The sequence below is a fragment of the Mesoplodon densirostris genome, chromosome X (assembly GCF_025265405.1).
Source record: "Mesoplodon densirostris isolate mMesDen1 chromosome X, mMesDen1 primary haplotype, whole genome shotgun sequence".
NCBI classification, from domain to species: Eukaryota; Metazoa; Chordata; class Mammalia; order Artiodactyla; family Ziphiidae; genus Mesoplodon; species Mesoplodon densirostris.
Window position 1 is genome coordinate 35,432,711 of NC_082681.1, and position 72,089 is coordinate 35,504,799.

The window sequence follows — 72,089 nt, forward strand, 5'->3', positions numbered from 1 at the left end:
TTTGAGATGAGCATAAAGTATCTGAATTTTCTTGCTTAATATATTTCTGTTTTATAAGGTGGTTTTCTGTAGTGGTTTGACCTTTTCAGTATCGTTGGCAAGATGGGAGTGCCTACCTTTCAGAGTCCTGAGAAATTAGTTTGTGGAAAGGCTGCCACCTTCAGGTAATGGTACAGAGCAGGAAGGAAGGCTTAGAATAACAGCACAGTAGGGGAAGTTTCTATCAGCAGCAAACTTCTATATGAATTAAGCTTTTATTTTAAATAAGTTTTGTGACCCTAGATTCCCCATCCTCTAGGCTGTGATTAAAACTTTTTTATTGCTAAGGAAAGATTAATCTCCCAGTTAATAAGCATTTGTGCATGTGCTCTACACACCCACACCCACACAAGTTTGAATAATGAACCACTGAATTTTCTACTCTCTGTTCACCAACCACATAATGTGAGAGGAAGGATTTAGAAAATGATTTCAAATACTGCCCTCCACCTCCTTTAATATTTACCACCAAAAGAATTCTATTTTAAATTTCTTATTTGAGACAAGTAATCAGCAGAGAGATTTCTAGAGATTTCTTCAATTAATTCGATTAATGAGAAAAAGTTCATATTGCATAGAACGGATAACAGAGAAAATACTAGAAAGATGCTTGGGAAAATAATGGTGGGAACACTGCCTCTCCTCTCTAAATAAGCATTTCTCTTACTGGCTGATGAAGAAGCAATATTATCACAGTTTTTTTTTAGTTTAAATTTATTCGATTACTAATAATATGGATCTTATTTTCATAGGTTTAGCTTTTGTATTCCTTCTTTTGTGAATTTCATGTTCTTGTCCTTCAAACATTTTTCTATTGGGATATTTGCAATTGTCTTGTTTATTTGTTAGAACTCTACACAGTAAGTGTATCTACCCTTACTCTGTCATATGTTGCAAATATTATCCAGGTTTCACTAGCCTTTGAGTTTTGATTGTAAATATTCATGGGATTTTTTAGATATAGAAAAAATGTTTCTAACTGTAGTCAATTCTCTTAGTCTTATCCTATAAGGTTTTTTAAACGTTTACTTCCATGGTTAGGAATGACTTGGCAACCAATTTTCTAATTTGAAATGCCACCTTTATGGTATATAAAGTTCATACATATAGATGAAGATGTAGACTATGTATATAAAGTTCATACATATAGATGAAGATGTAGACTATGTAGATAAACAGTTTTTGTTTATTCTTGTATCAGTTGCACATTGATTTATTTTAGCTTTACAACACATAAATATTTTCAATCTGGTAGTGCAAGTTCCCTTCATTATTATTTTCAAAATTATCTTAGCTATACCAATAAATTAGCAGAGACAATATTTATAATCTATTTGTCAAATTCTCCTCCTATCAAATAATGTGGCACATCTCTTTATTTATTAAGGATTTTGTCTTTTATTTACCAAAATAAAGTTTTACAGTTTGCAGAGATCCTACACATTTTCCAATGTTATTCTGAGGTATTTTATCACTTTTGCTGTTAGCACAAAATTTTTCTAAATATAATATTTCATTTTCTGTTGATATTTAATGTTTAAACAGAATATGTACTTTCTGGTACAATTTTGTATAGTTTAGAACAAGATAGTTAAATGAATTATCTAAATTCACAAAACTGTTATGCATTTTCATTTACCTTCATCTGTTAATTTCTGAGAAAAACTCCATCCCCTGATGGTTGATTTGTCTGCTGTTTCTCCTTGCACATTCACCTGTGTGTCCTTTATAAAATCTGAAGCATATTTTCTATCTAGAATGCATGTTTTGTGAACATGAAATACTACTTTTGGCACAATTTACAATTTGACTTTTTTTAGAATTAACATCACGACACCTGCTTTTTTGTATTATCACTTTGTACTTTTCTCATCCCTTTATTTTCAAACTTTTTGTCTCATCATGCTTTAAGTATTCCTGATTTATTACATAAAGAGAAGGAGATGGATTCTCTGTGTCAGTAGAGGGAAATACATTAATAAAAAAAGACTTGATTTTTAGACTAACTGGGTAGATTGTGATACCTTTTATTGAGCTAGGGGACACTTAGGGAAGAATAGGTTTTGGAGGATTGGAAATAAGACAATTTTTGACATATTAAGTTGGAGACAAAAAATATTGAGTAGACAATTGGATATATAAGTCTGGAGTTCAAACTTAGAGATTAGGTCTGGAGATATAATTTTGGGAGTAGCCAGCTTAGAAATTGTATTTAACTCCATGGCATTTGATATGATCACCTCAGGTAAGGGTACAGAATGAAAGGAATAGAGGCCTATGAATTAAGCTCTAGGACATGCTAACATTTGTATGATGAAAATAAGAGAATCCAGCAAAGGAGACCAAGAACAGGCAGCAGGAAAGTAAGAGGAAAACCAGGAGAGTGTGTTTTCATAGAAGCCATGGGGGGAAAGTTGCTTTTTTTTATTTAAATAATATCCTGAATTTATTTATCACACATGCATTAATAACTTTACTCTCCCAAATCACTGTGGCCTTCCAGAGTTTACCAACGACTGGGGAAAACATGACTAAGAAATAAACTATCTTTTTAACCAGATTGCAAGCCTGTCCTGTTGTTTACTAATGGATAGAAAAATATTATTTAATGAGATTAAAAAATAATATTAGCACTTATATTATTATTTTTTTTTATTAGTCTCTGCTTTACAACAAAGTGAATCAGTCATACATATACATCTGTTCCCACATCCCCTCCCTCCTGCGTCTCCCTCCCTCCCACCCTCCCCATTCCACCCCTCCAGGCGGCCACAAAGCACCGAGCCGATCCCCCCACGCCACGCGGCCACCCCCCACCAACCATTCACCCCACGCCTGGCAGTGTATACACGTCCATGCCTCTCCCCCGCCCCGTCACAGCCCCCCCCTCCCCATATCCCCAAGCCCACCCTCAGTAGGTCTGTGTCTCTATTCCTGTTTTAACCCTAAGTTCTTCATGACATTTTTTTTCTTAAATTCCATATATATGTGTTAGCATACAGTATTTGTCTTTCTCTTTCTGACTTACTTCACTCTGTATGACAGACTCTAGGTCTATCCACCTCATTACAAATAGCTCAGTTTCGTTTCTTTTCATGGCTGAGTAATATTCCATTGTATATATGTACCACATCTTCTTTATCCATTCATCCGATGATGGACACTTGGGTTGTTTCCATCTCCGGGCTATTGTGAATAGAGCTGCAATGAACATTTTGGTACATGTCTCTTTTTGAATTATGGTTTTCTCAGGGTATATGCCTAGTAGTGGGATTGCTGGGTCATATGGTAGTTCTATTTTTAGTTTTTTAAGGAACCTCCATACTGTTCTCCATAGTGGCTGTACCAATTCACATTCCCACCAGCAGTGCAAGAGTGTTCCCTTTTCTCCACACCCTCTCCAGCATTTATTGTTTCTAGATTTCTTGATGATGGCCATTCTGACTGGTGTGAGATGATATCTCATTGTAGTTTTGATTTGCATTTCTCTAATGATTAATGATGTTGAGCATTCTTTCATGTGTTTGTTGGCAGTCTGTATATCTTCTTTGGGGAAATGCCTATTGAAGTCTTCTGCCCATTTTTGGATTGGGTTGTTTGTTTTTTTGCTATTGAGCTGCATGAGCTGCTTATAAATTTTGGAGATTAATCTTGAGAAGGAAGGACTGGACAACTTTGTAAAAAGCCACTGAGACAGCAGTGTCCAAATGAAGTTTGTGTAGTAATGAAAATATTCTAGATCTGTGCTGTAAGACATAGTTGCCACTAGCCACAAGAGCCTACTGAGCACTTGAAAGGTGGCTATGTGACTAAGGAACTGAATTGCTTTTAACTTAATTTTAATAACCAAATGTGGCTAGTGGCTGCCATATTGGACAGTGCTGTTTGAGTTGCTGGGAAAGATGAAGACAGAAATATGTGCATTTGATACATCAGTTTCACTGGAATGGTGGAAAGCTGGATGAGAGTGGGCTGAAGTGTGAATAAGAGAGAAGAAGCAAATTCAATAATATCATATTAAGAAAAAAACAAGATGAACAATTTTGTGTGGAGAAAGATCTCTATTTTAAAGTAGTATATAGGAAGCATAGAAAAACTGAAAAGGATATACCTTAAAAATAACAACGGTTTATCTCTGAGTAGTAGGATAATGCTTGATTTTATATTCTTCTTCACACAATTTTTATATTTTCTAAATTTGTACAATAGTTATATATTCCTTGTATAATTCTAAAAATTAGACAAGTGGCATTTTAAATGTGAGTCACAGACATTGAACAATTTGAAATAATTATTTCATGTTTGATGAAATTGAGGTATATGAATATGATTATCTCAATAATATTAAATGTATTAGACCAATACATTATACATTTAGAAAATAGAACTAGAATTTGATAAATTAAAAGAAATAGTAAGATCTTTGACTAGCCATTAAATCATTCACTGAACATAATATAAATCTTTCTGAAGTTAAAAGGCTGTTAATGGGCATTTTAGTACATAGACTCAGTGTAAAATTTTTTCTTTTCTTTTTTAAAAAATTTTCATTGGAGTAGAGTTGATTTACAATACTCTGTTAGTTTCAGGTGTACAACAAAATGAATCAGTTATACATATACAAATATCCACTCTTCTTTAGATTCTTTTCCCATATAGGCCATTACAGAGTAATGAGTAGAGTTCCCTGTGCTATACAGTAGGGCCTTATTAGTGATCTATTTTATATATAGTAGTGTGTATATGTCAATCCCAATCTCCCAAGTTATTCCTCCCCCCACTTACTCCCTGGTAACCCATAAGTTTGTTTTCTACATCTGTGACTCCATTTCCGTTTTGTAAATAATTTCATTTGTACCATTTTTTAAGATTCCACATATAAGCGATATCTTATATTTGTCTTTCTCTGTCTGATTTACTTCATTCAAGATGACAATCTCTAGGTCCATCCATGTTGCTGCAAATGGCATTATTTCAATCTTTTTTATGGCTGAGTAATATTTCACTGTGTATATGTAGCTCATCTTCTTTATCCATTCATCTGTTGATGGACATTTAGGTTGCTTCCATGTCCTGGCTATTGTAAATAATGCTGAAATGAACAGACTCAGTGTAATTATACTGCAGTTTCTTCAACAATTTTTACTCTAGATCTAACTTTTGTTTTTTCACAAATATGATGGTTTAGGGACTGATCCCATGTCATATTTAAATATAATTAAAACTTTCAATTTCTGAGGCTTCTTTAACAGTCTTAAGTATTGAATAAGATTAGTATTACCATAAATTATGGAAGATCTCACTGCAGCTGATTAGTAACTATCACCAGATACCAAAAACGTCTAAATATCATAACATTGGTATTCTATGCACATACATCACTGTTGATTAAACTCTAATCTTTCCTACTAGATTTTTTTTCAGCTTCATATTTATCTCCATTTCCCTAAGCACTGGTATACCTTTGTATGAAGTGTAATATTGCCTTATTGTGTATTATATGACAAGAAAACATTAAGATTTGATTAATTTTGTGGTCTTTTATTTTACTAATCTGCCACATGAATTTGTTCTGAGATTGTGGGCAGAAGGAAGAAGGTGTTTGGCTTCTGAATATTTAAGATGATTTTGGTTACAAAGCCATTGAATTTATTCTCTGCTTATAATGATTTTAAGCACAAATGAGAGAATGGTGTCAATTTGGGTCCAATAAAGGAACATTTTAGACCACTTCAATGTGCTTTGTGTAGCATCAAAAACATAAGTTAACTTTATCTCTCCTCATTCTCCAAATTTAAACTCCAGAATTCTCACTACTACTCTGGCAGAAACCATAGAACAAAGGCCCAGCTTGATCCCAAAATGCACAAGAAAGAGGATTGCTCTCCACGTCTTCTCAAGATAATTCTCCTAACAGATCATAAGATGTGGCATAGAAGAAAGAATATTCGACTATGGATAAGAAAACCCAGATTATCTTCCTGGGCTTCTGCTTGCGTCCAGTGTAGGTAACACCGGGTACATTATTAGACCTCTCTGCAATTTGGTTCCCTTAGAGAAATATATAGAACTATAAAATGGAGGTCATAATGGTTCTTACTTCATGGTGATGATTAAATTTCGAGACAATTTTATAATGCACCTAACAGAGTTTCTTGCCTAAAATAAATAAATGTTAAATATTTATCTCCCTCCTTCAGGAATGACCCATGGGGTTCATCAAATCCAGGGGTTCCACTCCTACTCTGCCTTTTCTTTTTTTTTTTTTTTTTTTGGTTACACCGCACAGCGTGCAGAATCTTAACTCCCAGACCAGGGATGGAACCCTCGCCCCCTGCAGTGGAAGTGCGAAGTCTTAACCACTGGACCACCAGGGAAGTCCCTCCGCCTTTTCCTAGTCATGTGATTAAAAGCAAGCTATTTAACTTCTCTAGTTTCAAGCATTCTGTAAAAAGACAATACTATTACCTACCTATGAGATTTTCATGAGGATTGTAGCATAGTATGGCTTAACACATATGAAGTTTCTTGTAAGACAGTAAGTATAAAATATTATTATTAAAGGTCTATCTAGAGCTTCCTTGAGGCTCAATTCTATTTCAATATGCACTGTTTGAGAGTTCAGTAACTCCTCTCTGTTTCTTAACAGAGTCTAAGACTAGAAATATCTGAAGAGCAAAGACATAATTTATAGGATGTGCTTTTCAACTACTTGAATATCTAACTCTCATTGCTGGTAATCTATGTGTAAGAAATTTGTACATATCAGGGATGTGATAGACAGGAGTAAGCACTAGTAAGAGTAAATGTACCTATTGGTTAAGACTATTAGTTATTCATCATTACTGTTTCAACAAATATTTATTCAGCACCTACTATATGCCAATGGGTTTAAAGCCCTGGGAAATCAACATTGTAAGAAACAGGATAAAAAGTTGGTCAACAATGGGAATTGTATATGAGTTCCTTTTTCCTTGGAATTTTATGCTGGGAAGTGTGAATGATAAATGAACCTTATAAGAGGTGAAGTTTTAAGGATAATAAGAAAAGCAAGGGTTGCAGAACCAGTAAAACCTGAGTTTGAAATCTGCCTCCATTCGCTACCTAGGCGACTTTGGGCAAGTTAGTTAATCCTTCTAAGTTAGTTAGGTGCCTTTTTTAAGCATCAATTTCCTTATATATCAATTAGAAGTGATAATAAACTACTCTGGAAGGTTATTGTGAGCATGTAATGAGACAACATATGTAAAGTTAGTAGTACAAGGACATGATACGCATCTATCTTATCCTTTCCTTATGAGGATAGAAGAGGCATCCACACTTTTGTCCTTTTGGCACCAGGCATGCTTTCCTATCATCTTTAACTATTCTGAATTGGCAACATCTTTTATTTTGCTAAACTCATTGTAATTGTGTTTTTAGGACTCTAAATTCAGTTCAGTTCAAGAGGTATTTATTGATCATCTACTGTCTCCCAGAAAATATGCTAAATTCCGGAAATACAAACATGAATAACTAATTTCTTCCCTCAGGTTTCTCACAGTCTAGTGGGAGACACAGGCAAAAAAACTCAATTCCATGCAATATGGTAACTGCCATGAGACGTATAAACACAGAGTGCTCTGATAGGACACAGGAGGGGCATCTAAGCAAAACTGGAGAAAAGAAGGTTCAGCAATGACTTCCTGAAGCAGGTGACACAAATAATAACCAATAATTTTCTACAAAATATGGAGATTCATGAAGCCAGAATTCCTTTAATCTTAAAGAAATGGCTGGTCACTTAAGTGTCTGGGATAGCACCCCAACATTTTTTTGTAATGATGCCATTTGTGTAGTAACTCCTCCAACATACTTAATCAAGAGAAGGTCTTATTAAACTCGTTATGGAGAACAGGCATCTCCATTGTAGCCTCAGACAGTGATTTATGTTTATAGTTTTAGAGAGACACCATGATATAGTTTGGTAGTTCTTATTCTTCGCTGTATGGTAGAATACCCTGGTGGGGTGTGCTTAAAAAATACAGATTTCTTAAAACTACAATGAGGTACTGCCTCACACCAGTCAGAATGGCCATGATTAAAAAGTCTACAAATAAATGCTGGAGAGGGTGTGGAGAAAAGGGAACCCTCTTACACTGTTGGTGGGAATGTAAGTTGGTGCAGCCACTATGGAGAACAGTATGGAGGCTCCTCAGAAAACTAAAAATAGAATTACTATATGATTCAGCAATCCCACTCCTTAACATATATCCAAAAAAGATGAAAGCTCTAATTCGAAAAGATACATGCACCTCAGTGTTAATAGCAGCACTATTCACAATAGCCAAGAAATGGAAACAACCTAAATGTCCATTGACAGATGAATGGATAAAGAAGATGTGGTACATATATACAATGGAATACTACTCAACGATTAGAAAGAAGGAAATAATGCCATTCGCAGCAACATGGATGCAACTAGAGATTATCATACTAAGTAAAGTAAGTCAGAAAGAAAAAGGCAAATACCATATGATATAACTTATATGTGGAATCTAATTTTAAAAATGATACAAATGAACTTATTTACAAAACAGAAACAGACTGACAGACATAGAGAACAGACTTCTTGTTACCAGCAGGGTGGAGGATTGAGGGGGATGGATATTGAGGGGGATGGATATATTATATATATATATAATGGAGTCACTTCGCTGTACAGCAGAAATTAACACAGCATTGTAAATCAACTATACTTCACCTAAAAAAATACAAATTTCTTGTTCTCACTCCAGACAACTTGAATCAGTGTCTTTGGGAATGAGGCCCAGACATCTGTATTTTTAAGAGCTCCTCAAGTAATTCAAATGCACAGTGAGTGTTAAAAATAAGTGATATAGTAGAGTAAACAGTTTTCACAGGACATGTGTTCTCTTCATGGCTCAATAATGAACTTACCCTGTGATTTGAGTGAGTCACGTCATCTTTCTTGTCCTTAATTTCCTTGTCTGCGAGATGAGATGACCTCCAAGGTCTAACATCCTCATAACATGGCTCTCTTACTTTATTTCTGGACAATATTTCTTCTGTTCATCTACCAAAGTACAAACTTTGGTATTTTGATTGCTGTACTATTTACTTTATTCAAGCACATGGTGATTCACAAATTGATTTATACTGTGGAAGAAAATTAACATTCTCAAGGAAAAGATTTGGTCAGAGGAAAATTTTCAAAGACTTATGTAATGAAATCAAATATAATAACACTTGAGAGAACATTTTTTCATGTACATAGAGAATCTAGACTGTGATGTATTAGAAGAGGGTTACTCTCCACAGGGCAGCACGATGATAGATGGAAGAAGAGTTAGACATTAGAACAGCCAGACTTACTACCTATTTAGAACATAGCCTAAAGGAAAACTGAACTTCTCAGGTACTACACATGTTTTATGTTTATGTTTCTGGAAAGGTGAACTGACTGACCCTGAGAGGACTTGCTGGTTAGAATCAATTTCAGGTTTTCTTCTCACAAAAATACACCTAAAATACAAGCATATAGAATGCATTGCATATAGGTCAATGTACTTATAATTTTGTAAAATAAATTAGAATTATTGTAAGACTAGACACTCCATGGCCTATAAGGTGCTGCCAGTGTTAGGAATATCATCACCTGTGTTAAAAGTTTTGAAAAAAACCAAATGCCCTGAAAGAGCTGGATTATCTCTAATGTATTCTCCAGTAAAGAACACGGTTGATGAATCAGAATGCTAGTCAGCTGTTCCAGTGCTTGAGGTCAAGAGTCAGTGCTGTTTGTAGCACTACATCCAATGATGGTGGGAGGAAATCATTGATGGGAAATACCGCATGATTGGAAAGAAAGCAGAAACGTTCATCCTCCTAATGTGCTTTGGTCTCCTCATTCAAGGTTATTCAAACTGGCAATAGTAGAAAAAACATAATAATAAAGGACCTGAAATCCAAGGTAAGTGAGGAGATAGGGAGTACCTGACTTCTTGAAGGGAACTCAAATTTCCTGGCCCAGATAAATTGGTTCCCAGCCTGGGAGAATGGTTTATGGACTATGAAAAACAGGTTTAGATGTTTAAGGTCATGGAGAAGTTTAAAGAACTGAGAAATAGCGAATACATTTTGTCATTTTCTCCTGCCAAGGAAAAATATTCAAAGCTATATACACTTAGGACGAGGTTACACAGTAGAATAAGAATGGACTTTGGAATGACATGTACATGGCTTCAAATCTCAGTTATACCACTGAGGCTTAGAGGAAATCACATTCCTTTCTGAGCCTCGGCTTTCTCAATTATAAAATAAAAATAAAATCTCAGTCTTGCAGTTTTGTTGTAAAGATAGAAGATAATATATGAAAACGCCCAGCAGAAAGCTTGGTATATCATAAGCATTCAACAAATGGCAGCTCCTCTATTATTAAAATAGTCTGGGGGAGACCTTCAAGATGTTGGAGGAGTAAGACATGGAGATCACCTTCCTCCCCACAAATACATCAAAAATGCATCTACATGGGGAACGAATCCTACAGAACACTTACTGAATGCTGGCAGAAGACCACAGACTTCCCAAAAGGCAAGAAAATCCCAAAGTACCTGGGTAGGGCAAAGGAAAAAACAGAGACAAAAGAATAGGGACGGGACCTGCACCTCTGGGAGGGAGCTGTGCAGGAGGAAAAGTTTCCACACACTAGGAAGCCCCCTCACTGGCAGGGATGGGAGTGGGGGAGCTACGGAGCAACAGAGGAGAGCGCAGCAACAGGGGTGCAGAGGGCAAAGTGGACAGATCACCACACAGAGGATCGGTGCTGACCAGCACCCACCAGACTGAGACGCTTGTCTGCTCACCCGCTGGGGGTGGTGGTGGCTGGGAGCTGAGGCAATTATACTCCAATAAAGATGTAAAAATAAATAAATTAATTAATTAAATAGTCTGTGCCTCAGGCTTGATTATTTTTGTGCTCACTCTTGAATTTCTCCGAGCCCTGAAGAAAAACTTATTGGGAAGATACATTGTAAAATCACCAATGTGGATACACCCTGTTATTCAGTTGAGTAATTGTCTTCTGAAGTTCCTTGGTAATATGGAGTCAGATTAGCTTTTCACCTCCTAGGGACAGCCATTTTGAAAGAGTTTTTTTTTTTTTTAAAGTAGTGCTAAACTATTTAATGTTTTGGATTCTCTCTGTAGCTAGAAAAACACCCAGGGTGCTTTGTTTAAAAGAAAACAAGAGTTAGTTTTGTTTCATCTTGTTTCATTTTCTACATGGCCTCACGACCTCTTTTCCCATCCTTTTTTGGTGTTGGGCAAGAAGCATTACACATGTGTGTCCTCTATCCCATGAAATGGTGCCCAACAGTGATGATATATGTGTGTATTTTGGAAGGTGATTTGGGAGGAAATGTAAAATAAAGATGTAAAATATTGCTTGCAATAATCTCCTTTTGAAGTTATAAGGCATAAGGTCTTAATGACATAGTACAAGATGAAGCATGTTCATAGCATAAAAATAGATGTGATTGGAAACATACTGTGTTTTTTTTTTTCTCTAAAGTTTAGCTCTAGAATTTGGGACTCAGTGCTGGAAATTGCCTTGCTTCTGAAATGTAGTTACATTTTATTGTACAAAATAGGCACTCAAAATAAATGTGCACTTGATGCATACATGAATAAATGAAGAATATATTTTATAATCTGGCGCAAAAATATGCAGTGCACACAATTGTCTGGTAGATCATTGCTGCCTCAATTTGAAGCACTATTTAGTGACCAAAGCTAGCAAACTGTCAACATACCTTGAAATAAGGATATTAGCAATGTAAATAAGTTGGCTCCGAATTAAGGTAAGCAAAACAAACTATTTGAAACATTTCTTAGAATACTCTCAAATTCAAGCCATGAGGACCTGACATTCATGTCTTGAAAGAGACAAACTAGTCTTGCTTGCCAATAACTGGTTTTGTAGAAATTCACTTAGTATCTCTGAGCCTCAGATTCCTTATCTATAAAATTGGAAAGGTCTACTATATCATCCTTAAATTCCCTTCTAGCACTCTTTACAATTCTACATCCTACATTTAAAATTAAACATATATAATTTATGTTTTATACATTTATATATACATATAACTTCCCCAAAGCAATAAAGATGTCAGCTGACTTTTCTAAAAAATATATGTATCTAGACCCACCGAAGTTAAATGTTCTGATGGCTCTGAACTGCTACAAGCAATGCTGCTTCTATAAAAGCATTCTCTTTGCTGAATCAATATTGATAAAAGTTGGAAAATGGTTTGGGGCCTCTTTTGTGTGGTCTCTCACAGCAGTACTGGGATCACAATAACAATGGTGTCTTAATAAAACACTGGACATATGCATTAGTTATCTAATGTTTGTCTTAAAGAAAAATACCGAGTAAAGAATCATATTCTTCTTAAACATGAAAGTAGATTAAGGAAATATGTTTCAAATTCTCCATTTTACAAAGGAGGAGGCTGAGGTCGAGAACACTTTAGTATTATATATGAGATCATATGGGAAAATACTTCTTATCTATGGAAATTTTGAAAGAAAAAATTATGCATGTAATGGGTATAGCTTTCATTCAAGGAAACATGTCAGAAGTTATCATATGGGGATTATAAATCCTTTAGAGGTTTGTACATTTTAATTTAACATGCAAAGGGCATTAACCATACTTACGTTCCAAAATCTTTCATTTTTTGATGTTCTAATATATTTATTATATACTATATATATATTTTATAATAAATAAATTATATTATAAATAATTATATTATAATATATAAATAAATATATTATATTATATATATCTAATATATTTATTATATATAGATATTAATAATATCTAATATATTATTATATTCCATGGTACATGAATTGATAATTGTTACAAAAATTCAAGCTCACAGCTTACCAAAGTCATATTTCTCCCTATGATGAGATCAAAGTGGTAGACTATGGGGTAAAAATGTCAAGTTCTTGACTCTATCTAAAAATATGTAATCAGAAGCATAATGGTTTAATTAGTCTCTTGGATGCTCTGAAAATGTGTAAGTATAGTATTACCTATAAAGTAATTGTGAAGATACGATTTATATGTTTATTTTTATTTATACCTTTAACTTTCACTATCCACCATTTCATATTTTTCCACGTTAACAAGCCACTAATAAAAACTGATATTTTGAAAATGTGTTTTCCTACCTTATTTACATTATTTATTTTTAATTAAAGTTTCTCTTTTTATTGACACATTCATTCATCTTACGTTTTAGCCGATAACAGAACTATGCCCATTGAGATGGTTCATAAGAGAGGGCTTTTCCCCTGAAATATAGCTATGAAATATTCAGCTCTCTCTTATTTTTCTTTTAGAATCATATCAAAAATAGTCTTTTGGGAGAAGCAAATTAGCTCAGGTACAGAGAATGAGCATCGCATTAAAATGTTCATGGGTAATAAGCATGCTGAAATGCCTCAAGTGTAAGTAGATGGTGCAGATGGGTAATTTGAATATGCATACATTCCTGCCTTTATGCTGCTCTGCCCTACTTAAACTACCATTCATTTGAATTAATGCCGTAGCATATCTATCCTTCTCTACATTGCATGCAGGGCTCAGACTGAAAATTATTCTTCTGTGCTGTATTATGGATGAAAGATTTGATTAGGATTTTTTTTTTCAGTGCCAGTCTCAATAACATGCAACTGAAGCATCCTCACTCACCATTACACCTAGGAAGTGTGGGTGTTCTCACTTAGATAATCTTACTAACACTGCCACGGTATCTCTTTTTAGCCCATAAAACATCTGGCCTGCTTGTGGATTACCATGGTTCCAAACTCACAAATAAACCTGATGCATTCTCTGCATGATAGATCAGGTCAGATTTCAGTAAATTATCATCTTGTGACATGTAGTCGTTTCAGGTTACCCAACAGCAATTAAATCCCAAATTAGTGTGCAGAGGAAATTAGCTTAACTCCTACAACATGCTGAATTCCTCAAAGTAGTACAAATAGACACAAGGTGATGACATGAGTGTACAATAACGTGAAACTTAATATGAGTTTAAATCAATTTGCTTATGTAACTCATTCCAGGCCTTTTCTTAATAAGAAATAGAAATCAGGGTTCCTTTTAATTTTCTTCTTCATACTTTTCCGAGATTTCTAAGATTTCTGTGACATATATTACCTCTATAATCAGAAAATAACAACATGCTTCTTAAAATGAATCCAGAATACACCAGAAGGAATGATAATTATGTGATGTGAAAGAGGTGTTAGGTAATGGCAATCATATTACATAAATGTTTGAAATCAGTATATTGTGCACCTTAAACTTATGCAATGTTATATATCATTTATATCTCAATTTAAAAGATGACTACAGAACAAAATACCATACAACAAGAAAATAAACTATAAATGTGTGCCACAGCGTGGATGCATCTTAAAGACAATATGCTGAGTGAAAAAAGAGCCCAATACAAACAAGAGCACACACTGTTTGATTCCATTTATATAAAGTTCAAAAATGGGCAAAATTAATCAGTGGTGTTACACGTCAGGATAGTGGTTACCTTGCGGGAGGGGGGAATGAGAGAGTGACCAGAAGGGGTCATGAGGGAGCCTTCCAGGATGCTGGTGGAGTTGTGTTTCTTTATCTCAGTACTGGTTACAGAGATTGAATCACTTTATGGAAATTCATTGAGCTGTACACTTTTGATTTGTATACTCTTATTAGTGTATATTTCAACAAAAAAACTAATTAAAATTTTAATATAAATCTTGCCCATCCTGGCTTTGATTTCTCTAAGCCCCTCACAGAGGACTTTCTGAGTCTTCCAGTGAACCAAGATTCCCAGCACCAAATCCCCACATTTCACTCTACCTTGTGGCATAGACAGACCCATTTCAGGGTAAATAGACCTTCCAGTGTCAGAGTTATTCTTCTGCCAAAGGAGAAGACTGCGCCTCTTTAGTCTGAGCAGCCCAAAGATACAGGATAACACCAAAGGATCAAGCTGCACTGAGGAGAAGAAAGATTGTCGATTGCAGGATGGACTTCAAAGCAATTGAAAGACTTTCCTTCCCCACTGACCACGTTGCTAACTTCACAGGCCTTTATGGAAGATGTCAAGTCTCGGGGCCCCTATATCTACTCTGTGTTGGAGTCAGCTCAGGCCTTCCTGTCCCAGCACCCATTTGATGAATTAGAGGAGCCTCGCTCTGAGAGCAAAGGTGGGTGATCTTCCCCTCTTTCATCTTCTTCTTGAGCTGTGAACCATTAAACACCTTCCTGCCCTCCCCAAATTCATTTCCTTAACTATTACCTAGGAGGATAATTTTCTCCTGGGAGTCCAAAGTTGGGAAGAAGCCAGATTCACACTATAAGAAAAAGCAAAGAGAACAGAGCCCGGAGCAGGGGAGATGAACGTGTGGCCTAAAGCTGTATGTAGCTCTCTGGAGCATCATGTGTGGCCATTTAATAAGGCAAGAAAAAGAAAAAAAAAGACTCAAATGCGTTAAAGTAACTCAGTAAGTAAAAGTAGTAGTATGTCCTTTAAAAGCATACTGCTTTATTACAACATAGAGAGGCATGTGGCGCTGCTATAATCAACCAGAAAATAGAAAACCTTTCAAAAAAATCTAAAAGGTTTGGTGATTGCATTTGAAAAGAAAACTGATCGTGGCTCTTTAATTCTGACCCTGGTGAGTTCTGGCCCCCTTTCATCAATAGAGCGGGTCACTGTAGGTCTAGGTTTAAATAAGGCAGCAGGGTGGGATCCGTGGTGCTCAGGTCTGAGTGGTGGCCCAGCATGCCCTCTTCTCCAGAAAGAGGCTTCAACCCTCTGAGATTGGTTATGTATAGCCTGAAAGGACCCTTTGTTAATGCAGCCCTTTGTCAATGCTGTTGACCCTCTCAGTTTACCTTGAGCCCCTCCTACTGAGTACTAACTAGTACTCAATTTACTGTCCAATGGGCCTCAGATTGAATGAGCTCAAGAGAGCAGGACAATTCCAATTAGTCTAGAGTTTAGGTCATGTTACATATAAATCATATATTGCAAAACAGGGCATTACATAATTATATAATTACAACTAATCTATTGTATGTTGTTATATACTGTCACAATCCTTTCTACTGCAGAATGTTTAACTTTTAAAAACTCAAAAATGATGAAATTTTTTTCTGTTAGTTGTGTTATGAAGTATTCAGACCTATAAAAATGTGTAGAGGGCTTCCCTGGTGGCGCAGTGGTTGAGAGTCCGCCTGCCGATGCAGGGGACACGGGTTCGTGCCCCAGTCCAGGAGGATTCCACGTGCCGCAGAGCGGCTGGGCCCATGAGCCATGGTCGCTGGGCCTGCGCGTCCGGAGCCTGTGCTCCGCAATGGGAGAGGCCACAACAGTGAGAGGCCCGCGTACCGCAAAACAAACAAACAAACAAAAAAATGTATAGAGAAGCAAAAGGGGGGAGGTGGGAGAACAGCACAGAAAGGGAAGTAATTTGTTCATTGTTTCCCAGGGAGCATTAAGTAGAACCCAGAAGCCCCAGCATCCTGACATATGAGAACACCTACGCACCAAAAGGTGTGCTGGCAAATGTGCTACTCTCTAGAAAGCAAAAGAGAAACGTGATATAGCATTGGCTCATTTCCATGATGTAAATACTCCCACTGTGGCCAGTGTCAGGCTACCCATAGGAGGTCAGGAAGAGACACACAGTTGCACACCATTTATAGTATTTCCACCACCAGGTATAACAGATGTAGACAACCTCAAGAGCATAGATAATAGTGAAATAGTTAGGAAGTGATGAGTTTGAGTATTTATTACCTTTGTTTTTAATACCATTTGCTTAATTGTGAGTTTATACAATTTAATTTTAAAATAATGGCTATATTTAACAACTGGCTTGGAAAATTCCTGAAATTTTAACAACCAGCTCCCATGAGCTTGTATGAGTAGGCTCCAGCGCCCCACGGTGGGCACCCACCACCAAGCTGAAGAAACAAACAATATTTTACAATATATTTATATATATTATATAATATATTTATATATCTACAAATTTATATATTATATACATATTTTATATAATATATAAAACAATATATTTGAAGTTTCCTTGAGTACATTTCCCTCCTGTCCCCACAAAGGTAGCCGCTACCCTGAATTTGGCTTTCGTCATAAAATGCTTGTTTTTAACCACTTTAAAGCACTAGCACATACTCTCTTTACAACCACCCTGCTTTGTATAAGCAAATGAGGCACAGAGGTGGAGTTCACACTGCTGGCTAGTGTAGCTCCAGGACAAGATGTCGGATCCTCTGATTGCTCTAAGTCTAGACATTTCACCATGCTATGCTGTTAGGTCTGGGCAGTCCAATCAGGCTTTGGAATTGGATCTGAAGGGCTAGTCTATATTCAGTCATAATAGAGTTATTATTATAAATAACTTTGGGGAATAATTTTTAGCCAACTTGCCCACGGCTGATAGAATCAGTTGTCTTCATATTGAAAGTGTGCCTTCTCCAAGGAAGGTGGTCATACCTGTGAAACTGGACCCTTTCTGGCCACCTTGGTTTAGAAGGTTATTTGATATAATGAGCTCTTTACCCTGTCCCACCCTCCCTTTTATTTTTTTCATTGAAGTATAGTTGATTTACAATGTTGTGTTCATTTCTGCTGTACAGAAAATTGATTCAGTTATACATATATATATATATATATATACATTTTTTATATTCTTTTCCATTATGGTTTATCATAGGATATTGAATATAGTTTTCTCTGCTATACAGTAGGACCTTGTTGTTTATCCCACCCTTCCTTTTACAAAAGATGGTGAGACAGGGCTACTTCCCAAACTTCCTGGGATTCTGAGCATGTGATTTCATGGAGATCTGTGGTCTCTGGAGTAAGACTAGTCATCTAGTGAGGACTCTATCACTGCTATGCATAGGAGGTTAAGTGCTCCACGTATAGGAGGTTACTGTTCCATGCCTCACCCCCTTTTAATGTATGTGTACATTTGGATGTTTGGGGGAGGGGGAAGTCATTATAGTATATTGCATCCTCTTTCCTACCACCTCTCCTTTCCCCAAGGTATCGGAGTCTGAAACAATTTAACATGGACATCTGCCAGACCTGCTTCCTGACAGGCAGGGCCAGCAAGGGCAACAAGCTTCATTATCCCATCATGGAGTATTACACCCCGGTATGGAACCTCTGGGGCGGGCGGGAGGGGCAGGCAACTCTCAGCTTCTGGGTGCTTGATCCATTTTGTCCAGCATTAGCTCACTGTATTCTGCTCTCCGTTGGGGAGTATCCTCCAAACAGGCCTGGTGATTGACCAATTTGGGGGATCCAGGGCTGTCCTTCTAGCAGAGCTTCTCCCTCACCCTCACCGGGGCAGTAGCTGGCTGCAGCAGCCCAGGACATTCTTGGCCATCTAAAAGGCACTCACTATTCTCCTGCAGAGAGAAGTCTCAGGAAAAAATAGAGACAGCAAGGCAGTTACAGGTGACTAGCCTTCGATCGCTCAATTTAGTTTTTCCTGCTTAGCTTCCTGGATTGTTTCTGTCCCCTGGTCTTCACCTGCTACCTTGTCATTGCTTCCATCCCTTCTAGTCAATACCAATGTTTGTGCTCACCTTCATTACTCAGTCTGTTGCGTGAAAAGGGGGTATGCTCTTTACCTGGGTCCCCAAAATCAACTGGGCTTTCATTGGAAACTGTGCCCTTCCTAGCTTCCTGAGCCCAGCATCCCTGAACTCCAGCCACAGAATTTCTCCTCTGCTATGTTCAGGACTCAGACCTCCAGGCTTAGCTTCCTGAGCTGACTCTGCGCCTTAAACTCCTTTATTCCTCTCTCCCCACACATACTCCCAAAGTCCCAAGCATGTCCCCAGCTCCCCCCACTGCTCTCTCCCATCTTACCTCCCCATCTCCATAATCCATCTCCCTGAGCTGTCATCTCTTCTCCAAATTCTATTGACACAGAAGCATGTGTGACCCAATGGAAGCAGTGACCTTGACCTTTATTTTTCTTTTATTATCATTTAAAAATAAACATTATTAACGTCATACATGGGAAATTGGCTAGAGATGGTAGACTGATAATTGTCTAGCTCCTGCTCATCTCCTACATCCCTAGAATTTATGTAAAAGATATTTACAAGTTAACAAATATACGATCATTGTAAAAGATTCAAATTATGTAGAGGCGTTTAAAGTATAAAACAGAGCCCCCTTTTCTCCTCAGTGCATTCCCCACCCCTCAAGTCTAACTTCCCTGAGGCAAGCAGTGTTCACAGTTTGGCATGTATCCTTCTAGATCTTTTTCTAGGAGCGAGGTGTGGCAAATATGAACAAGAGTGGACTACCAGTCATGGTCCGTGCTCCAGGGGATTGGCCACACCTCCCTAGAATAGCCCATTAGGGTGAGCCCCTCTATCTTGTCTCCTCCCAGACCACATCCAGTGAGAACACGAGGGACTTTGCCACTCTCTTAAAGAACAAATTCCGCTCAAAGCATTATTTCAGCAAACACCCTCAGCGAGGTTATCTGCCTGTGCAATCAGTGCTGGAGGCCGACTACAGTGAGACGTGAGTACCAGTAGCTGAGCAGGGGCTGCAGGCATCCTCACTGAGCCTAGGGATGTGCTGTGAAGGGGCTGAGTCCCACATGGCCTAGGGCCGTCTTCCAGGGCAAAGCCAACTAGTGACAGGGCAGTTCAGCTGGGGCCTGACCAGGAATCTGACCTGAGAAACAGACTAGAATCCAGTCTCTGTATCTTGTTCCCATCAGCTCTTGGGAGCTCCCTAATTTGGTGGTGGTGTTGCAGGGTGTGGAAGGGTGGTGGTGAGGAGACAGGCTGCCCAGCTACCCAGTCTTTGGTCTTCTGAGTCTTTGCTGCTTTCTCCTAGGCCAGCTTCTTCCCTGATGTTGCCACACGCTGACACACACTCCCGCATTGAGCATTTTGCCAGCAGGTACCACCAGATTTGGGGGAGGGGAATTGTAAGGAGTCCAAGGGGGAAAGGGGTTTTCAGGTGGGGCAAAGAGAATGAAGTCAGGGCCAGGGGGACATGCACAGTGGGCTTTGCAGCAGCCAGCAAGGCCTAACGTTTGGGGTGGGGGAGGGGGAATTGGGACAACCCCCCAAACCTGATGATCCTACTGTGGGATTACAGTCCTTGAGGTGAAGGCAGTCTTCACATACTGTTTTCCCTTCTGTTCCTGCTCTTTCTTCCTAGGCTTGCTGAGATGGAAAGTCAAAATTGCCCCTTCTTTAATGACAGCTTGTCCCCAGACGACAGCATGTGAGTTTTCACAGATGCATATTTGCCAGGAATAGCTCTCCTTTGGGATCTTTCTACCACCACTTGGGGAGGGTATATCCTCAGTGGGAGGTGGGTTGTGTGTGGATAGGGTCCCTGACACCCTAAGGAAGGAAGTCTGCTTTCTGGGCACAGCATTTAATGAGAGAAGCAGTCTGCCCTCTATCAACCGAGCAGGGTAATGAAGGATGAACTACCTCCCTGCCATCTGCCAAGGTCCCTTTCTGTTGCAAGATCCCATCCTTTTATTCCTAACTCTGAGGGAAGAAGAATATGCCCTCAACTAAAGTTGCAGAAATGAGCCATTATCTTATGCTCAAAATGCCAATGCCCCATCTAGTGCCACATCAACCCTGGGGAGATAGCAGGGACTTGATTGAAGTGTGGCCAGAGAGATTCCTTGGTGCTATAGCCCAGAGAAGGGGCCCTTCATCTGTAAGGAGGTCCCCGGGCTCCTCAGAGGACCTAGGGACTGTTGGCTACACGGATAAATCCAGCCCTGGGACTGGGACTCAGGCAGGCCACAATTCCCCTGGGGATGGGAAAGCGAAGGGGGGTGGGGTGGGGGAACATCACAGAAAGGGAAGTGATTTGCTCATTGTTTCCCAGGTCACTATAAGTAGAACCCAGGAGCCTCGGCATCCTGAAAACACTCTCTCCTACTGCCCCCAACAATGACCCCTGCCACCTTTGAACACTTTTATCCCTCTTAAACCTGAATGCACGGCCTTTTCCCTCTCTATGTATCTTAGAGAGGGAATCCTTCAGCATGTGTCTCCTGGGACTTGAGGTGGGAGCTAGGAACTCACACCCTGAGCTGTTTCTCACTTCAATGCCTGGGCCCCTCTTTCCTCTCCCCACCCCCACACAGAGACGAGGACCAGTACTTGCTGCAGCACTCCAGCCCCATTACAGACCGGGAGCCAGCCTTTGGACAGCAGGCTCCGTGCAGCATGGCCACTGAAAGCAAAGGGGAGCTCGAAAAGATCCTGGCCCACTTAGAGGATGAGAACCGGTAGGTGTGGCAATGGCACAGATCTGCGTGGGTTCTAGAGTCAGACGGCTTAACTCAAGTCCTGAATCTCCACATCCTAGCTATGTGGCCTTGAACAAGTTACTTATATTCTGTGATCTTCCATTTCCTCATCTGTAAAATGGGGATGATGGTAAGAGTACCTACCTCTTAAGGTCACTTGTGAAGATCAAATGATGAGGCATATAATGTGTTAGCCAGTGTCTGTCTGATTGGATGTGTTCAATAAAAGCTAGCTATCCTAATAATTATTTGAATCCTTTTAACTCAACCCAAATATCTCCAAGTACCCAATAGATACAGGCAGAGAGAACGCAAACACAGAGAATACAGAAGAGACGATGCCTCTGCCCTCAAGGAACTTTCAGTTGTTGGAAATGGAAACAGGTCCTTATCACTTAGTGAAAGTAATAAGAGGAGGAGGATGCTGCATAGAGCATTTGAGCACTGGAAGAGGGAAGGTGAAGAAGATTATGGGGATGGCACTGATCTCTGTAAAGCATGGAGGGCAGCAGGAGTCTGAGGAGCATCCAAGACACTTTGGGGGTGTGTAGTAGAATCAATAACAACCCCCAGAAAAGTAATTCTCAAACATTAGTGTGCATACAAGTCACTTGGGAAGCTTGGTGAAATGCAGATTCTGATTTGAAGGTCTGGGGTGGGGCCGTAGTTCCTGCACTTCTAACCAGCTCCTAAAGGATGCCCATGCCTCAGGCCTACAGACTGTATTTGGATTAGCAAGTCCTTAGAACAGGGCCTATCTGCAAAGTATTTGTTACTGGTTCAAGACAAGATAAATACATAAATAGAGAGTAAACTTCTAGAAATTTTCATAGCAATTTGACATTGCCACAATATCCACGCACATAATTAGTGGACTTGTCTTCATTGAACTGGGTATAGGCCAGGTTGAGTGTTGTTGCATTTGGGCAGCAAGTCACGTGTGGTGTGAGCTGTGTACTAGCTATGCACATTCAGACCATGTATTGATCCATGATGGGTTGAAAACCCCCCTGTTTTTTTGCTATGGATAGTTTGAGAAGCACTGCACTAGAGCAGTGGTGGGGAGGCCCTGGGAAACACTAGGGAGAGAGTGATTCTGTTGCAAAAAAGAAAAAAAAAGTAATGTCCTCCAAAGGAGACCAACTCTTTGGAATCTGTTTCCTTGATGACTCAACATGGGTGTTTAAAGTGGGTCAGAGAGGAGGGTAGTAGAGAGAAGAGGAAAGATGGGTGATCCTTTGTTTATGTTATGTCTTCCCCTGGAATCTAAAAGTCTAAAAAAGGAGTGGGTGAGTCAGTGGCCCTAATGCCTCATTTATTTGCAGACTGTGTTTCTGCCCGATTTTAAGGTCAGAATTAATCCCCGAAGCAGCACATCAAAGCCCTGAGGCATTTGTTATATGAAATGTCAGCTCTCTCTGCTCTGTGGCCTAAGGATGGCAAAGTAAATGACATATGTGTTGGGGAGGAAGTGGATATGGCCATTCAAGCAAGAGCATGGCTGGGATGGACTTCCCTGGCCGTCCAGTGGTTGGGACTCCACACTTCCACTGCAGCACTGCAGGGGGCACGGGTTCGATCCCTGGTCAGGGAACTAGGATCCCACATGCTGCGACCAAAAAAAAAAAAAGCACAGCTTGGGGGCTGGGGTGGGGGTGGGGATGGGAGAGCAGAGGGATTGCTCACACCTAGGTATGAGGGGACACTGAGCCCTGGACAGTCAATACCCTGTGAAGGTCATTGGCCTTGGCTTCTCCATCCTTGGCAGGATTCTCCAGGGGGAGCTGAGGCGCCTGACGTGGCAGCATGAGGAAGCTGCTGAGGCACCCACCCTGGCTGAGGGCTCTGCCGAGGTAGCACAGGACCACCGCAATGAGGAGCTGCTGGCTGAGGCCCGGATCCTTCGGCAGCACAAGAGCTGCCTGGAGACACGCATGCAGATTCTTGAAGACCCCAACAAGCAACTCGAGTCCCAGCTGCAGCGCTTAAGGGAGCTGCACCTGCAAGTGAGTCTGGGGCCAGGGCAAGAATCAGAGCAGCCTCCAAGCACAGGCGGGCCGGGGAGAGGTGTTCCTTGCTCCTGGGAGGTGGCTTTTGGAAGACTTTCTGAAGAGAACTGGGCTGGCAATCAGGAAAGTTGGGGGGAGGAATGGGCTGCTATATCACATCGCTTGGCCAATTCTCTTGTACCTAGCTTCCACTCCATCCTTGTGTGTTTATTCTCAAGCCACCATGGGGCCTAGGGCACCGGGAGGGCTTTTGAGGGCTCACTTCCCCACAACCCATTTGAATCTTTTATTGAAAGAACAAAGTTCAAAGAATCATCCAAAACGTTGACTTTGCTACTTTGATGTTTGCTGGAAAGAAGCAAGTTTGGACATGCCTGGCAAGAGGAAGATTTTTGCTGTGAAGGGATCACGTGTTACTTTTTGTCCCTTTCCTCTTTGAGAGGTAGTGTATAGGATGTAGTGTGGTTCTGGAGTTAGACAGCCCTGAGATTGAGTGTAGTGCTGCGATTAGTAGCTGTGGGATGTTAGGAAAGTTACTTAGCCTCACCAAGCCCCAGTTCCCTCATCTGTAAAACAGAGATAAAAATATACCAACCTGGGCTTCCCTGGTGGCGCAGTGGCTGGGAGTCTGCCTGCCGATGCAGGGGACACAGGTTCGTGCCCCGGTCTGGGAGGATCCCACGTGCCGCGGAGCGGCTGGGCCCGTGAGCCATGGCCGCTGAGCCTGCGCGTCCGGAGCCTGTGCTCCGCAATGGGAGAGGCCACAGCAGTGAGAGGCCCGTGTACCGCAAAAAAAAAAAAAAAAAAAAAAAAATATATATATATATATATATATATATATATACCAACTTCATGGAATTGTGGTGAATGTCAAATGAAATAATGCATTTAAACAATTTGGCAACATGCCAGGACTATAATAAACATTTCATAAATGAATAATTTATGAATAATTATTGTCATTATTCATACCAGGTAATACCACACTGTGCTTCTTCCCCAGATCCTCCAAGGGGTGGCCTCTAGATGAATTCCTGGAGGTCTTAACATACGATATTATGTCATGAACCAAGGATCAGGTGTGCAACTCTACATTTCCAGAGGGAATTGAGTTCTAGATAGCTTAATTATAGCTGAAATGACATCAAGAGATATTTAGGGGCAATGACATCCTCAGAAGAACTGGGAGCCTTTGATACATGTTGTTGAAGGAAGAGGGTATTCAGTAATTAAATATTCTAAGAAGTTTTATGAAAGGGGAAACCACTGTTTGGGGCACCACCAAAAGCTTCTTAAAGTCCCAGGGCAAAGGGATGGGCATGATGTCTCTAAGGACCTTTCTGAGCTCGGGAGTCTGTCAAAGTAAGGTCAGGAAGGCAAAGCCACTTAAGTCATGCCTTACCTCTTGCTAGCCACATACTGAATCGGATGGCAATGGCTCCGCAGGCTCGTCCCTGGCTTCCTCTCCGCAGCAGTCAGAAGGCAGTCACCCCCAGGAGAAAGGACAGACTACTCCAGACACTCAAGCTGCAGGTGAGTTCCCCCAGCTCCTCCCAACCCCTTCCTCCATGGCTTTGTTTGCCCCAGGTCTCCTGCCTAAGGTTCTGCTAGGGCTGGGACTGGTTCCTCCTCATGGCTTTGAGCTTAGGGTCAGGGATGATGGGCTTATTGACTGATTCATTCATTCCTTTATTCCACAAATGTATGCCGAGTACCTCATATGTACCTAAGCATCGTGCCGGGAAGATACAAATGCTATAGGTTCACCCTTCAGCCGGCAGCATCCTACCTCAGCCCCTTGGCCTCATAAGGGAATTTCTAATTCTCTTCCCACATCTTTCTTCTCCAACTCAGATGATGTGGGGTCAAAGAGCCAAGATGTCAGCCTGTGCTTGGAAGACATTATGGAGAAGCTCCGCCGTGCCTTCCCCAGTGTGCGAAGTTCTGATGTGACTACCAACACTCTGCTGGCCTCCTGATGGAACCAGATCCCCATCCTATAGTCCACGGTCCTCTCCCAGTTCTGGTCAAAGCCTTCCCTCAGCCTTCACCTAACCTTTCCAGTCCCCACTGGCCCCATATTCCTCAGCCGGAGTTATCTGGGCTCCAGGCAGCAGCAGGGATTCGATGGTATGCGAGGTGGGTGTGTGAGGGCCGCGGGAGGGAGAGGCATGATTCCTCTGACTCTAGAAATGTGCCCTTTAATCTTCAAGTTTGAGATCAATCCCTTAAGTACAATTCTGTTGCAGCCCAGGCTAATGGCACTTGGAGGCCATTCAGATGGGGAGCAGAGAAGCTGCCTTGCAGAGTGAAGCAGTGCCCATTGGCCCCTTTCCATTCTCCATGGAATGATGGATTTGGGGGAGCCTAATGACCCGAGGGCTCCAGCACTGTGGACACACGGGACTTAGCCCTACTCTCTGGCCCAACACAGGGAGGTGACACTGAAGACACTCCCGCCCCCCCACAAAGTGCCCCTGAAAAAGTCTGGGCAACGGGTGTCATACAACTTCAGCTCAAAGGCTTAGATCTACTCATCCCGATGCTACCTAGATGCTGTTTCCTCCTTGAATATCTTCAGTTCCTTCTGCCTCAGTCCCTGGCAGACCTTTCTCAAGGAGGGGGAAACAGTTCATTCAGGTTCCTATTTTCACCTTATATTGGGAAACATTAAAGAAATACTTATGGGCTTAGATATTTTCCCCAGATCCTCCTCTTTCCTGAAAACCTCAGCATCCCGAGAGACCAGCTGAGTTGCTCTGGGAACCCAGCTGAAGCCACCCTTGGCTCTTCTGAGTTGGCCTTCACAGCCCTGGGGGAGGGCCAGCAGGTGCTCAGCAAGGGGGTCTTCTCCTTGGGTGAGGAAGGGGAAGCCACCCTCTAGACTGGAGGAGCGTGACCACCCGACACCCTTTCAGGCTGTGACCCTTCTTTCTCTTAGGCTGAATCAGATGAGGTGGCTGATCTCCCCCAGCTAGTCAGAAGGCAGATGCAACAGGCCATCCTGAATAGCGGCCCTTTTCTAGTATCCACGGGCTACAGATCAGGAAGTTGGCCACTTTCCACAGAGACAACAGCAAGGCCTTCCTTTGCATAAAACCATTCTTTGTAACTCTGGAAGGTGAACCCAGTCCTCAAACTGAGCTAAGTCTTCCTAGGCAACATATACCATAATCCCTTTATCCAGAAACTGTTCAGAGTAGATAGTGGGGGTGGGGGGGATGGGGGGTGGGCTTGGGGACTTTGAACACAGTCAGAACCCACTTAGGCAGCTTTCTACCAAAAGGAGCTTTATAACTTAGAACCCTGCAATTGACTTAATTTGCCTAAGTTTATATACATACATACCTATCCTACATATCTACTGTACATCAGTACTCCCCTGGCCTCACTCACACATTAAATTCTAATACCTCTTGAAGTATTAATGTTCTGCCTTGCTCTTTGTTAGTCCCAGCCTCTGGTTGGACAGACAGATGCCTCCTGGCTGCTCCCCTAGCATGTCTCTCCATTCATGTTTGAGGTGAGCTGTCCTCAAGACCAAAGCAACAGAAGCCTGTGGCCACAGAGGAATCTAACAGGAAGAGTCACTCTGCTCTCTTCATTCATTCCACACCTTGCTCCCTGGAGACCTTGGCCTTGGGTGAATCTTCCTGGGCTTCTCTAAACAATGGTTCAGAGGCCAAAATAGAACAAACCCAAGCTCTACTCACCCCATGCAGAAAGGGAGAAACAAATAGCCAGGCTAAGACACAGAGTACATCCTCTTGCCCCTTCCAGTTTCTAAGTCTGGCTCAGGGCCTTAAAGAAAGTAGCAGTTGCTACCAAGGTCAGGAGGGTGTGAGATGGTTGGAGTGCTTTCTTATAATCAAGCAGTAGGCCAGCGGGTAGAACTGCTGGGAAGGTATACTTATCTTCAGGGAAGGCAGTGGCTTGGGTCCAGAAGCCAAGGACTGCCTCCTTCTAGAATCACCAGGGGGCACTGAGCCACAGGTTCAGGGTGTCAGACTTCATCATGACATCTGCCTTAGAGCTCATGAGGTCTCTGGGCAGGAGCACTGGCGATGTATGGCGAGCAGGTGGCAGGTGGGCGTCAAACACAGAGCCTGGACATCAGTTACTGGGGTTGGGCGTGGGGGAGCTGTATTTGTAGGAGTCTAGATTGTAGGTAGGAATAGTAGAGAAAAAATTTGCTCTAGGACACAGAGTTCAGGGTCTTTGAGGCATATGCCTGCCTAAGAGAAAGTGGGGGCCCTGGCCTAGGGCTGTGGAGACTCACCTGCTCAGCTGGTAAAGGGGGCAGAGGTTATGAAACAATCTTACCAGGAAAGTCCTGGAAAATCCTTTTCATAACTGCTACTCCACCCGAGAGATCTTGGGCTGTTGAGGGCCTGTGGCAACTGCAGTGGGCCATGGTAGAGAAGACGTAGATCTCGTTATGTAGGATTTGTGCTATAGGTAGACTGAAGCAGCAAGTCAAGAGTTGAATTCTCAGTAACAGGGTCAATGACACTTGGTGGTCCTGGGTTTACCCTGATGCCCGAGGTGAGTATATCGCTTGAGAGGCCAGTGATAGTCACTGCAGCATGTGTGGACAGTTTTCCCGCAGTGAGGTAAACGGGTCTTTGGGCACTGTGAATTCAAATTAAGGTGGGATTTACTGAGATGTGTTGCATGTTGTTAAGCATCTGTCGTGTATCTTGTCTCCTAGAGGTATTGTGTGTGATGCTGCGTAGTTTTTGGCCCCGTACTGGAAGGTGGTGAAGGGAGTTGCTGGGTAGGCAACCTAATGAAAACCCCTGGCTTGTGGGATTAGCATCAGTGACAAGGAATGTGTTTGCTGGGGTTGTTGTCAAATAGTATCGGGGAACAGTTAGGATTGATAGGTAATGTATTCTCGACAGAATCTGGTAGAGGCCAAAAAACCATTATGAGGGTGCCTCTGCTTCTAGTGAGAGCAGAGTGGAATCAGGTTGACTGGGAAACTATTAAGGAAGGCTGACTGGCTGGAGGACATCAGGCTGTTTGTTGTATGGTTCCCTAGAGAGAGTCCTACCCAGGAGGATATTCATCCTTCCCTCCAGAATGGAAAGGCCTTCAAATGCCCATTTCCTTCCAGGCCCAAAGTTTGGAGATATTTCCTTGTAGAGAAACCTGTTTGAGTTTGTTGTACTTTAGGAGCTGGCCTGGCAGGCCATGGTAATGCGAAACCCCGAGGCCAAGCAGAGGCAAATCCTGGGAGATGGTTTCCTTCCCGATGAATTTTAGGGAATACCCATGATGCTTGAGGTGTGTGTTTGGGATCTGGGCTCCATAGTCAGCTTTGGGCTAGAGCATTCCTTGAAGAGGCATTCTCAATAGCAGACTCATGGCCTCTGAGACCATTTCAGGCCAAGACTCTCATCAAAGTTCCCTTGACATAGGTGACAGATAACTAAAAAAGTAGCTACCTTAAGATGAACAGTCCTGGAGGAGAAAGTGGGGGCCCTGCCCTAGGGCTGTGGAGACTCACCTGCTCAGCTGGGCAACTCTGTCTCTGGGCCTTCCTGCCAAAATCTGGCCCTGAGAACAAAGGAATACTTCAGCTCCTTCTTGTTCTTTAAACACCAATGACTGTGGGAGAGGGAAAGGCTCAAGGCCAGGGCTCAGCTCCCAGCCTCCATCTCCTCCCACAGCTGCCGCCTTTGGAGGGGCACCTGCTCAATGTCCTTGCTGTCCCCAGGGCAGTCTTGAGGCCAGACCGAAGCCTGCGATGCTGCTCGCTGGCTGCAAGGACTGGTCACAAGGATGGGATGTGGGGAAGTGGCAAGGCTGGTGCACAAGTCTAGAAAAGTTTGGGATGAAGGGGCGGGGATGGAGACAAATTAGTTAACTTTGCCACTCACTGTGGTGCTTTTCCCCTTTCCCTTAAATTCTGCTTTGAAAAGAATAAATTCGTATTTGTTTACTTTGGTTCCTCTGGTTACACTCTTTGACTCTGACACTCCACATCTTTACCTTATTTGGGTGTGGGAGAAGAGGGTGGGGCCAAGAAGCCACAGGAACACTGCAAAACATAGGCCACCAGAAGAGTCCAACACCTACAGGACAAGAAGACACCCCCTCTAGTCCCATCCACCACTGTTACCTGGACTGGTCGCCTCTCAAAGCCTCACACAAATTAGCTGGTTATCAGCTCATGGGATGAGCTCTTTATAGCAATGGTTCTTCAACACCATCCTCATCAATCTGAGGAATTTTTCACCAGCCTAAAGCATTAAGAGAAAAATCTGGACAATGCAGTGAGTTTCCATAAAGTTACATATATTCAATTTAAAAGTCTATCCTTTATTCTGAGATTATGGTTATATATTTGGGGGTGTGTGTGTTAAAATGTCCCTGTGAATTGGTGGCGATAGTTTTTTTTAATGCCATTTTCTAGCAAAATAAAACCCTGTCAGTCCCTCCTCCCCAACACCAATTTTTCTTTCTTCAATGATCTATAACATCACTGTCCAACAGAAATATAATGTGAGTCACATATGCAATTTTAAATTTTCTAGCGGCCATATTAAAAAGGTAAAAATAAACAGGTGAGATTAATTTTACTAATATTTCGTTTTACCCAATATATGCAAAGTATTACCATTTCAACATGTAATCAGTATAAAACCATTATTGAGATATTTTATGTTCTTTCTTTTTTTTTATTAAGTCTTAGAAATTGTCAAGTAAGCTGACAGATTCAACTGGTAAAAAAGAACAGGAAACCCACATACATCCAGGCACTTTATTACTTAGAGACAGCAAAAGCAAGACCAGCAATGGGATCTGTTCCGTGTCGCTGCTGCACAGGATGACACTGAAACAAAAGGGGCCAGATGACATGCAACATGAATGGCAGGACACCATGTTGCTGAGTACCAACTCCAGACTGCTGCTAAGCAGCTCTATGGCCTGCAGCTGGACCCTCTGGGGCAAGGGCAGGGGAGTGGGGAGGCAGGCAGAAAGTCTCATGCTCACCAGAATGAGGGAGGCAGATGAGAAACTGCCCTATGACAGCCTCCCTCAAAACAGGGAGGTGAGTGAGAAATGGTCTTGTCTCAAATCCTCGTGAGATTGCCCATCTTCCCAGGTTCCAGGAGGATCACAGGGCATTCTGCCAAGGCCTGGGGCCACCTGCAGTTGAGCCTTGCCTGGGTGGAAAGACACACCTCAATTTGGCCTAGCCATATGTCAAGTGCTCAAAAGCCACACATGGCTGGTGGATACCATATTGGACAGTGCGGTTCTGTAACACGCCAAAGTCACAATCACTAGACTGTAGAAAAGGAAACCTTCATGATATATTATGTGTGTGTGTTGGGGGGAGGGAGGGAGTCAGGGCGGCAATAAGCCTTGGGTGACTGGAGGGCAGTGGTGAAGCAGTTACCCAGGGTTACAAGACGCGGTAGTAGAGGGAACAGAAGGGCACCACAGATACACAAATTTGCTCCTTCCCGTTGTCTTCCCTCCCCCACTGCCTCTCAGCAGAGCTCTGGCTGCTCTTGGGCTCCAGTATTGGACAGAGGCTGGACTAGGGCTCTTCTACTTCTCTCACCCCTGGATGCCACCTGTGGTCTATGTGCCACTCTCTCCGGCCTCAGTCTCTCCAGCCATGTCCCCAGGGTACTTTTTGTTTTTGCCCCAGTCCTATGCCATCCTTCATCTGGAAAGGTCTGTCTTCTTTTCAAACCCTGCCTCTTCCCCCACCTTCTGCCTCTGACAATTCCTTTTCCCTATTCTTTCTTCTCATCTTTTAAATTCTGGGTTTCTGGAAAAAAAAAACTTTAAAAAATTATCTTGGTTTTCAAGCTATCCTCCAACTTTTCTCCTCATCTTGGCTTCATTTTGTTTGTCCATGTCTCTCTCCCTTAGACCCACTTCTTCCCAAATGCTGCATTTGTCCCCAGCATTCCTTCTGCCTTCATCCCTTCTCCATAGGCCCTGCCCGTGCATACTGACTTCCCCTTCTCTGTCCTTGGCTTATTACCTTCAACTTGGAATGAGAGCACTAAAAGTGGCAGAGAAATCTTGGGGGTTCATTTCCTAGAGTGGCACCGACTTCATCAATTGGGACCAGACCTGGGTCTAGCTGGGCTACTTCCAGAAAACCTTCAGATGTCTCTTGGTGATAAGCATTATCACCCTTGATTTCCAGATAAGGACATACAGGCTCTAAGAGGTGTAGGGACTTGCCCAAGGTAGGTAGCAGAGCCAGGATTCCAACCTTGTGTTCCTTCCACTACAACATAATTCAGTGCAAATATTGGAGCTGCCATTTTTGTTACTTCTCTGTACCTTCTCTCAAAATCCCAATGATTTATGGTGAATATGAGATGATCTGCTTAGTTCATTAGGAGTTATCCTAAGAGCTCTTTAGAAGGATGTCCCAGTGCTGACAGCATCTTCTTTCATTTCCTAACTGCAGAATTTATTGCTTGTCTCACCAGTTTCCTTTTGGATATGAATATACGTATCATGGGAGCTGTTTAATAAAGTGACAGTAATCCACGTAAGGAATTTATTTATTGCTTAAAGAATACAGACTAGAAACTCTTAACATAGCTGAAAATCACCAAACTGGCCCAGGGTTTTTAAGGAAGTTTTCACAGGCAATACAAGTATCTGTTTTTTGTTCGTTTTTTTTATTTTTTATTTTGGCCACGAGGCTTACGGGAGTTCCCAGACGAGGGGTTGAACCCCGGCCATGGCAGTGAAAGCCTGGAATCCTAACCACTAGGCAACCAGGGAGCTCCCACAGGTATCTGTTTTTTTCCTAACCTTTTCCGATGGGGGTTAGGAAGAAGAGGCTCAGGATAAGGATGACAGCTCAGAATTTCACCTCTGCTCTAACTAGTCCCATAGCTGCCAAATAACAACCAGACACAATCCTAAAATCATTAACAACAGAACAAAGATAGCAGCAGCAAGAAATCATCCCTGAGCCGGAAAGCAGCCTTTAATGCCTGAACAGTTACAGGATACAACCTAGTATCAACTGCTGCCAGACAGGCACTTAATAACTGTGGCAGGTCCTAGCCCTTGGTAGAACTGGTTTGACTCTATGTTTTAGGAAATATTTGAAACAAACAGAAGAAGAAAAAGCTAAAAATCTATGCAAACCAGATGGATAGCCTTCAGGTTAGACTGTCTGCCTTTGGCAAGCATGGGTGAATAATCTGAGACACCATAAAAGAGAAACAATTTAAGTTAATTCTCAAACTGATAAAGAGAAGCAAAGTCCCATAGTTGATTTGGGTCTTCGGGTCTACTACTTTTTAATACTTTGTCCCTTTCTACATGGCTACAAACTTTGAATATAACTAGCAAAAAAAAAAAAAAAAAGTTCAGAGAAACAAATACAAATGATGCAACATAAGGCAATGAAAGGAGAAGAAACAGGTACAATATCATCTAGGTCTTCAGTCTGGATGGTGAAGCCAAGGTTTGTGTGCCAGGCTGAAGGCTCTCCTCACTTCCTCAGAAAATCATTCAGGCTTTCCTGTAGAGAAATGATCTGTAGGGAGAGGCAGAAAAACACGAAAAATTCATCTGAAATCTTAAGTTCCATGACTTGATCTAGAATTTACTTATATAAACCAAAAAGAAAGACTGTAATTTGGCATTTATAAGGTTATCTTAGTCTTACAATGTTGCAAAGAACAGTGCCACAGTCAAGAACGCAAACAAACACAATGATGCTGTCCTTTATCATGCCAAACTTATAAAAGGAAGCTTCAAATTGAATATACTAAAGAAATTAAATATGCTTGCTGTTAAGAATTCGTACTTCTGGGAAGAGTGTACAGAGGTCACAGCTCACTGTAGGGGCAAAGGAGATGGGATCACTGTAGCCATAGTCTAAGACTCAGAAGATAAGGCAGTTGTGATAGCCTCTTGCCCCACTGAACGCACCGTGTCTTAAACCGAGTCTTAGCTGCTGCTTCCTGCCATGTTATGAGACCCTTGAAAACTGGCTCAGAGTCCTAACCAATAGCGAGTCTGATGATGTTCTACTTGCCCTGGTGCTTTCTAAGTCAGAAGCCCTGAACATTTTGTGATGTAAGATTTAATTTTTTTATTTACTTGAAATGGCAAAGTGACCAATAATACTCAGGTATACTGTCTTTGAGACAAAGGTTGTTTTTGAGTATTATTCAGTTTAGCTCGCCCCATATCAGTGTGGATTTTCATTTTGTGGAATGACAGAAATGGAGCATTACAAAATGATCCTGTGCTGAACATGAGCTACCAAACTGCTATAATTGCTAGCTGTAGTAATTGAGAGCATCTTTTCACTCAGATGCTGACCATGATTACGACCAGACTTCTCCAGTTCTTTCTCCTTTACGGGGGCTTTCTCCTCCCACCACCTCCTAAAGGGAGGTTTTTCCTTAGGTTCAGACTTCTTGCTGAACAGTCAACCTGGCTAACTCATCTATCCCCACAGCTTCAATGATCATTTCTATGCATGAGGCACTCTCCGATCTCCCATTTTAAAAAGTGTTTCCAACTCAACTCACCATCTTCTCCATCCCCCACCCCCAAGAATCCTCTTCAAGTTGTCTTCATTCCTGTTAGTGGCTCACCATTTTCCAGTCACCCAGGCTCTGCACTACTCTTTGTTCCCTTTTTGTCCTGGAAATCCAATCAGTTTTTAAGTTCTGATTCCTTCTCTCACTTGCATCTTCCTCTAGTCTTTCCCCCCTCCAATTTCTCCTATATACTGCTGGCAGAGAAAATTTCCTGAGTTACTCCCCAGGTGAAAAAGCTTTTAAGGCTTATTATGACCTACACCAAAAATCTAAACTCTTAAGCCTGGCATCACCACCTCTGAGCCACTGTGAATGCTACTTTCTATACAGAATGCCTTCATTTCTCTCTCTCTTTATTAGAACCTTACTCACCTCTTAAGGCCCCAAACACCATCTCTCTATGAAGCTTCCCCTAATCTCCATGGACAAAAGTGAACTCTCATTCCTTTAAATTCCTATCCCTCTCATGTATTTCTCCCCAACTGGAGGCAGAGACTGTGTCATAAGCATTTTGTAGTTCCCTGTGGAACCTAGCTTTAAGTAGGTGCCCAATAAATCTATGTTGAATAAATGAGCTAACATAAAGGGTTCTGAGTGGATAAAGTTTACAGCTGTAGTTCTATGTTGAAAATAGCACTCCCTCAATACTAACTACTTACATGGAGGAAAACAAAGATGTTTAGTGGGTGCTAAAGCAATCCTGGCATAAACTGTGCACAAGGCTGTTTATAAGCAGTACTTAGATGAGTGATGTGCTGAGGAGAAGGGAATATACAGAACATAAGAATTCTCCTGGCCTTGTTTGTATGGGGATGAGCATGGGGATGGCATCACTACCTTAAGAGCTCTATGCTCAGGAATTCCCTGGCGGTCCAGTGGTTAGGACTCTGCACTTTCACTGCTGGAGGTGCGGGTTCCCGCAAGATGTGCGGCGTGGGCTCCCCCAAAAAAAGCCCCATGCTAAGTCCATCCTCATAATATGACCTCCAGTCTCTTTAAAACTGTTACCCTACCCTCAACAGTATAGGGCTGGAACCAGCATACATTTCTATACAGCTACTTGACCCTCACTTATCCCACGCTGCCCTCTTTTCTTTTCACTCTGCTCACTCTCTTGTGGCTTTAAGTAATAGTCTTTCAAGTTAGAAATCTGGCATACATCCTTAACGCTCTTTTCTCCTTCGACACCCAGTAATTGGCCCAATTCCCATCAATTCTACCTTTAAAATACATTCTCTCATATAGAAATGTTCACAACAGCATTATTCATGGTAACCAAAAAGTGGAAACAACCCAAATGTCAACTGATGAATGAATGGATAAACAAAATGTTGTATATCTGTACAGTGGAATATTATTCAGCCATAAAGTGGAATGAAGTACTGATACATTCCACAACATGGGTTAACCTTGAAAACACTATGCCAAGTGAAAGAAGCCAGACACAACAGACCTTGTAGTATATGTTTCCTTTTTATATGAAATAACCAGAATAGGCAAAGTAGGCTAGTAGAAAGTAGATCAGTGGTTGCCTAGAACTGGGTTGGGGAGTGGTGAGTGGGAGGGTCAGAAGAAACGGGAAATGACTGCTAATGGGTACAGGTTTCTTTTTTGGGTGATAAAAATGTAAAATTGATTGTGGTGATGGTTGCACAATTCTGTGAATATACTAAAAGTCATTGAATTGTACAATTTAAACGGGTGAATTGTATGGTATATGAATTATATCCCAATAAAGCTGTTATAAAACATTTTTATTGCAGTTAAATATATATATATATATATATATATATATATATATATATATATATATATATATATATATTTTCTTTCCAAATGAAATAATGCCATTTGCAGCCACATGGATGGACCTAGAGATTATCATATTAAGTGCAGTAAGTCAGAGAAAAACAAATACCATGATATCACTTACATATGGAATCTAAAAAAATGATACAAATGAACTTATTTACAAAACAGAAATAGACTCACAGACATAGAAAACAAACTTATGGTTACCAAAGGGGATAGCAGGAGGGGGGAGGGGAGATAAATTAGGAGGTTGGGATTAACATATACACACTACTATATATAAAATAGATAAAAAATAAACAACATGGACCAACTATATAGCACAGGGAAGTATACTCAGTATCTTGTAGTAACCTATAATGGAAAAGAATCTGAAAAAGAATACACACACACACACATACATATATATATATAACTGAACCACTTTGCTGTACACTTGAAACTAACACAACATTGTAAATTAACGATATTTCAATTAAAAAAAGAAAAAATATTTATTCTTTCCATCTCCATTGCCACCTCCGTATTTCAAGTTACTATCACCTTTTATTAGACGACCCCACAGCCTCCTAACTGGCCTCCCTGCTTCTAGTCCTGCCCTCCCACAATCCATTCTCCAGATAATAATCAAAGTGATCTTTAAAACTTCTAAATTAAATGTAACTCTTCTGCTTAAAGCTCTCCAGGGGCTCCCCATTGCACTTAAGACTAAAACCCATCCTCCTTATCATGGACTGCAAGGGACCATACAATATGGCCTCTGCCTACTTCTCCAACCTTACGTTAAGTCACTCTCTTCCTTGCTTTAAATACTGCAGAGGTCCTCAAAGAAGCCAAGCTCTTTTCCAATGTGGGACCTGGCATACGCTCCACCCAAGAAGCTCTTCATACACTTTTTGCCTGGACTTTTCCTTCAGGTCTCTTAAGTATCACTTCCTCAGAAAGGCTGATTATGGTCTCCCCAATTTAATTCAGGACTCTATTCAGATAGCACCACTGACTCTCTCTCCTTCACAGCCCTTCTTTATGATTTGCACCTTTATATTTGTATGATGATTTGTTTGCTGTTGATCTTCCCTGCTAGACTGTTAGCTCCATGAGGACAAGTATTGTATGTGTCTTATTCAACACTGTGTGTACATCCAGTGCTTTCCACTTAATAGACATTCAATTCAATATCTGCTGAATGAACGGATTTTCACAAAGACTTTGTTCCAACCTGCTACCCTCATTTAGAAGATTTGGCCACTACTGTTCCTGTGAAAAGAACAGCCAGAAATGAGATTGGGGGGGTGGGGTTCTCTGCATCAGATGTTTTCTGGTTGATGTGAAAACACACTTCTCACCTGCTCATTTGTTTGTTTTTCCTGTAGCTTAATCTGCTCTAGCACAGACTGTAAATGACTCTGGAAACGAATTATATTAAAAAATTATATTAAAAAAAATTATATAAAAGATGAATGCTGGGCTTCCCTGGTGGCGCAGTGGCCGATGCAGGGGACACAGGATCGTGCCCCGGTCCGGGAAGATCTCACATGCCGCGGAGCGGCTGGGCCCGTGAGCCATGGCCGCTGGGCCTGCACGTCCAGAGCCTGTGCTCCGCAACGGGAGAGGCCACAATGGTGAGAGGCCCGCCTACCGCAAAAAAAAAAAAAAAAACAAAACCAAAAAACAAACAAACAAAAAATAAATAAAATAAAAGATGAATGCTGAGTCTCAAAGGAAAAGAGAACCAAGAGAGACAAAGAGTTTGGCAAATAATTTGATAAGTAAGAAAACTGTCAGTCGTAACAAAAGAGTACTTTTAAAAAAGGATTTAGAGAAAGAATGTCTCTATGTGTATAACTGAGTCACTTTGTACAGCAGATTGGCACAACATTGTATATCAACTCTACTTCAATAAAAACACATTTTAAAAATGATTTAGAGTATAAAAACTACACTCTCCAACTGCAGGGCCATTCGATTTGATTTTATACACCCTACATGGCATTTTTTTTTCTTGCCCTAAAACAAAGAGTTAGAATGCCTTCATGTTACCTTTTTCTAGTTTAGCACAAATCCTTTGACTGTGGTGACCTACTTAAAGAGCTGGCTTGGAATCTGGTGCTGACTCCTTCATTCCCCTGCACTAGGGCAGAATATTACCATTCTTAACTAGTACTGCACACGACAACAACCATAATACCATATATCTGTATCTTTCAAAGTATGTCCACATCTATTATCTAACTTGGTTATTCTGAAGGACAACACTCTAAATAAGTATAGTTCTGTGTCAAGTTGCTCCCCTTCAATGACAAGAGCTCTACAGAAAAAGAAATCTGGCAAGGAATTCTCCAGATGCTTCAGAATTTCCCTCACTGTAAAAAGGGAAGCAAACATGGCCTAAACATACATTTTCCTTTTGCTGATATGTGTATTAATAAAATATGTATTAATGTGTATTAATAAAAATAAAGCATGATATTAATTTTTGTTCAGGCAGGCATCATAAAAATTTTAAATTAATTTAGTTTTTCTTTTATTGTAATGAATACATTTTGGTACAGAGCAACAGGGTTCAATCTATGCCCTACCACTTACTGTGGTCCTTGGCAAGTTACTTAATCTCTTTGAATTTCAATTTCTTATCTATAAAACGTCAATAGTGACAGCACCTATATTTCAGGGATGTCAGGATGAAATGAGATAATACACGTAAAATGCTTAGCTCTGTACATGCCTTTCACATAGTTAAATGTTCAATATTGGCAATTATTATCTCAAGTCTCCTGGTCCCCTCCCCAAAATGCTTATATAAGATGATCAAAATTACTCAGGTAAAAGGAAATAGGGCTATCTTTTATTAGGGGTATCTAAGAGGTTGTTCAGGTTCATGAATGAACCAGAATGCTGAAAAGAGATGACATGAGTGGAAACACAAAGATGGGATTTTGAAAGTAAGATATCAGGATATATTTATACCAGCCAACAAGAATTTACCTTGAGCATTAGGTTTTCCACTTGCATAATTCACTTCTGCTGTCTTTTGTGCTTTCCACTGAATCTTTCGGAGATTTTTCTCCACGTAATGAGTCTGCTTCTGAATTTCCATGACTAATAGAGATAGACAAAAACTTCATGTATCTAAACATGGCCTAAACTAGTGGACCAAGATCCAAATCAACTAAAGCTCCACTACACATCTGAGCAATAATTTCTCAAACGTAACTTTGCAACTAACACGTGTTTAGAGTCAGTCTTTAGTACTGCCACCCACTCTGTCCCACCCCTTTGTTTTTCCCTAACTTACCTGTTGAGCTGGTTCCCTCCTTTGCCTCATACTGGCCAGATTCAATGAACTTGTCCTGTAGCTCCGTTTCCACATGCACATCATAATAATCTTCCTTGTCTTTATCCACATCATCATAGTCATCCTCTCCCTCTTCATCTTCCTCCTTATCATGCTCAACTTCATCACTGCTACTGCTAGAGTCATTGACCACCTCCCGAAACACACCATATTCTATGGGTTTTAAGCAAAAGGAAGGTGAAACCATCTGAAGCTTTTCAAATGACTCCCACTCCAGCTGCAATTATACTCCCCCTCAAGTTTACTGGGCAACCAATGAATTTTAAAAATAATTTTTCTCACAGGAAGATTATTCCCTTTATAAAACAAGGACAGGAAAGGCAAAACACTGTAACATTCATTTATGTATTCAATGATCAAAATATTCAGAGAATCCAAGGGCCCACAGGAATTTAGAATAGCAGGGATGGATGGGATATTAGAACCCCAATCTAAAACCCCTAAACTTGTGGGACCAATAGGAGGAGAGAAGGGCAAAGGCACCCCTTTTCTGTGATTGGCCTGTGAGTTTACGGAGAATGGTCCTACACACAGTCAACACCTGCCTCTCTGAAGCTCCTGCTTTGCCTTTATTAATGCACCTGGTGATGTATGACGCTGTTTACAGTTACTCATTTCTGAGACCATCTCAAAGCTTGGAATGAAGCCTTGACTTTCCATTTCCTCGGTTTCACCTTCGACAATGACCTCATATCCTGAAAGGAGAGGCAGTCAAGGAAAAAGCAGAAAGAAAGCAGAAGGCAAACTTGAAAGGGAAGAGGCTCTCTGGCTGAAAGTGCTATTTAATTTAGTCCAACTTCAGGCCATTTGTATCTGGATTCCTAGTATAGAAAAGTGCCTTATACTGAATTACACAAGTAAATAATTTCTACTACATGAATGTACTGTTCCTAGCTAGAAAGTAACATTTCCAAAAATCATAAGTTCTGTACATTAACATCAGCACACAATATCAGAAATGAGAGCTTGTCACCAAGTGCATTTGGGGTGGAACAGACTACACAGAAAATATTTAGTGTAAAAGGATACGGACACTGATAGCTTCAGCATCTGAGCACAGCAGTCTTTTCACTTCCTCTTCCACATCAGGAGGTTCAACGTGCTGAACCAAAGTTGGAGAAGAAGGAATACCAGTAGCCTCACTTAACCTCCTGAGTCTAATTTCCTCTTCCTACATACAAATGAATTCAAATAATTAGGCCTCTTTAAGATACATCCAATCAAATTTCTACTTTAAACAATGCCATTTATGAAGGAAACTTTGATCGGGGTCTATATTTTTGTACAGTAAGCTTATTTTTTTCCCAGTCGAATTACTTGAGACATTTAATCTTTTCAATCTGCAACTCTATATTAAAGACCTCCTCAGAGGCATGACCCTTAAGCCTCAGTTGTTAATTATTTGCACTGACCCACACTGGCAAAGAACTATAATTTTTTTGTTACTTGGAAGTAATTTGGTTTAAAGATCCCAAATCCCAGATTCCACTTCTACACATCTTTATTATTAGAGAGTTTCCTATAAAAACTGGGTCTTAGCCACATATTCTCCCTTAAATCCAGTTTTAGACAATAATCTCCACAGCAACCAATTCATCGTGCCACAAATAGAGATTAGAATTTGAGGAGGAATAAGTAATTGCAAACAACTGCTGGTAAGAGTGAACCCTGGCTTCCAAGAAATGGTTTTTAAAAATAAATATCACAGAAAAGAAGCAGATTAAAATACACAGGGTCACTGATCAAATTGTATCTTTTGCTCTCGGAGTTGTCAGACATTAAACAATAAATTCATTTTTCAGTGAATCAAATTCAGTGTGTGTGTATGGGAGTGGGGGTTACAGGTGAGAAGGAAGGCTTGAAAGTAATCTTTATGATTTTTTTGATTTGTTTGAAATTAAAGAGCTGTGAAATAAAATACAGCATAGGTTAACAATAAAGTTATATTACGATTTGTCTACCTCAGGAGAGCGGACTTCTTCCATTTGTTTGATACCAGTGAACTATGAAATAAAACACAATGAACAATGAAGTTAAAATTTTTCTACTTTACTAAAGCTTAAAGAGTTCTAGAACCATTCTTAATGTAGTTTTATATTTAGTAGGCACTCAATGAATGCTGTTGACTGACAGTATAAAGCCAAAGCAACCATGCTCATAGATTAAACATAGTAAAGCTACTGATCTATAGGTTTAATGCAATTCCTATCAAAATTCCAACAAGGTTTTCTATAGACATAGACAAACTTACTCTAAAATGTATATGGAAAGTTACAGACTCTAGAATGACTACAACAATCTTGAATAAAAAATAAAGTGAGATCAGTCTTCCTGATTTCAAGGCTTATTACAAAGCTACACTGTGGAATCGGTGATCAACACTGATTAATGGAACCCAGAAAAAAAAAACTCACACAAATATGCCCAACTTATTTTTTACAAAGGTGCAGAAGCAATATAATGGACAAAGGGCAGCCTTTTTAACAAATGGTGCTGGAACAATTGGACATGCAAAGGGGAAAAAAAAGAACAACCTTGAACTAACTCTCAAACCTTTTACAAAAATTAACTCAAAAATGGATTGCAGGGGTTCCCTGGTGGCGCAGTGGTTGAGAGTCCGCCTGCCGATGCAGGGGACGCGGGTTCGTGCCCTGGTCTGGGAACATCCCACATGCCGCGGAGCGGCTGGGCCCGTGAGCCATGGCCGCTGAGCCTGCGCGTCCGGAGCCTGTGTTCCGCAGCGGGAAAGGCCACAGCAGTGAGAAGCCCGCGTACGGCAAAAAAAAAAAAAAAAAAAAAAAAAAATGGATTGCAGACTTAAATTAAATGTAAAACTTTAAAAAGATAGTTAGGAGAAATCTTCAGAATCTGGGCTAGGCAAACAGTTCTTATACTTGACATGAAAAATAAGATCCTTAAAAGGAGAAATCAATAAATCGGACTTCATCAAACAAAAAAACTTTTGCTCTTTGAAAGACCCCATGAAGAACATAAAAAGACAAGTTACAGACTGGGAGAAAATATTTGCAAACCACATATCTGAAAACTAGTATTTGGAATATAAAAAAGAACTCTCAAAACTCAACAATAAAAGCAATCCATTTAGAAAATGGGCAAAAGGCATGAACAGACACTTCACTGAACTGGACATATAGAGGGCAAACAAGCACATGAGAAGATGCTCAACATCTTTAGCCATCAGGGAAATGCAAATTAATACCACAATGAGATCACTACACATCTATCAGAATGGCTAAAATAAAAAATAGTGACAACACCTAATGCTGGTGAAAAGGTACAGAAATTGGATCACACGTACATTTCTGGGGCAAATGTAAAATGGTGCAGCCACCTGGAAAACACTATGGGTAGTTTCTTATAAAACTAAACATGCAACATACCCAGTAATTGCACTCCTGGGCATTTATGCCAAATAGATGAATACTTATGTTCACACAAAAACGTGCTGGCAGCTTTATTTGTAATAGTCAAAAAATGGAAACAGACAGGATGTCCTTCTATGAGTGAACAATTAAGCAAACGGTGGTACATTCATAACACGGCATACCACTCAGCAATAAAAAGGAAGGAACTATTGATACATGCAACAATCCACATGGACCTTAAGGGAATTAATCTGAGTGAAAAAAACAAAGCCAGTCTCAACTGTTATACTTTGTATGATTCCATTTATACGACATTGTCGAAATGACAAAATTATAGAGATGGAGAACATATTAGTGATTAGCAGGGGTTAGAGCCTGCTGATTTGGGGTGAGGAGGAGATGGGTGTGGCTTTAAAAGGGCAAGATGAGAGATCCTGGTGGTGACAATACTGTTCAGTATCTTGACTGCATGGGTGGATACACCAACATACACATGGGATAAAATTGCATAGAACTAAACACATGCACACACATACACAGGAGAAAGTAAAACTGGAACAATTTGAATAAGATTAGTGAATAGTAATAATGTCAATTTCCTATTTGTGATATTGTACTATAGTTTTGCAAATGTTACCATGGGAAGAACTGGGTAAAGGGTACACAGTATCTCTTTCCTATTGCTTATAGCTGCATGTGAATCTACAATGATTTCAAAATAAAAAATTTAATTAAAAAAGAAGCCAAGGCATAGTACTCCTGTAGTTTGCCCAGGGTTCTACAAGTCTGAGGTAAGGTTAGAAATACAACCACAATTCCCAATTCTCAGGTTCTGGATGGGTTCACTTTAAAACAAGATTTTGCAGTTGGGAACTTTTAAAAGCGTTAGCAGAAGTTTCAAGTTCATGACACATCTAGATCCCTAAGTGACTACCCTATAACTTCAAGGGTCAAGTCTGTTTTTGTTCGTTACATATTTCCAATTGTTAGCACACAGTGCCTGGCATGTTGCTCATACTCAGAAAATGTTTATTGGACATATAAATGACTGAACAAATGAATACCCAACTGACTGTCTCCCTTCCCCTCCATTCATAATCCTCTTCCAATCCAACCAGTAGACACAGAAATAGCATGCCACTAACCTTTTTTTTTTTTTTGCAGACTCTTCTCTTTCTGACATTCCTAAGTGGTTGAGTCACTAAAATAAATTCAACATGGTGAAATGTATATATGACTGATGGTAATCATATATCTATCTGAATTTGATAAGGTCATGCTCTAAGCCACTGGCTCATGACACGACTCGTTCCTTTAAGAGCATGTGGATGCCTACTGAACCAAACACCTAAGTGTGGTAACAGATCCCTGGCTCACAAGTACTTAGGATCCAGCAGATAAATGTAGTTAGCCAGAATGAGCAAGGGACTGATGACTTACTGCCATGCTTCCAGATATATTTTTTCTGTCCCTCCTTTTCACTTTTCCTGCTTGCTTTAAGATCAGTAGAGGTAACCGGTTCTTCAGGATCAGAGTGGACACCACCATCAGCAGTGCACACAAGCATCTGCATTTAACAAAGACAAAGAAGTTGACGGTGGCCACAAATCTTGGGTTAGTAATGGATGATGATCATTCTTACCACCAGAAATCCTGGAGCACAAAAGTAAGGAGAATGCTACCTGGCATTTCCAGAAAACCAAGTATTACATACACTCATATGCATTCTCTATCTCGGCAGCACAGCATATGGACTCTGAGGTTGTTGTTGTTTTTAGCTCCAGTGCTTACCACTGCGGAAGGAATGTGTTGAAAACAAGATATGTCTTAGCATTTTGATTTATAAAGGAAACAAAATATCAACAGTAGAGATGATGAATAAGAACCAATGTAAACCTCCAGAGTTAACAGCACACTGCTTTAACAGGAATTTCAGACGAAGATCCCAGATGCTCATATTTTTCAAAGAATGAAAGGCACTATAAATGGCAAACAGGAGGCTCTAAAAGCTATTTGGATAAAATATAGTAGTGAAAAGTGATGGATCAAACACCAAACCAGAACATGACATTGTATTCCCTGTGCAATTGAGCTGGAAATTAGAAATGACAAGCAGGTGAAAAGAGAATTGAAAGAAAGAAAAGGAGGGAGAAAGGAAATCCTTGAAGGATGTGTGGGCGAGTAGATTAAGAAAACTTGTCCATACCTGGGAAATATCTGCCGTTTTATAAAAAGTTCTTTTATCCAGAGTTTTCAGGCTTTCAGTAACACAAGGCAAATCAACCAGCTTAGCAGATAGTGAGACATCTTCAATCCCAACAACTGCATGACATCCATCAGCTGAACAGAAGTAGAAAAGATTAAATCTGACATCTTCCCAATGTACTCTCAAGACTCCTGGGGTTTGAATAATGAAGACTTATGGGGGACAGACGAGTCTTTCATTGAAACTTACTATTTCTCACAATGCCAGAATTGTGTACGCAATTAGTAACTTCCCACAGCAAAGAAGGCAGGGTATATGGAGCTCTTTTTTTCTAGTTTATGTCATTCCATCAAAAGTAGCTAAGTTTCTTGGTCATGGTTGTGAACTAAAGTGAATGAAGTGGTAACTGTTTCATTCTCATCTTGAAAGGCCAACTCCATTCATTTAAACCCATTCGTTTGGACACCATTAGGAGCATTCGATCATGTCATTGTACATGGGTGTTTTCAAAGGGTTGGGTAAGGGGAGGGTTGATTCTAGAATAGTACTAATAAGTCTCAAGTTATAATCTCTAGTTAGTTTCACAAAGATAAAATTCTACACAATAGCCAGAGAGAGAGAGAGAGAGAGAGAGAGAGAGAGAGAAAGAGAGAGTCAGCCATATACTGACAACTCTGAATCCTGCCCAGATGTCTCAAACATGAATGTCTCTTGATTCGAAAGGATTCAAGTGTAATCTTCTAATATTAAGTGAAAAAAGAAAGATGCAGAACTATGTTTGACATGATCCTTTTTGTGTAAATTATCTTTAAAAATATAGAGAGATTATTTATATGTTGGTATTATGCATAAAAGTTTTGTCTATAAGGAAACACAAGGAGAAAAGGCTAATATTAGTTATCCTTGGCATTGAGGTTGAGGCACTGTGAAGGAGAGTTTCACTTCTCCTTTTGAACCTTTCTGATTTATTTGAATTTTCTAGCCATGCATTTGTATTCCTTTTTTTTAAAGTGTCAATAAGGGCTACCAGAGTGCTGGGATTATGGGCCATTTAAAATTTTATTCTTCATGTACTTCTCTGTATTTAAAAATCTAATAAATATTATTTAAAAGAGATAAAGATATGTCACTTTTGTAAATGAAGAATAGTACATCCACCTGTCATTTCCCCGGACAGTCAGAAATCACAAAAGTTTCATATAGGAGACAATCAGCAGTATGCAAATCCCCCAGTTGACCTCCAAGTTCTTCCTTATACACACCATGATAATTACCTCAAGTTGTATAAGTTCTACTTCCTTTCCTCTTAAAAGGAAGAGATGGAAGTGACTGAAGCCTCTCTTTGAGTCCATCAAGACAGAGACCACATTCTATTCTTTGTCACATCCTTGGTATCTAGTATTGTGCCTGACACACAGCAATCCCTTAATAAACTACTGTTCAGTGTACGGTGAATGGATATTAACTACTTACACGAAAAGTCAATGTTCAGTTTATCCTTCATGGCAGCACTTCCAGAACGTATTATCTTCCTGACAGTAGAAGCATGTTCCTAAAAAGGAGGCAGATTGAAAAATCAGAAGGATTAATTGTCTACTTAGCAGGTAATAGAACAGGTATGTCAGAGACTGTCCTCCCTTAAATAGAACCTTAAACTTCCCAAACGTTAGGAACAGTGCCATGTACCATGAGATACTGTGCACTGGGTAAGTCAAGTTAGGATGAGGTTGACTCTAATGTTATTGTTGTCTTTTAGCAGCTATAGATAATGCCTTCTCCTAGCTGTACATTCCTGTTTCTCACTGTTACCCTTCAAGTTGTAGTTGCTAAGGGAAGGCTTAGCTGCAGTTTACTGGCTATATTAATTAACCCTAATTGGGGAAATACCTTTCTGAAGCCCATCCTTAATATACCTTTCTTAGACTAAATAATACTTAAATACAGGTATCAATAGGGGAAGAGTCCCTAACACAATGCTGAAATGAGCTTCAACAGCCTTGCATGATGATGAATTTGAGGAGACAGTGCTAACCCCTCCATTGCCCCTTTTGAGGTGACAGAAAGGAACTCTCTTTTAGAAGAGTCTTATCTTGGCTGTCCAGTGAGCAAGGCTGTTGGCATCTGTGATAAGTGACTGAATCCATCATTGTCTCACCTGTTTGCCAGGAAATCAACCCACACAGTAGGTGGCATGTGCAGGACAAAAGAAATGCTGCTTAAAAGAGTACACACTAGGATAGGACTGCTAAATAGAACACAACTCCTGGGAAACAAATGTTCTTGGTTTTTATAGCCTACCTTAAATAAACAGAAATGCTACAGAATCCAAGCAGGGCTGATACTTATGCACTGAAGATATTTGGCCTGAGATACAAGGGTTTCTTACCGGAGGCAGACGCAATATAAACTGGTCCTCAAGTTCGTAAGGAGGTTCATCCTGGCTTCTACTCATCTCTTGTTTTGAGTGCATGAAAACAAAAACAAAACCAACAGAAAGTTACCAAAAACTCCTCTTGCCCCCTCTAGTGACCACTTCTGGTAGTACTGGTTACATTACACAATATCTTGCTGATAACCCTCACTGGAATGATATGTGTACAGCTTCAAAACACTTTATTTGACATAACTTGATTATTTATAAAGTCACCTTATGTCCCCTCCCATATGTGCAGATTTTCCAACGTTAATACTAATTACATGATAACAAATGAAGTAAGAGCTGTTACACATGATTTAGTCTTCTTGATAGTCTTAGACTCTCCGGTAAAGGATTAACTCATCAATACAGTGGTGACTACCAAAGCAAGTAAGCTACATACCTCTGCAGAGAAGACTGCCAACCAAAGGCCAAAATCAACCCAAAAAACCACTGGCCGAAATGCTCTATGATGATTTGAATGAAACACAGCTTAATTTTCAGTATTTCACCTTAATGATCAATAAAATGGTAGGAATTAAACAGTCCGTGTGAGAGCAGGCAGCTTTTTATGACTCTAAAGCCAACATCAACAGCTCCGAGCTACCTCGGGGAAAAGTTAGGAGTCCCAGTCTTACGGCTGGGCTATCTATATAAGTACATCTAACTTCATGGAATAGACTCATTTCTGAAGGGATGATAATGGAAAAATGTAAAATCTAATTTGATTTATTCATCACTAACATTTACTCCATGTGCCAGGCTCTACATTGAGTGCATAAGGTCTATTATTTCATTTAATCCTCACAACCACCACTTATTTGAAATACCCCTAAAAGCCATTTGAAGGAATCCTAAGATGAATCCATATATATACATATATATATATATTTATATATATATATATATACACACACACACATACATATACACACACACATATATATAATGCACATTCTGTAAAGTGAATAATCTCCAAGTTGATCTTCATTTTTTCACCTTATTTTCCATCTATTAGGGATATATCTGTAGTGGCTTGCATTTTGAGTTTTAGGGCCCACACTACTTCTGAGGAAATTTTTTCTCAAAAATGGAAAAAAGCGGGCTTCCCTGGTGGTGCAGTGGTTAAGAATCCGCCTGCCAATGCAGAGGATGCGGGTTCGAGCCCTGGCCCAGGAAGATCCCACATGCCGTGGAGCAACTAGGCCCATGTGCCACAACAAGTGAGCCTGCGCTCTAGAGCCCGTGAGCCACAACTACTGAGGCCCGCACACCTGGAACCTGTGCTCCTCAACAGGAGAGGCCACCGTAATGAGAGGACTTCGTGCCGCAGCGAGGAGTGGTCCCCGCTCGCCGTAACTAAAATGAAGGTCCTTGCGCAGCAGCAAAGACCCAGCGCAGCCATACATAAATAAATAAATAAATGGGAAAAAGCAGTGTACATATATGAAAAACTGACAAAGTTTTCTTACGTTCTAAGGACACTATGTTATACACCAAGTTATAAAATCTTATAATTTAAGTTAGATGAAAAGCTCCAGATAATGTATAGCTCCTAATACTCTGTAAACCATTCATTGAGTTCCGAGTTTTGAATTCGAATCTCACTTAAAAGCACTGGAACCTTTTTTAAAAAACACATACAAGTGAATATAACAAAAAAGAAGCAGACTCACAGATATACAGAACAAACTAGTGGTTACCAGTGGAGAGAGGGAAGGGGGAGCGGAAGTGTAGGGGTAGAGGATTAAGAGGTACAAACCATTAGGTATAAAATAAGCTACAAGGATATATTGTACAACACGAGGAATATAGCCAATATTTTATATTAACAATAAACAGAGCATAACCTTTAAAATTGTGAATCACTATATTGTACACCTGTAACTTATATAACATTGTACCTCAACTATACTTCAATATAAAAAACTGTAAAAAGTGGGGGGAGGACAAAGAATATTTAGCACTACCAGTTAAAATAGAGAAAAGGAAAGACAAACAAACAAAACCTCATACAAGTGAGTCTGAGACCCCTTTACAGGTAAATCATTCACCAGTTATGATTTCAGTCCTTTAGGCTGACTTCAGAAACTACCAGAAAGGCATAGAAAGCACAAGAGAGATCAGGAGTGAAAAATCAGACACCCAGGATGGGAGGGTGGGGCGAGGGTGGGGGAGGAGAGAGAGAGAGAAAAAGAGAAAAAGAGATTGATTATTTGTGATAGCCATCTCTCTCCTTTTCCTGCTTCATACAGTTATACACACATACACACACACACACACAAATACAAAAACTAAATGTAAAGGTAAGGGGTAAAGTTAATTAAAATAAAATAAATTGAATAAAAAATCTTGGGACTGGGTACACTGCCTAACATAAGAGTAACAAACATTTAAGTTTGGGAGCAGAAATACAGATTTGAAGAACTAGCTGCTAAGCAAGATTTAATCAGATCAGTAGTAACTTTTAGATTCCTCAGCAGAATTAAGACTAAGGCATTTTGTTCATTTCAGTGCCTTTCTGGCAACTCCTCTCTTATGAAAGAAAGAATGTAAGAACTGGAACCATTTCAGAGAAGGTAGACACCCCTGGTAGAAATGAGTTTTAATGATTTTTTAGATTTGCTATCTGCATTTATACAATGAACTGGTTGCATCATATTTCTTTTAAGAAAAGCCATCCACATTTTTCCAGTAAGCACTCTTTGATACCGAATTAAATTAACAGGACCGCTCTCCACCACTCACCGCCCCCACCCAGCCAGCTCCATCTCACTTCATCAGAATTAGAATTGGAATCAGAATTATAACTAAATGGAGGGCGCCTGACCGCAAGCTCCCAGCACCAGAAGTCACCACAAAACTAAATGGGTAGTTTCTCAAGTTCATAGCCGCTAGCTGCAGTTTGGAGGCAATGACCACTCCATCCTTATCCCAGGGGCACTAAGCTCCCAAGGGAAGACCGCAGCCCTAGGATTTGATTGCATTTCCCTAGAAAACCTCCCACCAGGCCGAGGGGCCCTAAAGCCTTCGCGCCACCCCAGGTGGGCTGGGAAGGGAAGAGCAGCGCGCAGCCCTCGGCGCCAACGAGGCGCCAAGAGCCCTCCGACCGCCGGACTCACACGCTCCTCAGCCGACTGGCGCCGGGACGGCCTCTCTGCACAGGGTGGTTCCAGAGGGAGCGAGTGGGCTCCGGGCGGCCGGCGGACTGTGTGGCGACGGGTAGGAGCCTTGCGCGCCACCACTCCCCACACTTCCGCCACCGCGGACAGGCGGATGGCCTCGAGGCGGCGGCCAGCCCGCCCGCGTGCGCGGGCGGTAGACTCGAAGGCTGCTGATTGCGGCCGCTCAAGTACCTCGCGGAGCAACGCTTCAGAACAAATACCCTTTACACAGGCACGACCCTTGGGTCGGCCACGGGAGTTTTACCAGCACACAGTGATAACTGTCAAAGGGGTGGCAGAATCGGTTGCTCTGAAAATCCGTTAGGTTGGACCGATTTGTTCCTTGGTGATGAGACCTCGCCTGGTGACAACTACACCGCCCACGCAAACCCATTAAATAACTAGAATCCGCGCCCAAACTACTCTAATTAGCTGATCCCTTCGAAACAAAGTCACTAGTTTACATCTTTTGGACAGAGATACAGCGTACTCCCCTCATTTCTCATAAATGGGCATTGCGGTTCAAATAAACTTCTAGCAGTTCGCTTTTCCCATAGATCCTTAACTTATGGGAAAACTCTTAAAACCACTTACCTGTCCCTTCTCGTAAGTTTTCCAGAGGGGTTCTGGCGGCAGCCTGGTTGCCGATGGCGGCATTAGTTTGGGCGCCACGACAGCCGGCAGTTTGGGCGCCACGACAGCCGGCAGTTTGGGCGCCACGACAGCCGGCAGTTCGGGCGCCACGACAGCCGGCAGTTCGGGCGCCACGACAGCCGGCAGTTCGGGCGCCACGACAGCCGGCAGTTTGGGCGCCAAGACCGCCGGCAGTTTCAGCTCCATGGTCACCGGCAGTTTGGGAATATCGGACGCTCGTTACTTCTGATGTTGAATCCGGTGTTAAATCATTTTTTGAGGAACGGCGGCGCCGTCCCTCAGGGCACTCCATGGTCTCTCGTTGAGACCACAAAATGGCCTCCTATTGAGTCATGTGACCTAAAAGTTTCCGGAACTTTCCTAAAATGAAACCGTTCCTAACATGGTGTCCTTAAAGACACAGGGGTAATATTAGAGACATTAAGTGGTGTCTCTTAGAGATTATAGACGTGAAGTCTTGTTGCCTTCACTTATCTAAACTTCATGGTAAGGAATAAATATTTTTAGAAGACTAATTGTTGTACAGTCTTTTCTTCTGGATATGTGATATTTTCTTTTTCCCTTCAGTGAAGCTAAATTGCCAGAGCTTAGGACGGAGACCTTCTTTGTCCCTTTGAGAATTCATCCACTGATCTTTACTTTAGCATAATGTGGTGAGGTACATTGAAGCTTATAATACAAAATGGACCAATGAAACTCGTTTTTCATGTACTATAGAAAATTCTTGATGGCCTTAATATCAAAAATAATTATTTAATAACTCAAAGGAAAATTTCTATTCTCAGTAACTGAAATACCCGAGTAATTATGTCTTTTGAATCATTGGACAATGTGAATTATGTAATTAACTTTCCTTTGGATGGCTGCTAGGAAGCTCAGCATCAGTTTGGCAACCCACCTCTAACAACTGTGAACCTCACTGGCACGTGTTGATCTCTTATTTTGAATCATCACGTTGTCTCCCAATCCCTAATTATTTTTATCTGGTGTGGTAAATAACACTGAAAACTGCTTCAAAACTTTTTGTGAAGAGAATCAGTTATAAATATTAGATAAATAAAAATAGTGCTCTGACAGAAGTGTCACAGGGAGTATGACTATGGGTGAAGGAGGGGAGGATAGTAAGTAACTGCTCACTTATAAATTCAATCATCCAACAAATGTTCATTGATAATCTAATATGCCAGACTTGATTTGAAATATTTATTAAATGCTTAAAACATGGTAAGACTTTCATGAAAGGAGGCAAAAATCAAGGCACAAACATACACATATGTAACTTTTTCCTTTACTGCCAGATTTCCAGCCCCTTCTTGAGGAAGAATGGAATGAAAAGTGAAAAAAAGAGGAAAAGGCACGAATTATGGTTTCTCTTGGTAGGGGAGAGCAGAACCAAGAAGTAGCTCTGATGTACAGGTAAAAACCTGTCATATACATACTGTCATATTGTCAGAATATTTTTCTGGGTTTTGTCCTGTCATGTTGCTGTCTTTCTGACATCTTCTTCTGAACCCCCATCCCCTCCAAAGCCTTCCTCCCTCTCCCTTAACTATGGCTTCAGTCAATTTCATCATTATAGGAAATATGCAGTTGCATGTATTCCTTCAACAGAAGTTTGAGTTATGTGCCAGGAACTGTTCTAAGGTTAATAATCATTAAGCACTTATTAGGTGCTAAGCTCTTTTTATTTCTTTTAACATCTTTATTGGAGTATAATTGCTTTACAGTGGTATGTTAGTTTCTGCTTTATAACAAAGTGAATCAGTTATACATATACATATGTTCCCATATCTCTTCCCTCTTGCATCTCCCTCCCTTCTACCCTCCCTATCCCACCCCTCTAGGTGGTCACAAAGCACCCAGCTGATCTCCGTGTGCTATGCGGCTGCTTCCCACTAGCTATCTATTTTACGGTGTGTATATATGTGTGTATATATGTCCATGCCACTCTCTCACTTTGTCACAAAAGCTAGTCTTAACATAGGAGTTACATTCAATATGCTTGCTGTATTTTGAAACTACTGAGTTAAAGAAATTTCAGAAGTTTAAATTTGGATTGTTACTGAGTTACTGAATTTTCTTTACATGCACTTGTAGAAATGCTGTGCACTCTCCTTTTAGGACATTCATTCAGAGGATTTATCTTCTACCTGTCAAAATGTTGGTTTATATATGTCCATGCCACTCTCTCACTTGGTCCCAGTTTACGTAAAATAGCTAGCTAGTGGGAAGCAGCCACATAGCACAGGGAGATCAACTCCGTGCTTTGTGACCACATAGAGGGGTGGGATAGGGAGGGTGGGAGGGAGGGAGATGCAAGAGGGAGGAAATATGAGGATATATGTATATGTATAACTGATTCACTGTTATGAAGCAGAAACTAACACACCATTGTAAAGCAATTATACTCCAATAAAGATGTTAAAAAAAAGAAACAAGTTTTACACACACACACAAAGACCTGAATAAAGGGATGATAATAATAGTAACTAGCATATCTTGAACACTGTATGCCAGACATGTCACCTTGCATAATTGGTTTGAGTAATTTCTGAATTTTAGCTTCCACTTGTTTGGATTTTTTTAAGGAAAAAAATGAGTAGAAGAATAATAGTTGCCCTAACTATCTCCCAGTGTTGTTGTGAGGACTCAAATAAGATATGAAAATGCTTTCTGAACTTAAATGTATAAGTTCAGATGTATAAATGGAGGATATGCTTACTGCCTCCCCCTCTTCCTCTCAACTGTTCTCCATCTTGGTAGATCCCATCTACTCTCTTTCCCATCTTTTTATCCCTCTATTCCTGTCTATTGCTTATCACCCACCCATGTCTCCCCAAACTAAGGGCGAATCAGTAAGAGCCTGAAGGCAATTTCTGTATCAGTTGTTCCTCTTTCCTCTACCCTTCTCTATAACCCCTGCTGCCCCCACCCCCCACACACACTTTTCCTCTCTACTTCCCATCATCAAAGACCAAGCTCCTGGCTTCTGGTGGGTTCTGGCGGGGATGAAGAGTGTGGAGAAGTTGAAAGAATGCAGGCTCTGGAATCAGACAAACCTGAGTTCAAATCATCACTGTACCAGTGACTTAACTGTGTGACCTTGGACAAATTACTTAACCTCTCTGGGTAATAGCAGTGCCTACCTCACGAGGTTGCTCTGAGAATTAGTGGAAGAAAAAAATGTAGGTAAAAGGCTTGGCCCAGGTGGTAGGGACGCAATGACTAGTTAGCACTGTTGTCTGAGGGGAATGAGCTCGATGGATGCACACAGCCTGGGCTGGCCTCTGGCTTCCTACCACTTGGACCTCAGCTCATGGCTCATTTGCAGGGGAAGGCAAGCAGAGGTGATTATGCGGTACCCATTTTCCTCCTTCCATATGTCAAACTTCTAGCCTATGTTGTCCTCATCCTTTGGGACCCCTGGGCTTCTTGTATTTGTATGCAGCCTCACATGTGCGTGCCCAAACTCAGCCACCTGATGCACCCTTTCCACCTACTGCATCCGCTTCTGCTCAGAAGGCAGCCTCCAAGAAGCCTCTGAGGATGAGCAGCTTGGCATGACTTGAGGTCCTCTAGGACAAGAGGGCAACCAGACAGCTGTCACCTCTAATGGCCTTGCTCAGTTCACTACCCTTCCCAGCGTGATGCTGAACACTCAACTGAATTAACTGACGTCTGCCAAGTGTTTTGGTACCGTACTCCCTCTGGAGGTGCCTTGGGAGCCTTTGTGGGTGGGTCAGAGGGAGGTCTCCGGGCCTCCTACCACTTCGACCAGAGCAGCACCTCTTTCATCTGTTTATATATTAAGGTTCCACATATATATTTGTTGGGGAAAAATGTTTTGCAACTTAACAAGAGGTTTGAAAATCACTGGTCTTACCATTGTGTGCAGCGCCCACCTAGAGGCCTTCTCAGATCACAGTGGAAAGCTTCAGCTCCCTCTCCAAGAGATTATTGACTGGCTCAGCCCAAAGGATGAGGAATCGTCAGCTCAGCTATCCCTACAAGGGGATGTGGCCCTGCTGCAACAGGAGAAAGAGATGCACGCCGTAGATTAGAGTTACAGAGGCCATGGTGTGTAGCCTTTCCATCGGGAAGGGATCTCTTCTGCAACACCCTGAATGATGGATGCCCAGTCTCTGCTTAGATGCTTAAAGTCACAGGAAGCTGTGTACAGTCCTACTGGTCTGCGGATAGTACTCCAGAGAATAAGTCAAATCTTTCCCCTCTATTCTTCCCATCAAATATTGACCTCCCTTAAAATTCTGCCCTGATTTGTAATGGGGACATGGGAAAATGAACATAATATAATATTGAGTGAAAAAACACAGGATACAAAACTATATACAGGTGGATCTCAACTGTATAAAAATCGATATAGATATGTATGTATGTATACACATGTATACAAACAGAAGAAGAAACTGTATCAAAATCTTCACAATGGTTAAATCCAAGTGATGAAATCAGAGTTCTTTTTAATTTTCTTCTTCATACTTTTCTGAGATTTCTAAGATTTCTGTGACATATATTACCTCTATAATCAGAAAATAGCAACATGCTTCTTAAAATGAATCCAGAATACACCAGAAGGAATGATAATTATGTGATGTGAAAGAGGTGTTAGGTAATGGCAATCATATTACATAAATGTTTGAAATCAGTATATTGTGCACCTTAAACTTATGCAATGTTATATATCATTTATATCTCAATTTAAAAGATGACTACAGAACAAAATACCATACAACAAGAAAATAAACTATAAATGTGTGCCACAGCATGGATGCATCTTAAAGACAATATGCTGAGTGAAAAAAGAGCCCAATACAAACAAGAGCACACACTGTATGATTCCATTTATATAAAGTTCAAAAATGGGCAAAATTAATCGGTGGTGTTACAAGTCAGGATAGTGGTTACCTTGGGGGAGGGGGGAATGAGAGAGTGACCAGAAGGGGTCATGAGGGAGCCTTCCAGGATGCTGGTGGAGTTCTGTTTCTTTATCTCAGTACTGGTTACAGAGATTGAATCACTTTATGGAAATTCATTGAGCTGTACACTTTTTTTTAATCTGTGCTCTTAAATACTATGCTATTATGTTACCATTTATTTTTTTAATTTTTATTTTATTTTTTTTAAAGGTGTAATACTCTTTTTTTAATTTATTTATTTATTTTTGGCTGTGTTGGGTCTTCGTTTCCGTGCCAGGTCTTTCTCCAGTTGTGGCGAGCGGGGACCACTCTTCATCGCGGTGCGCAGGCCTCTCACTGTCGCGGCCTCGCCTGTTGCGGAGCACAGGCTTCAGATGCGCAGGCTCAGGAATTGTGGCTCACGGGCTTAGTTGCTCCACGGCATGTGGGATCCTCCCAGACCAGGGCTCGAACCCGTGTCCCCTGCAATGGCAGGCAGATTCTCAACCACTGCACCACCAGGGAAGCCCTGAGCTGTACACGTTTGATTTGTATACTCTTATTAGTGTATATTTCAACAAAAAAACTAATTAAAATTTTAATATAAATCTTGCCCATCCTGGCTTTGATTTCCCTAAGCCCCTCACAGAGGACTTTCTGAGTCTTCCAGAGAACCAAGATTCCCAGCACCAAATCCCCACATTTCACTCTACCTTGTGGCATAGACAGACCCATTTCAGAGTAAATAGACCTTCCAGTGTCAGAGTTATTCTTCTGCCAAAGGAGAAGACTGCTCCTCTTTAGTCTGAGCAGCCCAAAGATACAGGATAACACCAAATGATCAAGCTGCACTGAGGAGAAGAAAGATTGTCGATTGCAGGATGGATTTCAAAGCAATTGAAAGACTTTCCTTCCCCACTGACCACGTTGCTAACCTCACAGGCTTTTATGGAAGATGTCAAGTCTCGGGGCCCCTATATCTACTCTGTGTTGGAGTCAGCTCAGGCCTTCCTGTCCCAGCACCCATTTGATGAATTAGAGGAGCCTCGCTCTGAGAGCAAAGGTGGGTGATCTTCCCCTCTTTCATCTTCTTCTTGAGCTGTGAACCATTAAACACCTTCCTGCCCTCCCCAAATTCATTTCCTTAACTGTCACCTAGGAGGATAATTTTCTCCTGGGAGTCCAAAGTTGGGAAGAAGCCAGATTCGCACTATAAGAAAAAGCAAAGAGAACAGAGCCTGGAGCAGGGGAGATGAGCGTGTGGCCTAAAGCTGTATGTAGCTCTCTGGAGCATCATGTGTGGCCATTTAATAAGGCATGAAAAAGAAAAAAAAAGACTCAAATGCATTAAAGTAACTCAGTAAGTAAAAGTAGTAGTATGTCTTTTAAAAGCATACTGCTTTATTACAACATAGAGAGGCATGTGGCACTGCTATAATCAACCAGAAAATAGAAAACCTTTCAAAAAAATCTAAAAGGTTTGGTGATTGCATTTGAAAAGAAAACTGATCGTGGCTCTTTAATTCTGACCCTGGTGAGTTCTGGCCCCCTTTCATCAATAGAGCGGGTCACTGTAGGTCTAGGTTTAAATAAGGCAGCAGGGTGGGATCCGTGGTGCTCAGGTCTGAGTGGTGGCCCAGCACGCCCTCTTCTCCAGAAAGAGGCTTCAACCCTCTGAGATTGGTTATGTATAGCCTTAAAGGACCCTTTGTTAATGCAGCCCTTTGTCAATGCTGTTGACCCTCTCAGTTTACCTTGAGCCCCTCCTACTGAGTACTAACTAGTACTCAATTTACTGTCCAATGGGCCTCAGATAGAACGAGCTCAAGAGAGCAGGACAATTCCAATTAGTCTGGAGTTTGGGGGCTCTGAATCTACTTCTGAGGGGAGGTCTGAGGGAGGAAGAGGAAACTTACAATTTAGGAGCCTAGGTAGAAAGGCTGGGCAAATTATACTAACCTCTCCTTTGTTGGATCTTCATAAAATACCTCCCTTTTTTGGAAGAAAGTGGGCAACAGACACTAATGCAAAATCGCATTCCAAGGTCATGTGAATAGGACTCAGTGACTTGCCTCACTACACGTCTTAAATATTTTACTCACTCTTTACCTTGCCCATTTTTTAAGAATATGAGGAAATCCTCATGATATAATAAGTGGAAAACACCAGTATGGTCTCTTGACTGTGGTGGTGAGTCCATGAACCTACACATGTGATAAAATTGCATAGAACAAAACACACACACACAGAGAGAGAGAGAGAGAAATGAGTACAAGTAAAATTGGGGAACTCTGAAAAAAATTGGTGGATTATGTCAATGTCAATATCCTGGTTATGATATTATATTATAGTTTTGCAAGATGTTACTATTTGGGGAAACTTGCTAAAGGGTACATGAGATTTCTGTATTATTTCTTTCTTTCGTTTTTTTTTTTTTTTAAGAATTTAGGCAGGAGCTGGAAGTGATGTGAGACCACAGGAAAGCTTTATTTATTTATTTATTTACATTTATTTTTGGCTGCGATGGGTCTTTGTTGCTGCGTACAGGCTTTCTCTAGCTGCAGCGAGAGGGGGCTACTCTTCGTTGTGGTGCGCAGGCTCTAGGCACGTGGGCTTCAGTAGTTGTGTCCCGCGGGCTCTAGAGTGCAGGCTCAGTAGTTGTGGTGCACCAGCTTAGTTGCTTCACAGCATGTGGGATCTTCCTGCACCAGGGATCAAACCCATGTCCCCTGCATTGGCAGGCAGATTCTTAACCACTGTGCCACCAAGGAAGTCCCTCTGTATTATTTCTTATAATTGCATGTGAATCTACAACGAGCTCAAAATAAAAATTTTAATTTTTTAAAAAGCTGAATCTTCAAAAGGAGCTCAACTATGAAAAAAATGTATTTGTGTGTGTATGAATATATATACACACGTACATGCACACACACATGCATTTTACAAAGGGCTATCTGTCTCTGTCTTTCCATGACTATCCTTGCCTGGCTGGCCTGACCTGACTTCGTGCCTGCCCTTGCAGATACCTCTCCCAGACAGCAGATCCAGAATTTTAGCCACTTTGTGTGGAAGCAGGCAACAGTGACCAGTGAACTATGGGAGAAGCTGACAGCCCTCTGTGTGGACCAGCACCGCCACATTGAGCGCACTCTGGAGCAGCTGTTGGAGATCCAAGGAGCAATGGAGGAATTAAGCACAACTCTGACTCAGGCCGAGGGAGTCCGAGCCACTTGGGAGCCCACTGGGGATCTCTTCATTGATTCACTTCCTGAGCACATCCAGGCTCTTAAGGTATGCAGGCCCCCTCCCGTGGCTACAGTCCACCCCAGGACCAGACGTTCCTCCCAGACCCTGACAGTGTTCCTGTTGCTGAGGCTCCATTGTTGCCCTGGACTTCAATAGAGTCTGTCCCAGTTTCTGTGCTAGATTTGGGGGCTGGTTTAGCTGAAGTCTCCTCTGTCCTTCTACTGGCTTCTCTTTCCCTGGTGTCTTCTGAGAGTAGAAAAGGAAGAGGATAAGGACAATGCCCCCCCACCATGCACACACCTTAGTCTGGTTGCCCTAATAGGCAAGCACTGAGGTTGTGCTATTAAAACAAAATGACTAATGGTTCCTCTTTCCTATTTTATACCTACTGTGGCACTTGGGTTTTGGTTCTATAGCTATTCAAAGAAGAATTCTTCCCCATGAAAGATGGAGTGAAGTTGGTGAATGATCTGGCCCATCAACTTGCCATTTCTGATGTGCACTTGTCAATGGAGAACTCCCGGGCCCTGGAGCAGATCAACATCCGGTGGAAACAGCTACAGGTAAAAGAGAAGCCTGGAATGAGGCATGAAGAAAAGGCTTGGTATAACTCGGCTTGGGGGGCCACTTACCCAGGCCCAAAGGAAGTGAAGGGGCATTGAAATGGAATCTATGTGAGAAAAGAGTTGTAGAGAATTTGGGGCCAGGAAACAGGCTTCTCAACCTCTAAACTGCAGGAAGTGATTAAAATGGTCTGAGAGGGGCCTGTCTGCCCCTCAGGGTAGACAGGGGCAGATGAAGGGTGACTGTGGCCTGGAATTAGGGATGCTCTTCTCTGACCCCTGGGAGTGCCATGGGAAGGCTAGGATTTGGGTGAATGGTGGGAGGATCTGGAGCTGGAGAAGAGGCAGCCTCTGAGCGAATTCACAAAGATTGTCAGAGGCACGTGAAAATCCTACCCTGGATATCTGGAATGAGTCCACTGACTTCTTGCATCTTCTTTCCATAAGTGTCAGTTGGTGAGAGACTTAAGCAGCTCCAGGATGCCCACCGGCACTTTGGGCCTGGGTCACAGCACTTCCTCTCCTGTATGTGAGACAAACTGGGTTTCACTTGGTAGAAACTCAGCCACCTTCCAAGAGGGTCTACTCTTGTCCCTTGGGGGCCTGGTGGGAGCGCAGTGTACCTGCGCGTCTAAGAAGCAGTAGGATAAAACAGTATAGTGTAGTGGTTAAAAGGACAGGCTCTTGAGCCAGAGAGACCTGGATCTGAGTCACAGCTGCTTGACTTTATATCTGTGCAAGCTTGAAAAAAATAGCTTAACCTTTTTGAACCTCAATTTTCCCATATGTAAAAAGAGGGAAAATATTACATAGCTGGTGGAGTTATGGGAATTAAATGACTTTATTCTTCCAACAATATTTCTTGATGGCCTACTGTGGGCCAGGTACTGTTCTAGGTACTGGGGCTACATCAGTGAACAAAATAGACAACAATCCTTGGATGTGGAGAGCTTACATTCTACAGGAGGAAGCCAGACCATAAACAAATAAGTAACATATATATAAAGTCAATCGGTGACAAGTGCTATGGAAAAAAAAGTAAAGCAGGGAAGACGTGAATTAGGGAGTGCTGGACTTAATGAGGGAGGCAACTGAGTGGAAACCTCAAGGAGGTGAAGATGAGGGAGCACATAACTTATTTAACAAATTATGGGGTACTTTTTATTGGTCTTTTTCCTTCTCATAACACAAAGAGAAAATCATCCTAGCTCTCTTAATATTTGTTCTTCCTTGCAATCTCTAGAATTCCTACTGTGAACCAAAATGGTGAAATAATTAGCATGCACATTTTTGTTGTACACAGTCTCACATTTTATTAAATTAGTATAAGTGTGGTATTTGGATTGCAGTATTTGTCTCTCTGGAAAATTTATTTCTTTTCTTCCTATTTCCTTCCTTTCTTTATACTTTTCCTAATGCCAATATACATTTATATTTAGACCTCAGGTTGTAATCCAAGGTTGAACAGATGTTAGTTAAGATTTTTTATTATTTTAATTCTTATGAGGAACAGTGGGGCAAGAAGTAGAGGGGAAGGCTTAGAAAGAATTGAAAAATGGAAAGCAAGAAGATTCAATTGCTGACAAGTGCTTATTGAACACCATGTCTTGCATCAGTGTGATACTGATCCATAAATGTAATTATGGCTGTTAGTATGCATGCAGTAGAGAAGGGCCAAGGAAATCGGGCTAACAAAAGAAGCAAGATCTATGGTTATAGAAGAAAGAAACTACTTAAACCTAGGAACAGATAAGGATAATTTTTCAGAGCTTTACATTCAAAACAATTTGACCATGTTCATCAAATGCATTCATACAAAAGTTTTATATACTCTTGGAAGATATCTAAGGTCCGGAGTTTGTCTTTCCAAAATACAAGCAAATGGATTGCAGGTCAAAAGATCATCTATACTTAATAAGTTGTTTGAAACTTGAGATTAATTTCCCCATAAAAATACAGTTATAGGGACTTCCCTGGTGGCGCAGTGGTTGAGAGTCCGCCTGCTGATGCAGGGGACACGGGTTTGATCCCTGGTCCAGGAGGATCCCACATGCCGCCGAGCAACTAAGCCCATGCGCCACAACGACTGAGCCTGTGTGCTGCAGCTACTGAAGCCCGCGTGCCTAGAGCCCATGCTCCGCAACAAGAAAAGCCACTGCAATGAGAAGCCCAGGCACCAAAATGAAGAGTAGCCCCCTCTCGGAACAACTAGAGAAAGCCCACTACAGCAATGAAGACCCAACACAGCCAAAAATAAATAAATAAAATATAAATAAATTTATTTAAAAAATACAGTTATAAGTAGTTAAGTTCTCACATCCAGTGTTGAAGGTTGGGTTCACTGGGAAATGGACTTTGAGACATAAATGTGCTGCTAGACGTTTATTGAGGAATAGGATGAACATCTGTGGGGGAGGAGTGAGGAAAGCAGGACTGGGCAGTGGGAGAAGTTGAATCGTGTGCAGTCATGACAAAGGCCTCAGCTCATCCCACAGGGAGCTCTGGAGCTGGAATGGCTTTCAGAATTATCTCAAATTGAGACAAAGGGACAGGGCCTTTATACTTTCATACTGACCAGTCATGAGGTGCAAAATAACCTTGGGGAAAGGGGGTGATTTGCGTGAAATAATCTTTGTTCAAGGCCAGATCCCAACGAGGGACTCAGTTGGAAGCCACCAGCTAGCCAACACTGCCGGAAGCTGGGAAAATGAGTGTTTCAGTCCTGAAATGGAGAAGGAGGCAATCTGGGTGGCTGACCAGAACATCCACTATACTAACCCACGACAGCCTGTTTCATCCTTAACACACTTGAGCTATCAGCCCATTGATACCACCCTTGATACAGGTAGGCTGTGTAGAAGAGAAGGAGGTAGCACTAAGCAAAATTTCATAGGAGACAAAAGCTGTCACTGTCATCCTTCCACTTCCTTCTATATACCCCTTCTTCATTACCACCTAGTGACTCATTCCTCAGGCAGTAGGTTCTTCATGTTGTCCTAAACTACTACCTTTCCCCCATGCCCCCCACCACATATACACTGCAGCATTCCATTCCTTTTTTTTCTCACACGGAGTTGTTTATTTTAGAACCCGGTAACTAAACATAGTAAATAAATGCAGAAAGAACTGACATTTCACTTAAAAACCCAGCACCATAAAAATTGGTAATATTTAATTATTTAATTATCTATAATTTGTAAATTAAAGTCACATATTACCACTATACTCATGTAAAACATGCAGCATTCCACTCTTACTGGCCCTTACTGTGCTCCAGCTCGAAAGGGACCAACTTGTTTCACAAAGTTTTCAATTCTCTCACGTAGCACAACTGAGTTCTAAGTGGATGCAATTGTATTGATGATGTCTACCAGAAGGTATGAAAATCTGATAGTCTGTTCCTCTCACAAGCATTTTCACTTTTTTTTAAAATTGAAGTATAGTTGATTTACAATATTATGCCAGTTTCAGGGGTACCGCAAAGTGATTCAGCATTTTCACTTTTAAAGAGAAGCTGTGGAAAAGCTGAATGAATTCCCAACTGGTGGAATTTCAAGTAGTATAACGAAGTGAAATGAAGAGAATGAATTTAGGAGCAGGACTTTATCTGCCCTTGAGCTATCTCTCCTAAACTGATTCACAGTAGAGAAGTACACTTAGAGGTCTTCTAAGAAGACTTCACTCAAATCGCCACAGAAATATCTGATCTTTCTACCAAATTCTTACAAAAAGAGAATCCTTTAGTTGATAGACTTGTGGTTAAGAATCACTATAGATATTGATAGTATTTTATCCTTCATCAGAATCATCTTGATTTTTACACAAAGCTCCATGTTTTCAGTTACGAAAATATATTCCAGTAAGTTCAGTATTAGACTCCACTACATTAATGTTAGTAATTCATCTACAATGAGAAGTTAGATGACAATTCTCTTGTAGACTTAACTTAAAATGTTGAGGAAATTAATTTCTGAAAGCCTAACCTTTCTGCTTGCTTCTTCAATTTTCCAACACGTAAAAATATGAGATTAATTTCCAGTGTTTCATATGTGCCGTTTTGTTAATAAACTTTAGTGAGAATATGATTTAATTTCTTATAAAAGAGAATTATCAAATCAACCAAAAATAACATGCCAGTGACTTTTGATTAATATTCATCCACAGGGTCCTTTATACTGGCATCTTTTTGTACCACCACGCATCTTTTTGGCTTAAAAATAATTGCACAACTTTACATATTTCAGGGTATGGCAAGAGTAGCAAACTCTCATAGTAAAATTCATTAATTGTTTCATGTAATACATTTATTAAGTGCTTATCTGGTCTTTGGGGACCTGCCAACATTAGAACAACCTTATTTTAGATGCAATTACATAAAGCAACAAGCTGGGTGGCTGGGCTCACTAGATAAAGATAGCAGCACTTTAGAAAAAAAGAAAACAAATATTTAATAAAAACGGAGGCAATTCTCTAGGTAAACTATATACAGGTTTTTCTGGTATAGAAATAGCTAATTTCAAAGGTCTTCTATGAGTATGGTCAATAGAGATCACTTTTTCCTCTAGCCATAAATGCCTAGAGTCAAAATCATAAATCTGTTTCTCTGTCACCTTCCTTTCTTCTGATTTGTAAACATTTACTGAGTGCTTTGTATGCAGGATAATTTTATTTACTAGTCACTATAGGCAAGGTGCCCAGGCCCTATCAGATTTTCAAGGAACCCAAAAATCTGTTTGTGACATTAAAAATAAAAACTCTTGACACCCAATTAAGAAGAAAAAACCATAAAACAAGATCATTAAATGCTTAATTAAATGTCCACAAAAAGTAGCATTAGGTCAACTTCATTAATTGTTAAATTTAGTATTCATAAAATTTTAATTGCATTTGAAAAAACTTTATGGGTTAGATCCTCTCATTTAAAATGGAAGAATTTCCGGGCTTCCCTGGTGGCGCAGTGGTTGAGAGTCCACCTGCCGATGCAGGGGACACAGGTTCGTGCCCTGGTCCAGGAAGATCCCACATGCCGGGGAGCGGCTGGGCCCGTAAACCATGGCCGCTGAGCCTGTGCGTCCGGAGCCTGTGCTCCGCAACGGGAGAGGCCACAACAGTGAGAGGCCCACGTACCACAAAAAACAAAAAACAAACAAACAAAAAAAAGAAAAAGAAAATGGAAGAATTTCCAAGAATGCATATGATTGCACAGAAATCACTGTCAATCACAAATAAATGAATTATTTGCAGACTAATAATTTCAAAGCAAAATTACTTAAACATTCTTTTAAAATGTAGGGTGTTTGGGCCCCACAAAGGTATTAAAATGATTATATATACATGTGCACGCTGCCGTACTATACCTTACATAGATTATCTAAATCGATCATAACCACTTCAGTTTAATTCAATTCAAGGAAACTTTTTGAACACCTACTAGGATTGCTGAACAAGCTCTCAAAGTGTATGCATTATCTAAATTGATCTTCGTAATTTCTTTTCTATTCAACAGTAATTTATTCATTATCTACACTGTGTCTGGCACTGTGCTAGTTACTCTGGATAAAGAAATAAGATGGTTATGTACCCTGCTCTCAAGGATCTCAAAGGCCAAGAGGAAATTCAGACAAGTAAGTGATAAGTGCTACTATATAAATAAGCATGGTTGGTCTATGACATTATCTAGGAAGGAAACTTCTTTCAGATTTGGAGGAATAGAATAAGCACCATGGAGGAAGACACTTCTAAAATCAAAACCAGCAGGATAAATTGAAGGTAGTCAAGGAAATGGGGTGGAAAGGGGCTCAAAAATTCCAGGAAGAAAGACAAAGAGCATGTGCCACTCACAAAGTAAGAGAAAATGGCACATGGAAAAAAATAAATGAATAAGGTGTGCTTCTATGTCCTCTAAATAAGTACAACGAGTGCTGACCATGTGGCCAAAAGCAGACAGAAATCTCTGAGAACCCATCAAAAGACTTTTGCATCAAACATTGCTTTTGATCCAGCAGAACAAAGCCTGTTAAAAGTTGTCAAAATCTGCATTAGACAAACTGATTTCTATATCAAGAAACTAACATCTCCAGCCATATCTCCAAATTTATGCCTTCTCAAAATGTCAGCTGTTGTGTAAACATGACCTTTGAAAGAAGCAATTTGACTAACGATTTCAAATCATTCAGTGAAACCATGATACAGCTGCATCATCAGAATGAAAGTGAATGGCCCCATGCAGAGCCACTAATATAAGCCATTAGCCATATTGTGCCTTCAGGAGAATTATATGACCTTCCGAAGGCAATCCAAGTATTTAAATGTTCTAGGGACCCGTCATGTAAAGTGTAACTGACAAACAGCTTGTCTAAGGCAACTGGGTCCCACAAACTTTAAAAAAATATATTTAGGTGGCGAGATCTATAAGAACCAAGTTATCTGGACTATAGCTTCAGGTTTTAAAATAGCAATTTGAAAAAAATACGATTAATAAAAGACTGCTGGGAGACAATTCTCCATGGATCTATTGCATTTCTATATGTTTTACAAACAGAGGAACTGATTGCCTTTGTTCTGAACTATCCTTTCAGAGATGTTTGTGTACCAAATATCTTTGGAAGATAGAGATAGTGGCTCCCTCCAGAGCCAAGGGCAGGTTTGTTTACTGTCCAGTATCACAAGAGATAATGTCTTCCTCTAGAGCAAGTTGAGACAGGTTTCCTTGCAGCCAATTATAGATGATTAGGGCTTCTTAAGCATGGGTTTCATCAGGTGTGATGTAAATCAACGGTGTGGGCCACCCTGTTATTCCTGTGGTTACTGGGGGGAGGAACTGAGATGAACATGGTGCTTATGCTGCTTGCTGTGCCATGATAAATAAAGTCCTTTGTCTCTGATCCAGGAGTCTCATGTTTCTGTCAGCATTAATGGATTATAGCAGGCTAACTTGTTAGCTTGCAAGTAGGGTAAAATCTCAGACTCATCACCATTCTTAAAAATAATCTTTTCATCTTCCATGTGTTTGATAACAAATCCATATCATAAGATTTATAAACATACTGATTTATTTAAATATTTTGCTCAGTTTAAATAAGTTACATCTTTGCCTGAGCTGAGTTTTATGATATCACAATTTGCAAATGATCCTTATCTATAAGATTAGATATTCATCATTATGAGACAAATTTATTCCTTCCTAGAGATAATTCATAATTAATAGGAATATTGTGAATTAGTGGTTTACCAAATTGTAATATGGGAAAGGATTCTTGCTTTCTCCTGCCCTAGAAGGATTCTTATGGTCAGATATCAGAATGATACATAAAATACTTCTTGAAACTTAATTTCTACTCTTAAATGAAGTGATACAAAGACTGTAATTAACTTCTGAAATCTTACAGGATTTTTTTTTTCCTGTGACAGCTGATGGGCTTCTGCAAAAAAACAAATTATCCCAGGCTCTTTGCAATTTGATTCCAAGTTTCCAGTCACTAGAGTCTGTCAACTTATTTTCAAAATTGACTTTAATACCTTAAGTCTATGTTTTATGACCTGAAGTATTCTGTTGCATTCTGAAGCATATATGCATTCTAGAGTGAGTCCCAGTAATGGTATCAGACTCTAGTTTATGCCACAGAATGGCTGCACACTTAAACTGCTGCACTATAAGCATCATTATATCAAGACTGATGACCAGCCACAGATGAGCAGCCAAAATCCTATGGTAAAATAAAGTCATAACACAGGATGCAAAATATATGTCTTTAAGCCAACTGTCCCTGAAGATAATAAGTACCCCCCTTAACTTTGATTCTGACCTTCTTTCAAAGATTTGAGCTAAAATCTAATTTTGAAAATGACACAAAGTAGACTAAGCACACATAAATATTAAAAATACCTAAAGCCAATGAGGTGTTCATTATTTCATATCTAAAAAGGTACTGATGTGAAGAACTTCAATCCAATCACTTTATGACAATACCAGAAATGTTCAACTTCCAATATTTTGCTCACTAAATATGCCTACCTTCCTTTTTCATATAACAAATGGCTTTGTTTTAATTAGTTACCTTGAAAAAAATCTATATAGACTAAAGCTGAAATCATTTTTAAATAACTTTTCAACTGAGAACACAATCATGGTATTTTGAATTGAGGTAAAATTTCTCATCTCACCACCTTGATTTAAAACAAAACAAAACAAAACATTGTGGAATCCTTTGGAAAATAATTACTAAGTTTTTTGAGACAAGTAGCTTGAATTTAAAATCGGCCCAAGGGTGTGACAAACTTTGAAGTCAGGTAAACTCATCAGATTTCTTTTCTAAGCAAATGATCCAGTGTTCACATAGCATACAAAATATACAACTTTGAGACAATAAGCTTTTACAGATAAGTATATTACAATAGTATGAATTAAAAATTTTTTTAAATCCAAGTGGCTGAAGTTCATGAAGTAATACATTTTATTTGCAATATGAAATGTATTTTAAATTCATGCAACAATACTTTTTGGGCACCTGCTGTGTGCTAGAAACTATACAAAGCACTGGAGATACAGAGATGAGTAAGATACCCTCCTGTCCTCAAGGAGCTTGTAGAGATGAGGACAATGATAGAGTATGAAAGCGTGGAGTAGGGGCACCCAACTCAGCCTGGGGTAATCAAATGAATGGTTTCCATAGCTGAGTCTTTAAGGATGAGTTGTAGTTGTCCAGAATGCACTAGGATGCATAAAAGTGTATCTGTGCCAGAAAGAAGTTGAACCTATTTCCACTTGATGGTCTAGCTGACCTAGGTAAAGCAGGGGTGAGCTTATGTGTGGAGAAGGAGTCAGCGTGTTGTTTGGTGGGGTCCTCAGAAGAATGGTGTTAACTGGGGACACCAAGGGGCTATTAATCCTCACCAAGTGAAATAGTATCTCCGTCAGACCACAATTTTTAAAAATATTTTCTTTTTGTTATAACCCTTTTAGCACTATTTGCCTTTTTATTTATTTATTTATTTATATTTATTTTATTGAAGTGTAGTTGGTTTACAATGCTGTGTTAGTTTCAGGTGTATAGCAAAGTTATTCAGTTATACATACATATATATACATATACATATTCTTTTTCATATTATTTTCCCTTATAGATTATTATAAAATATTGAGTATAGTCCCCTGTGCTATACAGTAAGTCCTTGTTGGTGACCTATCTTATATACAGTAGTGTGTATATGTTAATCCCAAACTCCTAACTTATCCCCCCTTTCCCCTTTGGTAACCATAAGTTTGTTTTCTATGTCTGTGTGCCTACTTCTGTTTTGTAAATAAATTCATTTGTATCATTTTATTTTTAGATTCCACATATAAATGATATCATATGATATTTGTCTTTCTCTGTCTAGATGGCTTAGTTCACTTAGCATGATAATCTCTAGATGAAGACCACAATTATTTTTACACAGTATATTTGCCAATACTTTGCCAAGACTTCTGTTATCTGGTTCTGTCTTTAAAATATAACCCATTTAAAATAAAGCTGACCCAGCTTTTAGAGTTGTAGGGAATAATGCTGCAAAGAAAAGGCCTATTACTATGTTACATAATTATAACACCTATAATGTTTCCAAGTTTTTGCTACCATCTAAACTGATGTGTGACCTTGCACAGATCATTTAACCTCTCTGCTACAGATGTCATCGGTAATTTGGGAGTAACATCACAAATGTTACAAAAATGTGAGGCTAAATAAAGTACTCTGAGAGACTCCAATGAAGGGATTATATATGCATAGAGTGCATTATGATTATGAGAACTAGTAATAAATTGTTTCTTGGAACTTTGCACACTAATTAGAAGTACAACCTGTTCTGGAGCATTAGAGGAGTTGAAACTAAGTTGAGGATTCTGTTTCTCATTTCATTGTGGCTTATGGAGTGATCATATAATTTTGGGAGGCCCAAATCAGGACATTGTTGACTGTGAAATCAACCAGATGGGATGCTAACCAGATGGGATGCTCGGACAACAGGCATAAATGAGGACAGTCCTAGGCAAATCAGGATGTGGAGTCACCCTGCTTATATACACATTTATTCCTTCATTTTTTGGATATATATAGCATCTTCTACAAAATTCAAGGTCCTCTCTGGGAAATTCCAAGTGTGATGGTTGCCATCAGTGCAAGGCTCCTGACAGTATCAAAGCAAGTGTAAGACAACTATGGGCATTTTAACCAGGGCACAAAGAGTGGAGGAATTTTACTGCACTCCACACCGTCAACCCAAACTTTAAAATGGAGCTCTCCTAACTATTTCTACAGTCCCTAATCATGTATTTGTCTCACCTTCATTCTCAGAAACGTCCTTTGACCTAAAGATGCATTCACCACATTAGCATAAGGTATTTGCTGTGCCCTCTGTATGTAAAAATGTGGCCTGTTTGAGCTCTGGCTTATTCTTTCACATCTCTGAGCCTCAGTTGCCCCATATGAGAATTCAGATGTTCTCTAAGCTTCTTATGGCTCTGATAATGCTGGATTTTATGTCTTCTTTGTGTGTAAGAATGAGGAAAAGGTATATTCTGTCTTAGCTTGCAAATTCCTATAGGTTGATGTGATCCAGCAATCCCACTCCTGAGCATATATCCAGACAAAACTGTAATTCAAAAAGATGCATGCACCCCAATGCTCATAGCAACACTATTCACAGTACCTAAGACATGGAAACAACTTAAATGTCCATTGACAGATGAATGGATAAAGAAGATGTGGTATATATACACGATGGAGTATTACTCAGCCATAAAAAGAATGAAATAATGCCATTTGCAGCAACATGGATGCAACTAGTGAAGTAAGTCAGAAAGAGAAAGACAAATGTCATATGATATCACTTATATGTGGAATCTAAAAAATGACACAAATGAACCTATCTATGAAACGGAAATAGACTCACGGACGTAGAGGACAGACTGGTCGTTGCCAAGGGAGAGGGGTTTGAGGGAGGGATGGAGTGGGAGGTTGGGGTTAGCAGATATAAGCTATTATATATGGAATGGATCAACAACAAGGCCCTACTGCATAGCACAGAGAACTATATTCAATATCCTATGATAGACCGTAATGGAAAAGAATATTAAAAAAGAATGTATATATATATATATGTGTAACTGAATCGTTTTACTACACAGCAGAAATTAACATGACGTTGTAAATCAACTATACTTTAATAAAAAATAAAAATAAAATTCCTATAGGTTGAAGACTCTTTTTATCACTGCTTTCCCTTTTCCCCCAATATGTCCGAACACACACACACACATCATTCATCATATTGAGAAGCAGCAGCAAGGAGAAAAGGCAAGGCAGCAGGGAGTGGTATTGGGGTGGTGAAGATGCTGTATAAAATGGAAGGAGGGATGAGAAGATGGTTGGGAGGGAAGGCAAGGGAGGCAGAGCCAAGTACAGCACAGTGGGCAGCCTGCATTGCCATGCACATTCATGATTGCTAGTCAATGGTCACAGGCTGTGAAGGCAAGGAAAAAGAAATGCCTTTTAAAAGTCATTTCCATTTTACATTTGCAATATGTAGAAAAAGTTTAATAATGTGCAATCAGTCAATAACGTGCAAGACCATTAAACTCCTTCACTAGAAGGAACGAAGTCATTCTCACAGACCTTCTTAGTGGCAAGTCTCAAAAGAAAATGTAGTAGAAGTTGGTTACGAGGTGCAGAGATCTCTGAACTCAAGTTCAGAAGACAGCTCTCACCAGTATTCTCCCAGGCTAACAAACAGGCTGGGGCAATTTGAGTCATGAACTTGCTCAAATCAGAATGATCTTATTTATGCTCCAAAAGCACAGCTTTCAAGTGATGCTAACTCAGAAGGAATAGAAAATTATATATAATAATACAATTTGATCAAAGAGATGAGCTTGTTTCATAACTTGTTTCCAGGCTAATCATTCACTGTTGTTTGAATGGTGGTGATAAATGCAGACAAATGAGCCTTGAACCGAAGACCCAAAGGTAGAGGACTGTTTTGGTTTTGAAGTATGCTCATTAAGGAGCAGCATAATGGATGCAGGGCAGGAAAAATCTTAAGTCGTCTGTCCTGTATAACTAGCAGGATAATAGCCAAAAAGAGCTTTGAACTAAGTATCAGGATACCTATACATTATACTTGGTTCCTTAATTTAGTCAAGAAATATTTATTGAACACCTAATATGTGCCAGACACTGCGTCTTGTATTAGGGAAATAAAAAGTAATAGAGTTTGAGTAAAGCATAGAATGCATTGACTGGGGTAGGGAAGGGAATAAAAATCTGGCAAGATAAGTAGGCTGGGATGCATCTTTGACCTTG

At 40.5% G+C, this 72,089-nt stretch overlaps 2 protein-coding genes across 2 annotated transcripts; one reads left to right on the forward strand and one right to left on the reverse strand.

The window, feature by feature from the left end:
- Window positions 1-15,209: 15,209 nt before the first annotated feature.
- On the forward strand, window positions 15,210-25,456 carry LOC132481532 (dystrophin-related protein 2-like). Its single transcript, XM_060086412.1, has 10 exons — window positions 15,210-15,324; window positions 17,565-17,679; window positions 18,195-18,306; window positions 19,561-19,697; window positions 20,019-20,084; window positions 20,349-20,414; window positions 21,304-21,447; window positions 23,237-23,474; window positions 24,890-25,010; window positions 25,332-25,456. The coding sequence occupies exons 1-10, from the start codon at window positions 15,210-15,212 to the stop codon at window positions 25,454-25,456; spliced, it is 1,239 nt and encodes a 412-aa protein (XP_059942395.1).
- Window positions 25,457-32,970: 7,514 nt separating this feature from the next.
- Window positions 32,971-51,006, reverse strand: LOC132482607 (transcription initiation factor TFIID subunit 7-like). Its single transcript, XM_060087916.1, is given in 14 exon segments — window positions 32,971-33,015; window positions 37,192-37,251; window positions 38,831-38,875; window positions 38,877-38,944; window positions 39,141-39,353; window positions 39,782-39,895; window positions 40,230-40,371; window positions 41,162-41,203; window positions 43,732-43,787; window positions 44,027-44,153; window positions 44,793-44,926; window positions 46,266-46,344; window positions 47,179-47,246; window positions 50,967-51,006. Coding segments are annotated over 13 exon segments (1,191 nt in total). The 5' UTR covers window positions 47,245-47,246; window positions 50,967-51,006.
- Between the last annotated feature and the right edge of the window lie 21,083 nt (window positions 51,007-72,089).

What these genes read in the sequence shown, in the direction of transcription:
- LOC132481532 (XM_060086412.1), top strand. Translation starts at nt 15,210, where the DNA reads ATGGAAGATGTCAAGTCTCGGGGCCCCTATATCTACTCTGTGTTGGAG. An exon ending in GCCTCGCTCTGAGAGCAAAG is followed by an intron (nt 15,325 to 17,564) that starts GTGGGTGATCTT and finishes AATAATTTTTAG; the next exon opens with CCAACTTGCCCACGGCTGAT. An exon ending in TGGCCACCTTGGTTTAGAAG is followed by an intron (nt 17,680 to 18,194) that starts GTTATTTGATAT and finishes CCTTTCCCCAAG; the next exon opens with GTATCGGAGTCTGAAACAAT.